The sequence below is a fragment of the Silene latifolia genome, chromosome Y, assembly GCF_048544455.1.
Source record: "Silene latifolia isolate original U9 population chromosome Y, ASM4854445v1, whole genome shotgun sequence".
Classification (NCBI taxonomy): Eukaryota; Viridiplantae; Streptophyta; class Magnoliopsida; order Caryophyllales; family Caryophyllaceae; genus Silene; species Silene latifolia.
The window spans coordinates 389,240,879-389,312,967 of record NC_133538.1 but is presented as its reverse complement, the minus strand read 5'-3'; the positions used below and the strand labels follow the sequence as shown (position 1 = coordinate 389,312,967).

Genomic DNA, 72,089 nt, shown 5'->3' with positions numbered 1-72,089 from the left:
CCCTAATGTTGTTAACAAACGATTTTATGAAAATCATAAAAATTAAAATTCGTGGCCTTGGCTCTGATACCACTTGTGGGATTTATCTGTATGCATCCCTTTAAATTTAAGGACTATAACGAATTTATCATGATGAAAGCATGTCATAAAATAAATTGCATAAACAAAAGGGTAAAGAGATGACGAAATAACCTTCGGTCCTAGCTTATATGGCCTATGAACAATATCGCAATGATATTCTCCTATCAGTTGCACCCAAGATGATATGAGAAATGCCCTTTGATTATGCTAGAATCGATCCAAAAATTAACTAATTAATTTTTAGGTTTTTTTTTTTGTGTTTTTCGTAGAGATGAGAGGCAAGGATTAGGTTAGAATGAATTAGGTTAAAAAATGATCTCACCTCACCTCTTATTGTAACCGAAAATAAGAAGGATGAGGGAGATATTTTTTTTTCTCTAAAATTCTCGGCCCAAATCCCGAAAAATAGAAGAGATATCTTTCTCTTTTTTGGTTATTCCAAAAATGTATAAAATGTGTTAAATTGTCATCTAGTGAGGATCGAACCCATGACCTCTTTGTTTGAGTACCGTCACTATTACCACTATGACACATATTCATCTTGTTGATATTAAATATAACCGATTACATTTAATTACGAATTAACAGATTAATTCGTCCAAGCTAACATTACATACATTTAATTAAATATAACTTATTATATTCAATTTACGAATTGTGATTAATTGTCTCAACTAATATTATTTAATCTTCATTAAATAATTGTCTCATCAACACATTGACTAACTGTTTAGTCATATAAGGCATCAATGTGATCATATTTCTATAACCACACCTCTCAAATACATCCTATAGGTGTGACCTTTAGGGACCAGTTGATCACCGCCATCTGTATGATAATAACGTCAAACTTTCTAGCAAGCCAACCGTTATTAGGTAATCGTTAATCAACTGATTAAATACGAAGTGTACCCTTGTGAACCTGTAAGAGATTTACAAATGTTATCACACTAATTTGTGGAAGACACAATCTCCAACAATAAGTGGTTAAAATCATCTGTTTTGCTCATTTCTTTATTTGGTGAATTTACAGACCCTGTTTTGTGAATCTCATAGCTTATTCAGTGAATCTAAGGGCTTGTTTTGTGAAACTTAGTCATTATAAGTGGTTAAAATCATCTATTTTGCTCTTTTCTTCTTAATTTGTTTCTCTGCTTTGTTGTAATCGCAGACCTTATTCAATGAACACTCAAGCAACAACAGTAGAAGACAAAAAGTAGCTAGTGTAATTTATGCAAACCTCTGTAATTTATGCAAACCTTTGAATAATCTCAGACCTTATTCAATGAGCACTCAAGAAACAACAACAACAGTAGAAGACAAAATGCAACACGCAACCAAAGAATGACAAGCTAATCACAAAATACCGTACTCAAGCAGGCAAAAACTGGCAAAATAGAGGCAAAACTACTAAAATTAAAAATGAAGCAACAAAAACAGAAGTCAATTTAAGTTTGAAGATAATATAACAATAAGCTACTGGTTTCACAAATTTACCTCCTAGATTCACAAAATAAGTTCTAGATTTCACAAAAGCAGGTAAACGAAATCTTAAGAAACAGATGACAAACATTAAGTCCAAGTTTGAAGATAATATAACAATAAGCTACTGGTTTCACAAATTTACCTCCTAGATTCACAAAATAAGTTCTAGGTTTCACAAAAGCGGGTAAACGAATCTTAACAAACAGATGACAAACATTAAGTCCAAATTTGAAGATAATATAACAATAAGCTACAAAACTTAACTGAATTTAAGTGATAATAGGTAAGAAAGAGGGGAAAACCGTACGAAGAAGTAGGAAAATTGCTTTTCAATTGATGTTAGGCGTTCCGACGGTGCTTGATTATGCTGAGTAAACAATTAAAACCTGCATTAAAACAAAAATAATAAGTAATTTAAGATCAATAACAAAAATAATAAGTAATTTAAGTTCCGACGGTGCTTGATTATGTTAGTGATAATGACGACGAGGATATGGAACTTATTCAATCGAATATACCTGATTTGAAGAGGATAATGGCAGATGGGAAGCTCAATAACAATGGCGGTCGGAAGCTCAACGTTAATGGCGAGTGACGAGCTAAAGACGAGTTGAAGAGTGAGAGAGAAGAAGAAGAAGGATGAAGTAAATGAGAAGAGTAATGACCGTGTGTTTTGAGAGGATAATGGCGGATGTGAAGCACAACGTTAATGGCGATTGGAGAAAGAGAGAGAGAGAGAGAGAGAGAGAGAGAGAGAGAGAGAGAGAGAGGAGAAGAATGGCGATAAATGAGTGAGTAAATGAATTGAGTTGGGTGTATTATGACATTATATAGGGGCACATGTCATAACCTGGTGAGTCTACAATTATTAGATCCAATGGTTTAAAAAGGGTTCAGCTACCTCTCCCTAAGGTGGGTGCCTCACATGATTCAATATATATATATATATATATATATATATATATATATATATATATATATATATATATATATATATATATATTTCTATATAGAGGCAAGATCCGGTGAGTTTGCCACTTTTCGTGAGTTACCCCCGCGTATATATACAATTGACCTAACAAAACCAATTGATCAAAAAAATTCATTGATAAAAAAAAACATGTTTCTCTGTCTCTTTCTCCCCTCCTCTCTCTCTCTACTTTCTCATCAAAATATCAGCTACTCTGGTACGATCAAAAATCGCACAAAAATCGTCAAACCTGATCAAAAAATCATCGATTCTTCAGATTTTTTTTTTGCAAAATCTCAAATTTACACAAAATTCATTCACTATTTCGATTTTTTTTTTTGCAAAATCGCACAAAAACTATCAATTTTTTCTGCAATTAATACTCAAATTTCCGAAAACCCTAACTATTGAAATCAAAACGAAGGTATGAATATTTCTTAAGATTTCTTATTTAATACTCGAATTACTGCAGTATTTGAATCAAATAACGAATTCTAATATGATTTATGTGTGTTTTTTGTAATCAAAACGAAGGTATGAATATCATTTATGATTTCATAGCTAACAATCGAATAACTTAAGTGACTTTCGTAGCTATTGGAATCAATAACTTATGTGTTCTGATTCTACTCCGTTAGTATGCTTGTTTATCCTACCGTTGACATTTGATTGATGATTTATTATCATAATCCTGGAAAATTGTTTGTAATGTAGATTAGCACACCAACTGTTTGTTAAAATGTCTAGTTGACTTTAGAAACTCCGTTATTGTAATGAAGAAACGTGGTTATTTAATAGTTATTCAAATACAGAACCTCAGTTATTGTAATGTACAAACTCGGTTATTGTAATGTACAAACTCAGTTATTATAATGTAAAACTCTGATATATGTAATTATTGTAATGTAGAAACTCAGATATTGTACTGTATAAATCTGGTAATTATAGTTATTGTAATGTAGAAACTCAATTATGGTAATGAATAAATTGTGTTATTGTAAAACTCAAAAATATTCAAACATTCATATGCAGTTGTTGTAACATTACATCTCAATTATTGTATTACTTTAACCCAGTTATTGTATTATTAAAACACAGTTATTGTATCGTCGAGTTAATATAGTCATTCCCGATTTGTTGAGCGTGCTTTAGAAGAAGAAGGCGAGGAAGATGAATAAGAAGCTGGATGATAAAAAGCGGAAGAAGATGAATTGCAATCTGAATTTGACATAAGCAACACTTTTTTACAACATAAAAATAGAGTAATTACATCAGCGTCGTATAATAATTTCCGTAAATTATTACAATAACCGTGACTGAACTTTACAATAACTGTGATTGAACTTTACAATAATCGGCCATGATTGAACTTTTGTACTTTGTCTCATACTTCATCCCTGAAGTTAAACATTAACAAGAAGTTGTCTTGATGGTGTCTTTTACCCATTCTTCCCAATGAGAACCATGTCTAGCTGATGAGGGTTGAACTAGCAAAAAGTGAAAGCTCGCTGAAAGAAATAAAAACAAAGAAGGGCGTGAGTTGAAAATTACTATGCAACTGAAATACAATAACGACCCATAAGTATTGAAATAAACATAAAAACACTCTAAAATAATTGGATCTTTTAGAGAAATAAAATCATATTTTGTCAGAATGAAGTAACTAAGCAAAATGAAATACAATAATCCAACTAATGCATTGAAATAACTGAATTAGAATAATACAATAACCCAACTAATGCATTGAAATTGAAAACATTCAATCGGAAAAAAATTGAGAAACTATGAAGATAGAGAAGATGAAGGAGAAGAAAAATTGAACACATTCAACCGAAAAAAATCATTACAAAAAAGAAAAGAGTTACCTGCAAAATACAATAACTGAATAAGAATAATACAATAACTCGGTTAAAGTAATACAATAACTGTTATTTACAGATGAACACAATAAACAAGAAATAACTACAAAATACAATAACTGAGTTTGAATAATACAATAATTCGGTTAAAGCAATACAATAACTAACACCAGCAGACAAAGTTCGTGGTGGTAACACATCTAAATCAAAAACCCTAAAATTTATCAAAGATACAAAATAACACAACTGAATAAGAAAAAACTTATGAAACAGCTTACAAACAACATGAAAATGCACAAGATCGTTTAGAATTCTCATATTAAACTCAAAACCCTATATATTATTGGGAAAATAATGAGAAAACAAGCAATTTAACAACAAAACATACGTGCAGACGGACATACAACGAATCAACAAAAATGAAAAGGATATTATAATGAAAACGCACCAATCAGATCTAGAAAACAAAATTAGTACTTACATATAGTGAAATTGAAGAGAAATACTAAGATGAAGCGAAAGCGACAACGAATCTCCTTAATTGATGACAAATTTGAACGAGGATCATGAAGATTGAGGATGAATATTGAGTTTGTAGCCTGCAATTTGAAGAAATTTGATGAAGATTGAATTTGACACAGTTGAACGATGTCGTCGTTTTTTTTTTTTTGTTCTGGCTTTTTAGGGGGAAAAAGAGGAGAGAGAAAGAGTGATTTTACTAATAATGAGGGATATGGAGAGAAAAGTGATTATTTATAACTCAATCAAGATTTAATCTCAACCATCCATCTTAGATTAGATTAGTGGTTCAGATTAAGAGGGGTAACTCACCAAAAAAACCAAACTCATATGATCCTATTTCTATATATATATATATATATATATATATATATATATAGATATATAGAGGCGGGATCTCGTGAGTTTGGTTCTTACGGTGAGTTGTGAGTTTGTGCTCTAAAAAATCTAGACCATTGATAAAAAGAGATCTTGCGACTGAGATTAGCCCAACAACCATGAAAACAGAATGACGCGCGACTTTTACTTAAATATTAACCACTCTTATCTCTCTCTTCGTCTTCCTTAAAAATTCCACCAGAAAATTATATTAAATTAAAGTAAATCTTGTTTCCCCAAATCAATTCAATTCAATTTGAATCAATCTCTCGAATCATTACTGCTCTATTTACTTACTCTACTAGTATATATTTATATATTGGTTTCATCTTCTCAATTCACTTTCTCCATCACCATTACTATTAATTAATTATGCTACCTCGCCTAGGATTGTGCTTGGGTTTCCGATCATTGTCTTCATTTCACGTTTCTCCTTTTTCTTATCCATTCCGAGCTCTTTTATATTACCCACTACTGTATATTAAGGACAACACTCACTTTTTCCCGAATTTCTTTTTAATTTAATTTTTCCTGCACAATTGATGATGAACCGGTGGCTACTGCGGTGGTGTAGGAGTTCGATGCGAGCTGATATTGCGGTCGGTGCCGTGTCAAACCGAGTTGATGCAAACTGGTGGACGAGGGAGTCCTATGGTGGTGCGAGTGTCCGGGTGAGGTTTAATGGGGGTGGAGAGGAGAGGAGCGGAGCAGGTTGCTCGCGTGGATGCTGGTGATTGGAACAGCGGTGGTTGCCCGCATGGATGCTGGTGATTGGAACAGCGGTGGTTGGTTTAGAGTTATCTTGATCCTTCAGTTTTAGCTTGCCTGTTAAATGATGAACCTGAAATCCAGAAGCCAGCTGAAGACGTGATACTCTCAAATCTGAACTGTATTTCGGTATTTGTGAAAATCTGCTTATTTTAGTGAATCCAGAACCAATTCATATGCAGCAGAAGTAGAGTTTATGTATAAAGTGAAGTGGAAAGAAACAAACACTCCTTTTGAGAATCGAATGGATAAATATTCCCAGTAGAATAAATTTCCCAGTAGAATAAATTATCAAAGTTGGTCTTGAGGATATACTCAACATTAGGAGGATCACAAGTATAAATTTCATTTCTAAAAGGGTTTAATAATCTGTAAGTTTTATGTTTGGTAGCAAGATCAGTCATCTAATGATGAAGTCTCTTGAAATTAAGTAACTGATTGAACATTGTTCCTGTAATTGGTGGGTACCCATCTTTCCGAATTAGCTTGGTTTTAATAAATTTGATGAACAAAAGAGCTAAGATTGTTGGAACAATGATCGTCAAAGCTGTGTTCATGGAGTTGGAGTTTTGGTATTCCATTATTTTGGGTGTGTATATATGAGAATCGTTGTGTGTTGTAGTCACCATGACTCTCGTTCGAGTTTGATACACTGCTATCTCAATCGTATGCCGATAAGTGTAGTCACCCTATTAGATATCATCATAATTGTAATATTTAGTGTGGAGCACGAATATGTTGATTAAATACTCTTATCAATAATGATAGCGGTTAAGTGTTGATTAATGCAGGCAGATAAATAAAGAGTAGAAGAAAGAAAAAATCTGTCAAGTTTGATAACTAAAGTAGATTCGACAATCCAACAGCGATCGCCAAATTGATCCACTAGAGATAAATGGCAAAATATACATAAATAAATAAATACACGCCAAATATTCGCATTTTACCTGTCGTGTGTCATGAATGAGAATATACTGTATATTTCCACATCTGAGAGAAATATTACCAAAATGGCGTACCATCAGTTTGGTCAAAATTCGATGAAGGTATGCTGTTAAGGAAAGCAATTGAAACCTTGACGAAAACAGACATACATATTCACAATAACAGCAGAATAACAGTAGAATAACAGCACAATAACACGTGGTAAAAAAAGAATAAAAAAATCAAAGTCGTAAAAAAATCAAAGTGGCACCGGAATAACATCACAATAACACCAGAATAACATCACAATAACATGCGGTAAAAAAAAGAGTAAAAAAATCAAAGAAGTAAAAAAATCAAAGTGACACCGGAATAACATCACAATAACAGCAGAATAAAAGTAGAATAACAGCACAATAACATGTGGTATAAAAAAAAAATCATAGTCGTAAAAAAAATCAAAGTGACAGCAGAATAACATCACAATAACAACGGAATAACAATAACACGTGGTAAAAAAAAAATCAAAGTCGTAAAAAAAATCAAAGTAACAGCAGAATAACATCACAATAACAGCGGAATAACAATAACAACACAATAACATGTGGTAAAAAAAGAGAAAAAAAATCAAAGTCGTAAAAAAAATCAAAGTGACAGCAGAATAACATCACCATAACAACGGAATAACAATAACAGCACAATAACACGTGGTAAAAAAAAAATCAAAGTCGTAAAAAAATTCACAGTTACAGCAGAATAACATCACAATAACAACGGAATAACAATAACAGCACAATAACATATGGTAAACAAAAAAAGAGAAAAAAAAATCAAAGTCGTAAAAAAAAAAATCAAAGTAACAGCAGAATAACAGCGGAATAACAATAACAGCACAATAACATGTGGTAAAAAAAAAAGAGAAAAAAAAAATCAAAGTCGTAAAAAAAATCTAGGTAAAAAAAAGCACAATAATAGCATAATAACACGAGGTAAAAAAAATAAGAGTAAAAAAAAATTTCAAGTATAAAAAAATCCGGTACAAAAAGAAAAAGAAAAAAAGGTAACATAATGATTAAATTAAAGAAAAACATAAGAGAAAACAAAAATCAAAGTGGTAAAAAAAAAAGCATAATAACACGAGGTAAAAAAAAGAGAAAAAAAAATTAAAGTAAAAAAAAGTAACATTAGAAAAAAGAGAAAATAAGTAAATGACAATGGTTTTATATGACATGTAAGATTTGATCTTGGCCACTCATCTCTAATATAATCTAGTGGCTGAGATTCACTCAACTCACAACTCACCATAAGAACCAAAATCACCAAATCCAATCTCTCTCTCTCTCTCTCTCTCTCTCTCTATATATATATATATATATATATATATATATATATATATATATATATATATATATATATATATATATATATATATATATATATATGTATTTAGGATCCGGTGAGAACGAACACTCGGTGAGAACGGTGAGAACGTAATTAATAAACCAACATTTCACGCATCCCTCTAGCTCACAATCAAACTTCATCTCTCCCAAATCATATCCCTCATAAAATCCCCACCACCACTCAAATACTCCCACCACAACTCAAATACTTTCACCACCGCTCATCACCTGTTATCGTCGCCGTCGACGATCACCACATCTCCGACAAACCGTCGCGAATTTGCCGGTGCAACTCCAAGGACTTCCTTCAACATGTCGAACCCACGAATTTCGAACTCCAGATCTTGATTATTTTATGGATTTTTTGGCGAAATCTTAGGGGGAAGCAGCTGAATGTGCAGGTACGGGCCTGCTCATTGAAATTGAGTGAAGGTCGCCGGAGTTCCTGGTCGTTGGCCTTTCATCGATGCACCATGCCGGCACCACAACTCAAAATAAATCAAAATCAAATCATTGTACCTAATATATAATTAGTGTATCTGGTTTGTTTATCGATGTATCTACGATCAATTTTGTTGTACCTAATAACTAATTTTGTGTATCTATGTCAAGTTACATTAAAGAAGTGGTTAGATACATCAAAGCTCGATGTAGATACATTTAATATATGGGATAATTGAAGGGGATGTGGTGAGGTAATTAGATGTCCATCAAAGAAGAGGGAAGTGAGAATGAATACAATTAAAATTGAAAATGTGTCGTTGCTAATTTTCAAGATAGTGAATTAGTTTTGCCGGCGATGGGCAGTTTGAATGTCGGTTATTCACCAGTGAATGGTGGTCTTTATCGGTGAAAAGGTGTTGTGGAAAGTTAGCACGATTGTGATATTGGTAGGGAAGGCGGCAGCTAGGCAGGCCTTCGGGCTGTCCAGTGGGTCGAGATATCGCCGGCGTCGTTCAGGGTGGTATGTGATGTCGTCGGTAAATTCTGAGGTAGATGGTGATGTCACCGGTGATGGGTGTGGTGGCTGCCGGCGACGGTTAGCTGTGGTCATGGTAGTAGGCAGTTTTGATCTTGTTATTGTTAAGATGGTGATCACTTATGAGTTGTAAGATCTCAAGTTTTTTTTTCTTTTTTTTAATCTAGGGTCGTTCTCATCGAATAATCGTTCTCACCGGATCCCACCTATATATATATATATATATATATATATATATATATATATATATATATATATATATATATATATATATATATATATATATATATATATTCGGAATCCTATGAGAACCACCAAGATAATGAGAACCTTGAGAACCACTCACAACCCTTAGATCTAAGACGAATTGGACGAATTTGATAAACTCTTCTAATCCATCAAACAAACGCTCTCCCAATCCCCAACCCCTGTAACTCAATTCATTTTTACAACTTTCCTTTCTCACTCATTCTTCGTCCCCCTTCGATTATCAAGCTGTCCTACGATGATCAACCGCCATTTCTATGATTTTGAGCACATTACTGGGCTATCTTCAATCTTACTCTGTACATCAGACTTCAACTTTGCTTCCGTCTTTGTTCTCGCTGATTTCATCATCAATTTTCTGATTTCGAGCAAATTACAATTTAGGTAATTCAATTTCCCCAATTTATTTCTTATTCCTCAATTTTTATGAGCATATTAGTTGATTAGGGTTGCATTCCTGATTTTACTGCATTTCTTTTGATTTTACTTAATTAGAATAGTTGCAACTCTTTAAAAATGATGTTATGAACATTAGTGTGATGATAAATAGACTGTATAATGTGTTCACAGATTGGTGGATCATTTTCTTATATGATAAATTGAATAGACAATGTGTGTTTTTCTGTTACCTTTTATATTTTTGCATATTCTTTGCAGTTCTGCAAATGTAGTGGAACATCTTTTCTATTATCATCCTTGTGGAAATTCAATTTCTAGGGGATCATCGAACGGTTCTGAAAATATTTATTGCGGAGTATAAGGGAAGCATTAGTATTGGTCTAAGAGCGCAGGTAAAGATGAAGTACAGAGTAATATGCTAATGTGGTATGCCAATTTCTTGTCTATACTCATAAGCTAATTAATTGTTCTAGAAGTTTATTTCCATAATATTAACTCTAATTTCATCAACTGTGATCCTATTATACGAATTCTCGTTGACTTAAAGCAAAAACTCGTCTTTGTTCTTCTTACAATAACCTCGTCGATATGAAAAAATTCAGTTAATAATTGTGTTTACTGTTCATTTGTTCCTCTAATTATGTAAGTATTTTACAATTTCAGTAAGCAATTTACATTTTTATGAGTGCATTTTCTTAGTCGTGATTTTTTAATGAAAAATGATGGTTTTGTTGAAGTAAATTATTCAAATTCTACAGGCTATAGTTATCAAGAATCGTGTTAGTCAATTTAGGTATTAGCTTTAGGGTGTGTTTGGTAATAAATGTGGAGGGATACGATGGGAGGGAAATGGAGGGGAAATGGAGGAGATTGGAAAAAACCAAAAGTGAAAGGAGGTGACCGAGTCATTCGAAGGTTATTTTTCATCAAAAATCAACATCTTCTAACATGAATGATGTTGTTGAGCAAAATAATTCGAGTAAGAAAATCTGCGTAGTTTTGTCTTTTTTGTCTTTGATCCTTGTCCGAAAAATAATGGTTGGGGTTTAAGGTGCAATAGCCATGTACGTCCATGAAGTAGCCTTATAGATGCATGAAAAAGAAATATATGTGCATTAAATAACCTTGTACATGCATGAAATATGTAAAATTGAGTTATCACATATAAATAACCTAAGCGATAATAATGTTGATGCCTAATGCAACCATAAACCCTCCCAAGTATAAGTGAATGAAAAGGGCATAGTAGAAGTTAATATTATTGTGAAAGTTGTTAAGGATTTGTTGGAGGCGAAGAGGGTACGCAAATTGGATTCGTATTTCAGAATCGTCTCAATGCTTCGTGAATATATGTGGGGATTTGGCTGTGCTATCTTTAGATATGGAGTAATATTGACTTTAAATGTTAATTGTCCCATCTGCCATCACAGTTTTTTACCTGTACTATTATCTTAGCCGGGATTGCGATTGTCTTCTGAAACTTATAGCTCAATGAGACTTCTTCAATTCAGCTTGCGGAATTGATGTGAGACCAATATTCATTAAGAAGTTGGCCAAATAGAGAACCTTTCTTATTCATTAGCTTCATTGGCTCATCATACCCCACTAGTTTCTCTGCAGCAAAATCGGCATGCATATTAAACAGAATTGAAATTTTGTGCAGATCTTATGTTTATTTTTACTTAAGACAATTGATATTTTTACAGGAGGCGCTTTGTTGGCCAAATAGCAACTATAGGTTCTTGAACGGGCGCAATGTTACAAGAAAAGTGAAAACATTACTGGGCATTTAGAGGAACTTCGAGAAAATAACAAGCTACAAATGTAGCACCAAAAATCGGTACAGGAGCTGTCTAAAACAGAAATTAAAACTGTAGCACACTGATCCCAAATGCAGTGTAGTATCCACTTATACTCGGGAGTGTATTATTATCATTTTTTGTGTAGAAATATATGATACTCTGAGGTCTTTTGATCATATTGATATAGTGATATAGTTGCTTGACTACTTAGCTTATTTATCGAGTATTGTAAAGGTTATTAGCTCAACGGTAGAGCGATATGCATATTTTGCACAAAGGTATGGGTTCGAATCTCATATAGCCTATTAAATAACAAATCCCATGCAATGATTGGCAATACAGTAGATAATCATGCTTGGGCAAAGTAGAACAGGCCATAATTAGACTCGCGCGTGCAATACGAACACCTAGACAGTGTAATAGGGTTATAGTGATCAGAAGTTCAAAGGCAAGATAAAATATAGAAACTATGACCATACATGCATCCTGCATGCTTTACTTGAAATAAGATTACAATTTACAAGGCCAAGTCTCTAGCAATCTAAAAGAAACACTAGTATTTTATAGCCAATATGGGAGTTGAACCCACATCTTGTGCATTGCACAATGCTCTGCCATTTGAGCTAATTGGCTTTCGAAATAATTAAAATGTAAATATTCGTAATGTAGAAACGGTAATGACTCTATCAAAGATATTATAAACTAAAAAATTTTAGGATACTCATCCCCTAAAATTAAACAACCTTGTACATGTATGAAAAGGCAATATATGTGCATTAAACAACCTTGTACATGCATGAAAAAGCAATATATGTGCATTCCCTAATTTAATACCCGTTTTAGGATACTTATCCCCTAAAATTAAACAACCTTGTAAATGCATGAAAATGTAATATATGTGCATTAAACAACCTTGTACGTACATGAAAAGGCAATATATGTGCATTAAACAACCTTGTACATGCATGAAAAAGAATTATATATGCATTCCCGAGTTTTATACTCGTTTTAGGATACCTATCCCCTAAAATTAAACAACCTTGTACATGCATGAAAAAGAAATATATGTTAATTCCTTAGTTTTATAATACCCGTCCCTCTAAAAAGGGTTCACTCTGCCCCTCTAGGGTGCTTTTTGGTCTTGCGACCGTTCAAATTATAAGAAGGGAAAGGGTATAGGGTTGGAATACGCGGATCCGCGTAATCCAACCTAAACCCTTTTGCGTCGTAAATTTTAGGACACTATTCCCCTAGTTTTAATCTCGTCCCCAAAACAACTACATTACTATTGACAATGTCAATTAATCGCAGTTTTCAAGTTCCTTAATACTTTCCTTATACGTGCATGAAAAGGCGTTATATGTGTATGAAATAACGTTGTATGTGTATGACATATGTAAACTTCGGGTCCTTTGTCAAAATAATTAATTTGCTAAATTAAGCATTACAAATATTAAATTATTAATTTTCCTCCTAAATATGACCAATTAGACTCGATAAGCGTAACCCAAAACTCTAAAGTGAGCCAAAATTATGTAACTTGATTACGACCTGAAATGCGAATTGATGATAAATAATCAGAACCTCAATGACCAATTCTATATCCCTTTAACAATAATTCACGCTGCACACCTTTAATAATAATTTGGGTGCTTCTGGAACATCTTATTTCTACTCCTGAGAAACCTTCTTAAGGTTCTCAAGAACGGAATTCTCAAACGCCTCATAACTAGCACTAACCAGTTAACCACATTCACATTGCTGACAGGTGACTCATCCTTAGTTATTAGAGGCTCTTGTGCTCGAACACACATTTTTTTTCAATCCAAACTTCAGTAACTCTTATGCAGTTGAATGCAACTACTCGATAAGTGCTTTATCCAAAGGTGAATTTACGCCACAATTAGAATTTAATATGTGTATCAAAAGCTAGAGTGTAATACTCTATAGCATAAACTTGACAATACAAAAGAACTATAACCAGAAAAATAATCATAAGGGTGAATGAACATTACCAATGTATGAAAAAGCTCTTCCAGACCATTGTTATAGCCTACTTGTGGTTTCCCCTTCTTTGGTTGTGCCCTACAAGTCGTTTACGATAATTGCGCTTACCATCATCAAATTCACCCAACAAATGGAACCTGTATGAGCCACAAGCTAAAATGATACAACAAAATGGCACACTCTTAATCTGTAGAATGATAAATGTTAGAACAATTCAACATTCACAATGGTTCATCTTTCACGATTTATTAATCAGGAACACAGAGAAATACTCGAATGAAGATGGAAAAAAAAACTAATATAATAATAACCCCAAATGTAATACGTCAAAAAACATAGATTTGAGGCGGATAAGTTATTTAGTTCTAGTCGACCAAAGACTCCCGAAATTATGATACCTAATAGTTTGATATCAAATCGACAATTCCATCAAGTTTTACAGTAAACTCAACAAAAAATAACATCCTCCATAAAAAAAACATATTCATCTCACATTTTCACATGAACTTTTTGATAAATAACAAGTTAATTAGTCTTGTGTAAGACCATTAAATAAACAATTAGTCTTGTGTGCGACCGTCTGTGCATTCCGTAACTAACATAATGCCGTATATAACATGAAAACATATATAATGAGACAAAGGGAAGTGGAGTATTAAGTTCTCTTAATCAACACTACAAACAGATCCAGATTACCTAATTCACGAAATTAAGTTCCCAAATCCACGATTTCAACAAATTGTGGTAATTTTTCAATTTTCCCCAACCCTAATTTACCAATTTCATGCTGTAAATTTACCCACATGAACATAACCCTAATTTCACAAACATAAGTCAACAATTCCAATTTTGTACACCAATTATATGTTAACTCGAATCACCAATTCGTCAACCGTGATTTGTTGACGAATTAACAAATTCAGAGTAAATAAATTTGATTTTATGGAAAATTAATGGAGAAGTTAAACAAACCTTATTGAATTTTCAGTATTGGTGAAAGATGCGTTAAATTTGTATATCTCCATTGATGATTGATGAAGGAAACAACAAATTATTGAAGCTTGTCTTCAATTTGAGGAAGCGATCTGGTGACGGGGAAGAGACAAAGATATTGGAGAGATAAATAAACTTGGTTTAATGACCTGAGGGTGCGGACAAAAATCGTGATATGATATCAACCGATTATTTTAATAAGATCAAATGGTTGTAAGAGGATCTCACAGTTCTCATTATGTTAATGGTTCTCAGGATCCCGACCTTATATATATATATATATATATATATATATATATATATATATATATATATATATATATATATATATATATATCTACACACACTCCCTCCATTATTTTATATATGTCATTCTCACATTTCGAGACATTCACTTCTCTCTTCAATATCTCTCAAAATATATAAGTTAATACTATGAAATGTATACTCTTTTGAAAGCAAATTTTATGACGAATCTAATGATATAGTTTTCATAAATTTTTCTAAAGTATACTTTTATATAATTGAAAGTCAAAGGCTTAACTCGTAAAACGAAAACGTCATATATAAAATAATGGAGGGAGTATATATATATATATATATATATATATATATATATATATATATATATATATATATATATTATTAAAGGAAGCTTTTTTTCCAAGCGATTACAGATAGTCCAACCGAAAGACTTTGAAGTGATAAAATATACTTATACAAACCGATTTAATTAATAATATTGATTATTATTGACGCCTAAAGTCCCAACTTTGTGTATATATATATATATATATATATATATATATATATATATATATATATATATATATATATAGAGAGAGAGAGAGAGAGAGAGAGAGAGAGAGAGAGAGAGAGAGAGAGAGAGAGAGAGAGAGAGATTGGATTTGGTGAGTTGGTTCTTATGGTGAGTTGTGAGTTGGGGAAATCTCAACCATTAGATTACATTAGAGATGAATGACCAAGATCTAATCTTACATGTCATATAAAAACACTGTCATTTACTTTTTTTTTTTAAATGTTACGTTTTCTTTTTTAATGTTACGGTTTTTTTTTTCCTGTTTTTTTACCTCGTTTTATTATGCTATTATTGTGCTTTTTTTTTACAACTTTGATTTTTTTTTTCTCTTATGTTTTTTTTCTAATTTTCTCATTATGTTACCTTTTTTCTTTTTCTTTTTCTACTAGATTTTTTTTTACTTGAATTTTTTTTACCTCGTGTTATTATGCTGTTATTGTGTTTTTTGTTACTTTGATTTTTTAACGACTTTGATTTTTTACCACATGTTATTGTGCTGTTATTGTGCTATTATTGTTATTCCGCTGTTATTCTACTGTTACTTTGATTTTTTTTACGACTTTGATTTTTTTTTTACCACGTATTATTGTGCTGTTATTCTACTGTTATTGTGCTTTTTTTTTACTTTGATTTTTTTTCCTCTTTTTTTACCACATGTTATTGTGCTGTTATTATACTGTTATTCTATTGTTATTGTGTTTTTTTTTACTTTGATTTTTTTTCCTCTTTTTTTTTACCACATGTTATTGTGCTGTTATTGTACTGTTATTGTTATTCCATTGTTATTGTGATGTTATTCTGCTATCACTTTGATTTTTTTTACGACTATGATTTTTTTTCTTTTTTCTTTACCACGTGTTATTGTGCTGTTATTCTACTATTATTCTGGTGTTATTGTGATATTATTCCGGTGTCACTTTGATTTTTTTACTACTTTGATTTTTTTTACTTTTTTTCCCCATGTTACTGTGCTGTTATTGTAGTATTATTCTGGTGTTATTGTTGTGTTATTGTTATCTTCTGAAACTTTAATTTTCAATAGATGCAGGATAGACTCCGCACTCACCAATCAGTGTCATCATCTCCTCCATCTTTAATCTTATAATAAAACTGACATTTTCCAAGAATCATGATGTATATATGTCCATGAATCATGATCTCCCTAGAGAATTTACAATAAGCTATTGCAGGAGATCATGCTTATCATCTGTAATATACTAAACCATCCCAATGCTTTCCTTCTATCTCAATCTCTAGAGATGCTCCAGTCAGCAACAATGCAGTCGTAAACCTCGACAACAACGGAAACCTCGTCTTGACAGACGGACGAGCCACAATATAGGCATCAATACCAGCTATTACTCTGGTGTTATTGTGTTTTTACTCCAGTATAATTTAGGAGAACGAGGTTATAGCATGTAATTTGATTAAAAACAATACAAACATGTTAATGTCAAATGTTGACCCATCTACACGAGTTCATACTACACTTACTCTCATCTCACTCAACGGCAACTCCCGTAAAAACTGCCTTTTCTTGTTTAAACTTATCTTCCCATTTTATACTCCGTATCATGCTTGTAGCATAAAAGTTATGCGAGTTTAGCGAACACTTGAGCAATGTATTACATCATCTTCATTTTTTCATAGATCTCGCTATCTAAAGCCTATAGGCAAGAAATCCAAATGATCCTATCTGAATTACTTAATCCATAAGAGGGTCACAGTGACAATGATCCAACAGTTAAATGAAATAGACTATAGTCCTGTACACGTATGTAGCCTTACCCCTGCATCAGAGAAGAACGGGGAGAGCTTCACAATTCACCAGTCTTAGAATATCAGCGTATCTATGTTAGTCAGGCCTGAAAAGAGGACAACATCATAAACCTGATAGGGTTATCGGCAATAGAAGACTAGTAGTAGCATTATTGAGATGCATGAGAACTGAATGTGGCCTGGTCAGGAACTGATGCCCTATTAGAACTAGAATGATAGCCTCAGAGAACAGGAATCCCTAACTGAAGAATTTAAAGATCAAGAACCAATCAGAAGGTATTTTTGCCTAGCATACATTTTGAGCTACAGAGTACTTGTTCAAGTCCTTACACGGTTTGAATGTAGGCAGATCGAGTAGCTACTAGATGTAATAGATTAAATCTTCTTCTTTTCCAATCCCTTTTCTTTCTCATTTACTGCGGCAAGTTTCAGCAGACTGTCTGTGATGTAACACAGTAAAAACACAAACCTGTTGAGTCAGGTATGACAAGGCACCTTTTGCAAACATCTCAGACAAATCTAACAGCTTTCGCTCTTCCCTATCAAATAGGATTGTGAATATACAGAATGGGAATATTAAAGGTAGCAAGAAGATATTGTATTGAACACAACAAAAACAACAACAACAACAGCTGCCTCTCATTAAAGGTAGCAACATACAGAATGGGAATATTTTCCGGATCCTCATGAGAAGGCTCATATTCGCAGTCATAAGCGGGAGCTAGTCAAGGAGGAATCCGATGACGAGGATACTTGCAACGAGGCCCACTAATGTCAAAACATCCAAACTTGTATCAATACGTTGATGACAACAATTGCAAAAGAAATGATAGTTGAAAGTAATAAACAACAATTGCAAAAGAGATGATACTCGATCAGTGGATCCTTTATGATTGGTCAGATTGAAGAAGATGATTGTAGTGGTGATAATGATCTGGATTGTATGGTGAATTGGTTGTTGTTCGGAAGATGAAGAGGAAAGGGAAGTATCAAGATTTACTTTATTTAGTTTAATTACCGATGTCGACAGGGAGTTAGGTTATTAATTCTGGATCGCCATTGTTGTAATCTGGAGGTTTTTTGGGGATTTTTTTGACAGAGAGTTAGGTGTAGGGAGGGAGAGAAAGAGTAAACATAAGAGGAGTAAAAGACGGAAACACGTGTATTTTTTTTGTTTTCAGGTTGATTTTCAGCCGTGTATTTTTACTCATCCAATGGTTTAGATTTGTGAGTACACAAACTCACAACTCACCGTAAGAACCAAACTCACGAGATCCCGCCTCTCTCTCTCTCTCTCTCTCTCTCTCTCTATATATATATATATATATATATATATATATATATATATATATATATATATATATATATAGAGGTAAGATCCGGTGAGTCCACTTATATTTTGAGTCCCATGAGTCCACTTATATATCACACACGTTACACAAGAATATCACGAATTTGACAATCCGTCTCTTCGCCGCTGAACAATTGAATACTTGAATCCAATTACTAAGAAATGCGTATGTGTAACAAATTACATTCCGAAATATGAAACATGTCAACATTAATCGGGAAAAATTGGAATGCAGGCAAATCCCAGAGAATTAGGAGCATTAATTATCTCAAAAATTGATATTTTTTAACCATTTGTGGTTCACTTACTGATAATGTTGGATTGTTTGCAGGATGTCCGTATTCATGTGTCAAACAAGCCTCATATGCTTTTAACTTTTCTTCATCAGGAACTGCACGGGCAGTTTCTCAAGGTTTGTGAATCAGCTAAGAATGTCCATCTTTGTATCTCGAAAAGTTCTAAATCCTCACTAAAATGGTTTATGTTTGACATGTACAGGACATGGTGAAGACTATCAGGTCCAGTTAGCTGTGGGTCAGTGCCCCCGAAGTTGCATCCATTACGTCACTCCGTCTCAAAGAATTATACTAGAGGAGTTGCTTGACAGGTACTCTACTACTGCAGAGCAGATGATTGCTTTGCGACTCCTGATGATTACAAAGTTTTATTCGTAAATAACAGCAGTGCTGTCTGTATTTCCCCTCAACGGTATAGAGGACGCTCCATATGACACTTCGGCTGAACAGGAACTGCTCTACGGTCTCATTGTCAAAGCCAAGTAAGAATATGATAATCCTCTTGTCTTTTTATCTCTCTCTATTCTCTAATGGGTTGAGCTATGTAACAGAGGAGACACAAATAATGGCGGATTACAATGGTGTACAAGATGACTAACAATAAAGATGGTGAAAGGCAGAGTGAAAGGCGGAGTTAGGTTCGGTGGTGTGATATTGTATAGTATAACTCGTGATATTGTTTAGTACAACCAGTGATATTATTTATCGAATAGTGTGATATTGTTTTGTATAACTTGTGATACTCTTTCTTGGACTCACATACTCAGATACAATATCACAAAGTTATACTAAACAATATCACGATTTAGATTTTTTTTTAAAAATTAAATTTTTTTTTTTAAAAAAAAGTTTTTTTTTTTTTTTTTTTTTTTTTTTTGTAAAAAAACGTGATATTTTTGTGTACAACGTGTGATACATAAGTGGACTCACGGGACTCAAAAAGATAGGGTGGACTCATGTGATCCTAATTATATATATATATATATATATATATATATATATATATATATATATATATATATATATATATATATATATATATATATATATATATATATATATATATATTGATAGATTTAGATTTAGGATCCGGTGATAACGATCATTCGGCGAGAACGCATATCTACCATAAGATTAGACTAAATATGAATGGTTGGGATTAAATTTAAATTATCCCTCCACGGCTCCACTAAAGGCAAATCACCCATCTTCCATTATACGATACATTAACCCCTGTTACCTACAACTCCATTCACCGGAGCTCCGGTGAGATTCTCCTCGGCATCCCCTTCAAATGGTCTCCAGCATTCCGACGAAGCCCACCATCAGTTTGTCCCTCCAAGCGTGCCCCTCCTTTCCGTTGGTGCTCAACTACCGTGTTAGCATCGTCGCCGTAACGCCGACGATAACATTTTCTACAGACAATCACACTTTCCGAGAAAAGTTTCCCGAAATGGATGGTCGGTGGTATACAACTGGTTGATGACGTTCAAAATTCATCAAGGCCATCACTGTCGGAGCTAATCGAAATTAGTGTATTGGTTTATATATTGATGTATCTCAAACCAATTTTGATGTACCTAATAACTAATTGGGTGTATCTATGTTAAGATCCATTAAAATAGATGCTAGATACATCAAATATTAGTGTACACACATCAAAAATTAGTGTAGATCAGTTGAGTGGAAGAGAGATTAATTATTTAGATATGGTAAAATGAAAAACTCAGAAACTCATAGTTAAGTTATAAATTGGTATCACTGCCTTAAATATTCATACAACAATATCAACACCAAACAATAAGAAAATAATTTATCAACACCAAATAATAAGAAAATAATTGGCATACAACTGCGACGATCTTTTCTTATACGGCGCTTGAATCCGCCGTTTACTCAACAACGACATCGTTCTGAACAAAAATGAGCAACATGTCATAATTGGAGAGCTCATGTGTCGAGTCATGCTCCACCGTTGTTGCCCACGACGATGGTGGCGGACGGTGTATCAAACCAAAATGGCATCGTTTAGTTTCCGGAACTTGAACTGGCATTGATCTTGAGTAAGACGAATCGTTTCGAGAACCTGGAATGGAGTTTTCTTTGAGCAATACCGACGTTGAAGGATTGATGAATTAATCAATTATTATCATTGTAGTTTTTTGGCTGGTGATCTCGACATTGAAGATACAATTATAATTGTAATTAATCAATTGAAGGGATGATCAGGAGGTTAAGGGAATATCATCAGATACAATTATAATTGTAATTGGAGTTAGTGTCCTCCACAATAGTGCGTTTACATAATAAATCTCATTAAAGAAATATCATCAGATATTTAATTATTTGATCCTCGTCAATTGATTAACGTAAATCGATAACGGTTGGCTGACTAGAGTTTGACGTTATTGTCGTGAGACGACGGTGATCAACTGACCCCTTTCGGTCACACCTAAAGGAACGAACCCCAATTGACAACTAATTAATTGTATGAGATACAATTTATTTAGTCCCTTTATTTATAAACTAAAAGGTTAGTCAATTATTTTTAGAGAGATTTCGAGTTGCGAACTCGAGGAGCAGCAGTTATTATTTAATTACGCGATAATTAAATAATAAATTTTATGAGACGGGTTTTAGTTAATTAATTGTTAATTCACTAAAATTGTACTAATTGATTAATGTGATTAATATTAGTACATATAATAATATGTGTAGCGGTACACGTATATTTACGGAGTGATTTGGACGAAATTAATTGCAAGCATTTAAACATGATACGATGTTTAAATAAAATTTACACGTATTTGTGCGACAAATATGAGAACCAAAATGGACCCGTAAATGGTACACTGGACCGTGTAAATGGAGTGTAGTGGATGATCATGATTATTACACTTTGCTTATTTTTCTTCCATAATTGTCATGTGATCATTATGTGTGTCATAATGTGTTGGACAATAAAATAAGGAAAAAGAATCCTACACTCCACTACTACACACTCCACCCGCCACTTCCTCTACTAACACTCCATCTTTTGTTCATTTTTTCTACACTTCATTACTTCACTTTTGCATGTGAACAAAACAATTGTCTATCTCTCTAAAATTATTATACATCATTTACTAAGAAGTTAGTAATCAAAATATTATTACTAAGAGTGTTAGTAATATTACAAATATTATCGAGGGTAAGTTTTACAAATATCTAGTTAATATTTGTAAGATTATTTGGGTGATTTGTTCTTGGGTGCAACTTGAAGGAGACTTTCCTGTTTGAAAGTTTTTCTAGGAGGATCATCCTTTTGTTTTAAGCTCAAGAACAATAAAGATAGAAGATCTTGATTGTGCCCATATTACCATAAATATCAATGTAAGGAAATTGTTTTTCCTTAATCTTTAATTTTATGCTTTTATATTTGCATGCATGTTACATAGATCACTAAATGAACATATTATGAGATAATTTGTTTTTAATTAGAGAGTCTAATTAGGATCTATGATCTTTCAAGTGGTATCAGAGCTTAGGCTTGTAATTTGCATGTTGATTTTAAGCATATTAATAAATTATGAGATAATTTATAAAAACTCAAAAATTCTATTAGAAGAGGTTTTAGCACGAAATTTTTGGGGCATGCATACGTACTGATCTCAAAAGATTTGTGGTAAAGTTTGGTGATTTATGAAGTTATTTTGCTATTTTTAATGATTTTTGGTTGAAAACCGAGTCAAAATGCCGTATTTTAGTTTTAAATTGACTAAAAATAGTTAAAAGGTGATTCGGGCCATCGAATTTTTATGGTGTTTCATGCATATTTTCTACTGATTGTACAAAATGTTGAAGGTTTGTTTGAAGTTTTGCATGTTTATTGATTTTATGAGATAAAAGTCGATAAAAGTTGTATATATTAATCATATAAACGAAAAATTTGTTCCTGCCCATGATAAATTTATGTACATTTAAAAATATTATTTAAAAGTTAAAAGTGAAATTTAAAATGTGATTTCACCTTGTTTTGATGTTTATTGGTTTTAGTGGTTAAAAACCGATAAATATCGATCTTTTTCTTCATATATTTTATCCGGATTTTTGGGGCAATTTTTCTGACATTTTGGTTTTCTTAGGAGTGTTCTAGAATACTCAAAATTTTGTTTCAATTTTTTGGGTAATTGTTTAATTATTTTGGATTTATTACTTAAAAATTATGTTTTTACCGATTAAATTAGCAAAATATCACCAAATCAAACTAATTATTCATCATAAAATTATTGAGGACTAATTTTAAGGTCCAAAATAGTTTGGACAATTAGTTTGGACTTAAATGAGATTTAAGAGTTGATTATTGATTTTTACAAGTTAAAAATCGATTAAATCCACAAAAACGGAGATGGATACCAACGATTGATAGATAGGGCGATTTTGGCATCATTTTACAGCATTTTTTAAGCATATTTATTTAAGTTGAATGAATTATTGTAATTTATTTAAAGTATTTATCTTCTTGTACCTAGTATGGCCTAGTTTATTTTAATCGTTATTACCCGAAATGAATGGGAATAGCGATTTGTTTGTAAATTAAATACGATCTCGTATCGTCGGTTTGTAATTAATTAATAGTTTTATTTATTTTATTAATTAATGTATAATAGGAATAGCTATGTAATTCAATTGTAATAGTTATTCTTACCGGCGTTTCCAAAAGACGGATTACATGGAGACGGAGACTATTTTTGAAAGGTGTTCCAAATCCCATAAGAAGAAGCCACTTTTGGAATGAAGAGGCAAGGGACCAAGGAGTTGTTTTCCAAAATGTAATAGACTAGTTTTTATTAACTAGGTGGCCATACTAGGATTATTCATATGCTTACTTGCTTGCTTGTTTTATTTTCGCGCATGCCAAAATCGCCATTCACATGCATTTTATTTTCGCGGTTGTCAATTCACGTCATTTACATTCACCGACTTAGTTCACTTATAGGGAATTTATGACTAAAATTGACAAGATCTCTCACATAACTAAAATTGAGATTAGCCTTACCAATTAGTAACACCTATGAATCTCTTGTTCATTAGAACCACGCTCGCCCAAGCGGGGTGTTCTCTTTTTAACTTGGGTAAGTAGGGTGGTAAACGGTTATCACACGCCAAAATTGGTTGGCCTCAACGGGATATAAGACGGTCTTGTGTTCCAGGGCTAGTAGATGGATTTAAGGAAAATCGTCGACCAAGAGTTCTAGAGGTAGAATTAGTCAACGTGACTTACCGAATTTACACAATTATGGGATGTTTCGCCCAAGCGATGCTCATTTTTGTTTAAAATTTGGGTCTTGGAATCATTTATATAATTTAGTGGGAGATCATTATATAAATGCTAAAACTTGTTAAGCATGTTTTCACAAGTAATTTTTTAAAAACAATGGATGTTAATATTTCCTTATTTGTTGTAGCATTTTAATTCGCAATGGCAACTTCATCAACTCCATCGACTACTTCACTAGGCAAAGATTCATGGCTAAGGTCCGTAATGGACAAATATATCTTAAAATATGACGGTAGTAACTTTCTTGAATGGGAATCCAACATCAAAAGTGCCGCGTTGTCCGACAACGTGCTCACTTACTTGACCGATGCTCCTCCCATCGAGCCCGGTCCAAGGGCTTCATCGGCGGTGCGGACCGCCTATGATGACCATGTGAGGATGTCGAATGATATCAAAAATGTGTTGATATGGTCGATGTCCCCAAAGCTCAAGCTACCATGCATTTCTTTAAATGCGTACGAGATATTCACTCGTATGATTACTATGTTTTCACAAACACCTAAAGTCCGTCAATATGATGCGGCGGCACACTTCTTTGAAGCTAAGCTTGAGAGGGGCCAAAAGGTTGGTCCCCATGTACTCAAAATGGTCGAATATGTCGACATCCTAGAGCGTCTAGGGTGTAAGATTCCTAAGACTCTTGTGATGGATCGAATCCTCCACTCACTTCCCACCAAGTTTGCCCATTTTAGGGTGAACTACAACATGAATGGCATGGATAAGAGTTATCATGAAATTCATGCACTCCTCACCCAAGCGGAGAGGGATATGGAAGCTAGTGGGAGTGACAAAGGGGATGTTTTAACCATGAAGTTAAAGAACATGTCCCTTGGAGTTAAGAAAGGAAAGGGGAAGGAAAAGTCCCAATTCAAGAAATCGTCAACGAAACATAATAAGGGAAAGGGGAAGCCGTTGAGAATGGCAATCCCAAGGCAAAAAGTGTCAAACTCTCTGAGGCCGAATGTTTCCATTGTAATGGGAAGGGGCATTATAAGAGGAGTTGTCCCAAATACTTGGAGGATCTCAAGGAAGGGCGTGTGACGCCTATTGGTATGATTTCCTCCCTCTATGTGATAGACATTAATTATGCTTGCACTTCCACTTGGATACTTGATACCGGATGTGGCTCTCACCTTTGTAATCATTTGCAGGGTTTAAGGGATGTGCGAACACTAGCAAAAGGTGATGTGGATCTCCGCATGGGCAATGGAGCTAGAGTAGCGGCCATTTCCGTGGGGACCTATGTGCTCACTTTAGCTAGTGGTCTAGAGTTGTATTTAAATAAGTGTTATTTTGTACCAACTTTAACCAAGAACATCATCTCCATTTCCACGTTAGACGTGAAAGGCTTTTGTTTTATGATTAAGGACAATAGTTGTACTTTTTCATTAAATGATGTGGTTTATGGCAAGGCCATTTCAATTGGAGGCATTTCTGTTTTAAATGATGTTAATGACGTTTATCATGTGGAAACTAAAAAGCTCAAAACGGGCGATCCAAACGAATCCTACCTTTGGCATTGTCGTTTAGGCCACATAAACGAAAGACGCATTAAGAGACTTGCTTCATCAAAAGTGCTCAAACCATTTGGTTTCGAATCTTATGGTACATGCGAGTCTTGTCTTTTAAGCAAGATGACTCGTTCACCTTTTGCGGGAAAAAGGACACGAACTAGTGAGGTTTTGGCTCTCATACATACGGATGTGTGTGGACCATTAACCATCACCGCTAGAGGAGGTTTTCACTACTTCATTACTTTCACTGATGACTTAAGTAGATACGGGTATGTCTACTTAATGAAGAACAAGAGTGAAGCTTTTTTTTTTTGGTGAAAATGTGAAAATATATTAATAAAGGATAATTAAGTTTACACCATCACCATCTACATAACATTTTTTCAAGCTAATACATCAGAGAATCAATACTAAGCAAAAACTGGTTCCCATGGTAATTTAGTCATCTTCAAACTCCATTTTCGTTCTTGGCACCTCCCTTGAATATCTTGCTTAACTTTCCTCAAGAGAACTCTAGGCGCCAAAACTCTATCTTCAATTCTCGCTATATTCCTTGCATTCCATACGTGGTACCATAATGCAATAATGGCTGCCCCAATAATCTGCTTCTTCATCAAAGAGGGACACCTCCAAGCAAAGATACCAGGCTACCACACTTGTCTTAGGAATGGACATACCAAGCCACTCAGTGAGGAGATCCCAAAGATCGTGTGTAATAAGTACATTCAGAGAATAAATGCTGATGCGTTTCATTTTGTAAAGAGCATATTGCACAGGCCATATCAGTGGTGATACCAAACCTAACCAGCCTATCCCTGGTCATCAGGCGACCCTGCACTAGAAGCCATCCAACAAACGCATGTCTGGGCACTAGAGTCCTGTTCCAGATCAAGGGATACCAAATGACTGGGTGTTGTTGCCCCAACAGCCACTTATACCCAGTAGCCACACTATAACTGCCTGGTAAAACAGCCCAAATCCCAGTAATAAAACCAGGCTTCATAATGCCCATTACCTGGCAAATTTTCCGCCAAGTCCAACTGGAATTAACAGTGGGTGTATAAGCATACCAATCCCTCCCTTTCATATAAATATGACAGACCCACCTCAACCAAAGGTGATCACTCTTAACAGCCATCCAACTAGTGTATTTCCCAATGACAGCAGTATTCCATATTCTGGAATTAACAATACCCAGTCCACCATGCTTCTTATCTTTACAAATATTATCCCAATTGACATTAGGAGATTTACCATACTGGTCAGAACCAGACCAGAGGTAGTTCCTACATATTCGTTCAATCCTGTCAATTACTGTAAGAGGGATAACAAAAATACGAGACCAATAGGAGTGCAACTGACTAAGAACAGCTTTTATGAGGACAAGTCTCCCTGCATAGCTCAATTTCTTAGCCCCCCAGCTTCGAATTCTACTCACCACCTTCTCAATGAGTCTAGTACAGTCACCAATGCCCATCCTTTTATGAGAGATAGGCACCCCTAGGTATCTAAAAGGAAAGACACCAGGTTTAAAACCAGAAATTCTCAGAATGTAATCAATCTCACCTTGTTCCATACCATTGAAATAGATGTCTGACTTTTCAGAGTTCATTTCCAAACCAGAAGAGCATGAGAAAGAAGCAAAGGCCCTTAACAACACCTTAATAGAGGTTCTATCACCCCTACTAAACATCAACAAGTCATCAGCAAAACAGAGGTGGGTTAACTTCAAAGGTCTACATAGAGGGTGATAATTGAACTCAACCCTGCTAGTAACTTCAGTCAGAATCCTACTCAGGTAATCCATGCAGATGGTGAATAGGAGGGGAGATAAGGGATCCCCTTGCCTAATCCCCCTTTTGCCAGGGAAAAACCCAAAAGAAGACCCATTAAGTGCAATGGTGTAACTAGGAGTAGTTACACAAGTCATGATCCAAGTTATCATTTTTTCAGGAAAGTTCAAGGCATGTAGCATTTGATCAATGAAACTCCATTCTATTGAATCATAAGCTTTTTTTAAATCTATCTTCATGATACTTCTGGGAGAGCAAGTTCTCCTCTTATACAGCCTCACAAGATCATGACAAATCAAAATATTGTCCACAATGTCCCTGCCCTGGATAAAAGCACTTTGGGATTCACATACAATAGAAGGCAAAACAGTGGCCAATCTATTGCATAATACCTTAGAAATGATTTTGTAGAGGACATTGCAACACGCAATGGGTCTGAAATCAGCAACAGTCACAGGACGAGCTTTTTTGGGTATAAGGGTAAGAGTAGTAGAGTTCACCTGTCTTAACAGCTGCCTAGAACCAAAAAATTCCTGCACAGCCAGAATAATATCATCTTCAATGATCACAGATGCATCTTTGAAAAATTGGGAGTTATAACCATCAGGCCCGGGGGATTTGTTGGCAGGAATAGATTTTAAAGCACTCTGGATTTCCTCAATAGTAATATCCCTAATCAACTCCTCCCCTTGCTCAGTACTCACCACCTTCCCATTCCTCACAGTAGGGAAATGAATCTTCTTGACAGGCTTCCTAGAGCCAAGAAGACTCATATAATAGTCAATGAAAGCCTTTTCAATTTCAGGAAGTGTATTACACTGATGCCCATCCATATCCTGGATAGTCAAGATCTTATTACTCATTCTTCTGGCCTTAATAATGCTATGGAAGTAACTGGTGTTATCATCACCTTCTTGCATCCAGTGTGCCTTAGCTTTTTGAGCCAAGAAACTCCTCCTAGCATTCTCCAAATCCCTATAACAATTGGAGGCATCAGTAACTTCCTGCTGAATCAGCAGGTTAAGTGGATCAGCATGAAGCTTTTCCTGAACAGCAAGTAAGTGATGTTTAGCAATCTTGGTTGAAGTTTCTATGTTAGCAAAACCAGTACCATTCAACCTCTTCAAAGGAATTTTGAGCATTTTCAGCCTCTTCACCACCTGGAACATTTTAATACCATACAAAGGCTTGTCCCAAACTTCTTTGACTACTTCCAGGAACTGAGGGTCCTGTCCCCACATGTTAAAATACTTAAAGGATCCTTTTCTTCTCTCACCACCAGCACCCAGATTAATAGTGCATGGACAATGATCAAACTCTCCTTCAGGATGAAACATAGGGATAACCTCAGGGAACTGATCAAGCCATTCATCATTACTCATGGCTCTATCAATCCTACTGAACACCATGGCACCTGGTTCATGTTTGTTATTCCAGGTGAAAAAGGCACCATGAGCAGGAAGATCAACAATACCACAATCCTCCACACAATCCTGGAATCCTCTCAATTCATAATTTGAAACTTCAGACCCCACTCTTTCACACATAGCAAGAACATTGTTGAAATCACCCATGACCAACCAAGGACCATTGACAACTTGTCTCATATTTCTCAGAGAGTCCCATAGAGGAATTCGTTCTTGAACCTTATTAAATCCATAGATAACTGACATCCACCAAGTCTGACCATTTGTACAAGAGACCTTGGCATGAATAACCTGAGCTTCAATGCTAATAATATCAATAGTATAATTTCCAGAATCCCAAATTAACCATATCCTACCCCCATCATGAACAGAGGTATTATGAACCAAACTCCAATTATTACCAATTCCCTGATGTACTTTATTAATAGAATTACTCCTTACTCTAGTTTCTAATAACCCAAAAACTCCTATATTATTATTATGCAGAAAAGACCTAACCTCCTTCTGTTTATTTACATTATTAATACCCCTCACGTTCCAAAATCCAATGCTACCCATTTTCCTTTTGCATAGTACTACCCTCCATTTCCCCTGCAAGGACTCTCCTATAATGAACAGAATGTTCCAACACCTCCATATATGTGCTTGTCCCACTGCCCAAACACATCCCACCTTGCCTTGTCATCTTAGTAATGATTCTAGCAGGTGTGAAGGACCTCAGAATATTTGGCATAGGTGTAACCAGCCCTGGCATAGGTGTAGCCAGACCCCCTAAACTCTCAAGACCCAAAGGACCCCGAGCTTGAACAATAGGTTGTTCTTGTTGTTCGGTGGTTCATGTGCTACCCCATGTTCAACAGAAAGGGACACTCACATTCTGTGGAACCTTCTTAGGCCTCCGGACACTGTTGAGTGGCCTAGAAACCTTAGTAGTCTTAGCTTTCCTACAGTCCCTGGCAAGATGACCCAACCCCTGACAATCCGTACACAAAATGGGTTTCCATTCATAGTGAACAATTTGCCTATGATTGTTGTCAAGTTCATCAGCAAACTGAATGACATCAGGTAAATCAGTCCCAATTTTAACCTCCACCATAATCCGAGCATACCCAAGGAAGGTCTTCAGCAAGGTATTACTGTCACACCTTACTGGCTTCCCCACCAGAGCTGCAATCTTCATCAAAGCATTTCCCCAGAATTTCAATGGAAGACCATAAAAACGTATCCAAATAGGGACTACATCTACAGCTTCCTTCACCATTTTAGATTCCGGGGTCCATTCCTTAACAATCAGAGGTTTATTGTCAAAGAAAATTGGTCCAGCTTGCAACACCCTCAATTTCATTTCCTCACTCTTAAAACGCACCAGGAAAGTACCATTAGAGTTGAAAGAAATCTTATCATAATCAGTATATCCCCAGACACGCTTAATAAAACCATCAATAACTTTGAAAGGAGGATTTGCCCCAAGTACATAACAATATACCGCAGTAGACCAAAATTTTAATTCAGATTCAACATCTTCATTAGTAAGCTGTAAAGGCCTTACCATTGAATCAGCATCTGAATCAGAAACTTGAGCTCTACCTGAAACCTCCGTCCATTCCGACTCAGAACCGCTCCCTTCTTCCGATATGGAATTCATAACAGAACCAAGATTATAGGGCCGGATAATCGAATCATTCTCAGACGAGCGAGCATCCAGGTGATTAATCCCCAAAAGCTCGTCATCATCCTGATCAATAACTCGAAATCTCGAACCACTAGCTTTATTATGTGATTTATTATTACTAATTGGAGTGTTTTTTTGTAGATTTTGTGATAATACTTTGATTGTTCTATTAGATTTAGAGTTATTTTTCCGAGTACGTGCCATTGCAGAAATCGAAAGAAAGAACCCTAAATCGCCTCTCTTACTAGACTTTCTCTCTCCATTATCTTAAAAAAAAAGTGTGTTTTTGCCAGTTTAAGAGAGTGAAGCTTTTGACAAGTTCAAAGAGTTTCAAAATGAAGTAGAGAACCAATTGGATAGAAAGATTAAGACCCTACGATCCGATCGTGGTGGTGAATATCTAAATTATGAATTTGATTCACACCGGAAAGATTGTGGTATAGTATCACAATGGACTCCTCCTGGCACACCACAATTAAATGGTGTGGCCGAAAGAAGAAACCGAACTTTACTAGATATGGTTCGCTCTATGATGAGTCTAACTGAGCTTCCTAGTTCATTTTGGGGTTTTGCCCTCTTGTCTGCAATATTTTCACTAAATCGAAGCCCGACTAAAGCGGCCGATAAGACTCCATATGAGATATGGATAGGGAAAGTCCCTCATTTGTCATTTATGCGTATTTGGGGTTGCAAAGCGTACGTCAAGATCAAGTCTGACAATAAGCTTGCACCTAGGTCTGATAAATGTCTTTTTGTAGGATATCCAAGGGAAACACGTGGCTATTACTTCTACAATAAACACGAGAACAAAGTGTTTGTGGCTCGTGATGCTGTCTTCCTAGAAAAGGAGTTTATTTCTAGGAGACAGAGTGGGAGAAAATTTGAACTTGACGAAGTTTGAGAGCCACAAACCGAGAATGAGGTAGAGGAGAACGTGGAGGATAGCATTCCCTCTTCCTCTGAAACGGTAATTGTTCCTAGAAAGTTAAGTAGGATTTCTTATCCACCTGACCGCTACCTTGGTAACATCAAAGAGGATGGTGTTTTGTTACTTTTGGAAAGTGATGAACCCACTACCTACAAATCGGCCATGTCTAGTCCCGACTCCTCGCTTTGGCTAGAAGCCATGCGATCCAAAATGGATTCCATGTACGAGAACCAAGTATGGGACTTGGTGGATTTACCTGAGGGAGTGCGACCCCTTCAGTGTAGATGGATATATAAAATTAAGCTCGGCGTGGATAAACATGTAGATGTTTACAAAGCTAGATTGGTAGCAAAAGGGTTCACCTAAGTTCATGGTTTACACTATGACGAAACCTTCGCTCCAGTCGCTATGCTTCGGTCCATTAGGATAATCTTAGCGGTTGCCGCATTTCATGATTATGAGATTTCGCAATTGGATGTCAAAACCGCCTTCTTGAATGGGATTCTAGAAGAAGAGGTGTACATGATACAACCTGAAGGTTTTGTGGATACATCTAACCCTAAGAAGGTGTGTAAGCTTAAGAAGTCCATCTATGGTCTTAAGCAAGCATCTAGGAATTGGAATCATCGCTTTGATCATGGTATTAAACAATAAGGTTTCACTAGAAGTGTGGAAGAACCATGTTTATACATGAAGTTTAGTGGTAGTAAGGTTGCATTCCTTGTCCTATATGTGGATGACATATTGCTCATCGGGAATGATGTTTCATCGCTCACTTCCGTTAAGGAGTGGCTAGGGAAACACTTCTATATGAAGGACTTGGGAGAGGCACAACGAATCTTGGGTATCCGGATCTATAGGAATAGGTCCAAAAGGGTAATAGCATTGAGTTAAGAAGCTTATATTGACAAAGTTCTTGACCGGTTCAATATGAAAGACTCCAAGAGAGGATTTCTACCTATGGGCCAAGGGACTACTTTGAGCAAGTCTCAGTCTCCCTCCACCCCTAAGGAAATTGAACACATGAAGACCGTCCCTTATGCTTCGGCTGTTGGGTTTATCATGTATGCTATGATTTGCACTCGTCCCGACGTTGCGTATGCCTTGAGCATGACAAGTCGTTATCAAGCCAAGCCTGGTGAGAGTCACTGGATAGCCGTAAAGAACATCCTTAAGTACTTGAGAATGACTAAGGATTCGTTCTTAGTGTTTGGAGGAGAAACTGAGTTGCGTGTAAGAGGTTACACGGACGCAAGTTTTCAAACCGATCGAGATGATATGAAATCCCAATCCGGCTATGTGTTTATGCTAAATGGAGGAGTTGTTTGCTGAAAGAGCTTCAAGCAAAGTGTTACTGCGGATTCTACAACAAAGGCTGAGTACCTTGCAGCGTCTGAGGCTGCGAAGGAAGCTGTTTGGATTAGGCAATTCATGGAGGGACTAGGAGTAGTCCATTCCGCCAAAGATCCGATCACTCTATATTGTGATAACAATGGAGCTATTTTTCAAGCCAAAGAGCCGAAGTCTAGTAACAAATCTAGACACATTGAAAGGAAATACCATATAATTAGAGATTATGTGGAAAGGAAGGAAATTGACATTTGTAAGGTTGGGACAGATGATAATATTGCTGATCCTTTAACCAAGCCTTTATCAAAGGCTAAGCATGATGGTCATGTCGTCGCAATGATAATCACATTTATTGTTTTCGCATTCATTCTTTTATGAATCTTTTATTTAGTGTGACTAAATTTTTAAATACCTTGTTTATCTGAATAAGTTGTGAAGACAATATTGAACACTATTCAAGTGAATAAGATGAACATTGTATTTTGTCCCTAGTCACTTAATGAGGTGACGTCTCGGAGTGACTAGATTGTGAATCGATTGATGGTTGTTCAACACCATGAGGTCATACGTGATGACTAGTCGATTAAATAGGCAGAGTGTGTGACACTTTGCCGGACAGTGACCATTTAGAGAATCCCTTAGTTCTATTATAAACGCCTGGTCGTGGCAGGGATCTCTAAGATGTTCCAATGAGTCGATTCTTTTGACCGGAGACTATTTACTGAGCAAGTGCAGTTTCCGAGTGACTTTGGTCTTTGTCCTAGGTCGTGCCGTGAAAGGAGGCCAAAGGGAATTTATTAGGTCATGGTGATCTGTATTGTGCAATAGGATAGATAGGGCAGACAGGAATTGTCCACCCACGTTGGGTAACTATATCTCAAGGCCACTCGAGGAGTTAATGACTACAAATGCGTGGCCACGCTCGGAAGTAATCTGTGTGAGATTTTTCCGGTCAGGTAGTCACACTCCCGATCGAGATAACCACTTGCGATATGTTCATGTGCAAGTGCGACCTGAAAGACACCTTGCATTGAGTGGGAGATTAAAACGGACAAGAGAATTGGTAGCGCACACCTTGTGTCAGACAAGTGGGAGATTGTTGGAGTTAGTGTACTCCACAATAGTGCGTTTACATAATAAATATCATTAAAGGAATATCATCAGATATTTAATTATTTGATCCTCGTTAGTTGATTAATGTAAATCGATAACGGTTGGCTGACTAGAGTTTGACGTTATTGTCGTGAGACGGCGGTGATCAACTGACCCCTTTCGGTCACACCTAAAGGAACGAACCCAATTGACAACTAATTAATTGTATGAGATACAATTTATTTAGTCCCTTGATTTATATACTAAAAGGTTAGTCAATTATTTATAGAGAGATTTAGAGTTGCGAACTCGAGGAGCAGCAGTTATTATTTAATTACGCGATAATTAAATAATAAATTTTATGAGACGGGTTTTAGTTAATTAATTGTTAATTCACTAAAATTGTACTAATTGATTAATGTGATTAATATTAGTACGTATAATAATATGTGTAGCGGTACACGTATATTTACGGAGTGATTTGGACAAAATTATTGGAAGCATGTAAACATGATACGATGTTTAAATAAAATTTACACGTATTTGTGCGACAAATATGAGAACCAAAATGGACCTGTAAATGGTATATTGGATCGTGTAAATGGAGTGTAGTGGATGATCATGATCATTACACTTTGCTTATTTTTCTTCCATAATTGTCATGTGATCATTATGTGTGTCATAATGTGTTGGACAATAAAATAAGGAAAATGAATCCTACACTCCACTACTACACACTCCACCCGCTTCCTCTACTAACACTCCATCTTTTGTTCATTTTTTCTACACTTCATTACTTAACTTTTGCATGTGAAACAAAACAATTGTCTATCTCTCTAAAATTATTATACATCATTTACTAAGAAGTTAGTAATCAAAATATTATTACTAAGAGTGTTAGTATTATTACAAATATTATCAAGGGTAAGTTTTACAAATATCTAGTTAATATTTGTAAGATTATTTGGGTGATTTGTTCTTGGGTGCAATTTGAAGGAAACTTTCTTTTTTGAAAGTTTTTCTAGGAGGATCATCCTTTTGTTTTAAGCCCAAGAACAATCAAGATAGGAGATCTTGATTGTGCCCATATTACCATAAATATCAATGTAAGGAAATTGTTTTTTCCTTAATCTTTAATTTTTATGCTTTTATATTTGCATGCATATTACATAGATCACTAAATGAACATATTATAAGATAATTTGTTTTTAATTAGAGAGTCTAATTAGGATATATTATCTTTCAGTACGAACTAACTTGAACCTTTTTTTTTTCCAAATACACTTTGTTTCTTTACCAAATACACATTTTATTCAGATACATTTTATAACATATGTAGATATACTTTTTCCACATTAAAATTTTACATGCTTTTTTACACTTTTTTTAGCACTAATTTTTTTGGGAGTTTTAAGACTAATCCCGGGATACATTTTATACTATTTGCAGATAGACATATCTGTATTGTCAGATACACATGTCAATTCTCCCAGATACGCATATCAATACTGCTAGATACACATGTCAATAATCCCTGATATGCATATCGGTACTGCCAGATACACATGTCAATACATCCAAATACACTTATTGTACGTGTATCCAGTAGTATTCATATACGTGTGTAGTAGTATTCATACACATATCCACCCCCAAACACTACTTCCCACCACTGTAACACCCCACGTTAATTGAAGAGGTCTAGTGATAGGATTAAATGACTAGTGCGTAAAGGGTTTGAAAGTACTACTCATATCAACAAAGTGCACTTTCTTTATGGTCATCCATGCAAAAGAACTCCACAGTTAAGCGTGCTTGGCTGGAAGTAGTCTTAGGATGGGTGACCTCTTGGGAAGGTTCTCGGGATGTGCATGAGTGAGGACAAAATGCGCTATAAAGGACCCATGTTGATCTGTGGGCCATGTACACAGCCTGGTGAGCTATCATAAGTAACCGCTAACGACCCGGTTTGGGCCGGGGTGTTACAAGTGATATCAGAGCAACCCTGAAACCGTGTGATGATGAGAAGCAGTTGTTATACGCTCATGGAGGCAGTTGTTATACGCTCCATTGTGATCACCCACCTAGCGGGGGAGGATTCTGGGTTAGCGGTTATGCTCCTAGGCGCAACGAGGACGTTGCGTTCTTCAAGTAGGGGTGATTGTAACACCTCACGTTAATTGAAGAGGTCTAGTGATAGGCTTAAATGACTAGTGCTTAAAGGGTTTGAAAGTACTACTCATATCAACAAAGTGCACTTTCTTTTATGGTCATCCATGCAAAAGAACTCCACAGTTAAGCGTGCTTGGCTGGGAGTAGTCTTAGGATGGGTGACCTCCTAGGAAGGTTTCCGGGATGCGCATGAGTGAGGACAAAATGCTCTATAAAGGACCCGTGTTGATATGTGGGCCATGTACACAACCTGGTGAGCTATCATAAGTAACCGCTCCCGACCCGGTTTGGGCCGGGGTGTTACAACCACCACCACGCACCACCACCACCACCACCTACTGCCACCACTACCACCCCACCGCCGCCACAATCCCACCGCCACCACCGTCACCACCATGACTACACCCCATACGCGACACCATCTGTCGCAATCTGTTGTCGACAGTAATGCATACAAACTGAAAGTAGAAATGGTGGAATTACAAAAAGGCGATGGAGAAAGAAAAGATAGAGCTCCTACAATTAACCACCAACTCGCGACCACGGCCACCACCTATCCTCCTCACACCAACCAATTTCGCAACCTAACCACCTTGCAAGGCTAGATCTAATCGCCAATAACACGCCGTTGATACACAACCTTTGATACCACCCAATTTAGTGAGGAGAGTGAGATTCCCAGAGTGAGCCGCAAGGAACAAAGCAGTAACATCAGTCTTAAACTCCTCGAACTCGGTGACAACTCAGTGAGTCGACTCACTGTTCAGAACGAGTTCAGTCTTAAGACAACGTATAACGACGTTGCCGACGTAGTTAACGTCAACGATCGGGTCGACGAGAATTTCGACGGCGAGTTTCGTGTCTTCGGCAAACTTCGTGTAGATTAGTTGTTGCGACGCTACGTTCACTTCATCCGAGGCCACCGGATATACCTGGTTCACCGCATGTACGCCGTCGTGCATCGATTTGATTTGACGGTTTTGCCCTTGGTCTTCCTCCGTGTTGTTCAGACACGCAAAACAAAGCGCATTGAGCTTGGGTCTTTTGTTATGGAGATGAAAGGACGGATAAGTGAAGATCCATGCCTCTCTCTCCACGATCTACTCCACTTGTTTTACAAATTAGAAGTAAAATATCAAAAAAATACCGAACCAGCGACATTGACGGAAAATTAAGAACCGGAAATTGGTATGAAATTGAGACTCCAAAATTTCCGATCTGAATACTAGGGAGGGTTTTTGTTCTGATCTCCTCGTCGCTGGTGGTGGTAGCGCACACAATTCCTGTTGACACTCCAGAATTTAAAGTAGGATTCAGTGGTGGCCGGCGGTTGAACTGAAATTCATCAACGTGGTTGACGACAATGAGAGGGACGAGGAAGAGCGGTGGTCTGGTAACTTGGTCTGGATGGCCGGAGGACACCGTCTCCGATGGTCGTCTAGGAAGTCGCGATGGGTGGAGATCGTGGTGGTGGTGGATAAGAACGGAAGTCAGTTGTGATGTAGTTTGTGTGGATAAAGGGTGAGAGAGGGAAGTCAGGGTGTGGGTCAAGGTTTGCTTTTGAGCTGTTAAGATAGCTTTTTATGTTAGTTCGTACGGTTCGTAACTTAATTTAGTTCATACGGGATCGATTCTATATATATATATATATATATATATATATATATATATATATATATATATATATATATATATATATATATATATATATATATATATATATATATATATATATATATATGAGCCAAGTTCAAATGAGTCCACTCAAATATATTGAGTCCCTAAGTCCTTTTTTTGGCCATTAGATTAGGTAAAAGCAATGGCTAAGATTTGTTGTTGTTTTACGTTTAAAAAAAAAACTAACAATTAATCATAATGAATACACTTTTTATGCTCCCAACACTGATTACCTCGTATTCATAATCACAACTGTAATATCTCCCTTCACTTACAAACTCTATAACCTTCTCTCTAACCCTTTCTTCTTCCTCAGATTATTCCATAAAAATTAAATCTTCATATTGCCTTAAAACATCTGCCAAACGCAACTATTAATTTCGTTCATATTCATCCTTTATTTAGTTCTTTATCTATTTTGCATGGCTGATATGGAGATTGTGGCTTATGAGGCTGTTGAGAATGGTAAGATGAGTACTCCTAATTTAATTGTTCTATAGAGATATTTTAATAGTTGTCATAGTTAAACGTCTTTATTGTCAGAAAACATATTTTTTTATATGAACAGTAATATGTAATGTCTGTAGTTGTAAAATCTGCATGGCATTAAATTTATTTTCTTCATTCTTTTTGGGGTGGCAGTTGAAGATGTAGTGGTTGTATGTAGACATTTGAGAAAAGGGAGACGAAAGAAGCTTAGGACAAAAGGTTACGGAAGGGATTTTTAGACGATACAGGGGAGAGGAGAGGTCGTTGGTAATAGTCTGTTGATTAGGGTTTTGTACAATTTATGTCTTAGTTAAAGTTTTAGGTGTTATACATTAAAGTTGTTTTAAATGTGCTTAAACTTTCATGACTGTATGACGGTAAGGGTTAGATATGAAATTGTGAAAGGTTTATCATAAAGTTTTGGAAGACGTTGGTATAGTTTCCTTTAAGCAGGTATTTTTTTTTTTTACTGATATGTTAGTACGTGATTATTTTTTTCGTCAATTACAGGTGATGCAGAAACAACACCACATGTGTCAGAGGAAGAATTTTGTAAGCAATTGGAGGACGTATTTACACCGTACATCAGGATGAAGTTTGGGGATATTGAGGAAGCTATAACATTTTATAAGGTCTACGCACTTGGGGTTGGCTTCGATGTGAGAAAATACACAACCAAAAAGTGGCGTGACGGAATTATAAAATCAAAACTATTGGTTTGTAATAGGGAGGGGTTTATAAAATCAAGTAACGAAAGTACGAGTAAAGAAGAAGATGGAGGCAGGCAAGAGAGGAGAAATAAGCTAAAGAGGATAGGCTGTAAACCGCGGCTGAGGTTATTTTCGAAGAATGGTGTGCTTTTAGTAGACCGGTTTCATGAAGAACATAATCACGAGCTTGTTGCTGTCAAAGATAGGGAGTTTCAAAAGTTATCAAAAAACATTTTCAAGTATCACATGGGACTAATTGTCTCAAATTCAAGGGTTAGTAACTTAGATTTCTTAATTTCAGAGCTAAAATTTTAAAGTTTACGTTTAAAGTTTCAATAGTGAGTTTGTGTATTATGGTGTTATACTTTTTATGTTGTACGTTGTTGATGTTTGAAATTTTGTATATTAAAATTTTGAAGTTCAAGCATAAAGTTCCATTATTGAAATTTGTAATTGAATTTCCATAAACTGATTTAATGTTTAACGAAGTGTGAGTTAAACTTTAAAAATTGCCGTTTAAAGTTTCAGTGATATATGTGGGCATTTGCAAACCTGAACTGTGTTGAAGTTACAAAATTTGTCGTTAAAATTGCAAAGTTCACGTTTAAAGTTTTAGTACTCAGCTTGGGTGTTAAAAGCCATGGATGTAATTGAAGTTTCATATTTTGGGGTTTTAAATTTCAAAGTTTGTGGTAAAATTTTCTGAAGATAATTTTGTAATTTAGTTTCCATTAACTGAGTTAAAGTTTCAGAAAATGAGTATTGAAATTTGGAATGGAACGTTTAAAGTTTCAATGACATTTACGTTTGTGAGTATAAATTTTCCTAAACTGGGTTAAAGTTTCTAATACTGAAATTTTCCTGAACTGGGTTAAAGTTTCCATTAACTGAGTTAAAGCTTCAAAAAATGAGTGTTGAAATTTGGAATGGGACCTTTAAAGTTTCAATGACATTTACGTTTGTGAGTATAAATTTTCCTGAAATTAGTAGTAGACGTTTAAAGTTTCGAGTGTGAATTTAATTTCTGTAGTGACGTTGGTTTTTTAATTCAGTGCAGCTTAATATAGGAGCAACAAGGACTTACAGAATGTGTAAGGAGGTTGTTAACGGGTTCCACAATATAGGGGCTAGTTTGAACGACTTCAAAAATTTCCAAAGAGACATTAAGTGTTTTATTCATGAAAGGGACGAACAACTCTTCATTGATCACTTCAAGAACATGGCAGAGACTCGGCCAGGATTCTACTTCGACTATGATGTTGACGTAGATGGTAGCCTACGACGCGCAATTTGGGCGGATGGCATTGCTAGGAAAAACTACGCCGTCTTTGGAGATGTCGTTTCTTAGGACCCTACTTACTCCACTAACAAGTACAAGATGGTTTTCACTCCCTTCACCGGGGTTGACAACCATAAACAATCAATAACTTTCTGTTGTGCCCTTATAGCTACAGAAAATACGGAATCGTTTAATTGGGTGTTCGAGAGGTTTTTGATTGCTATGGGGGGTAAGGAACCATAGTACATAATAACATATCAAGATCCTGGAATAATTGCATTAGTACCCCTAAAATTCAAGACAGCACGACACTGGTTCTGCATGTGGCACATCATGAATAAGGTTCCCTGTAAGTATGGTAGCAAAAGGAAAGATTACCAGATTTTTTCTAAAAAAGTTAAATGCTATTGTATGGGACGAGGAACTTGAAGCAGAGGAGTTCGACATTAAATGGTCGGAAATAATGGAGGAACACGTAACTGGTGACATTGAATGGTTTACTGACTGCTATGATATAAAGAGGCAGTGGGTGATGGCGCACTGTAAGGACATGAGAATGAGGGGTATTATGAGGATGACACAGCGGTCGGAGAGTGAAAACAGTTTTTTCAAGAGGTTTGAGGCCAGAAATAGTACTCTTGTTGAGTTTTGGATGTGATTTGAAAGTGCTTTGGACCAACAAAGACACAACCAGAAGAGGCTTGATAACGAAAACTGTCAATCAAACCCTAAGTTGTGTAGTAAGTTGGCAATAGAGAGTGATGGGGCAAAGATTTACACACATGATATCTTCGAGGAGTTTCAAGAGGAGGTAAAGAACGCAATTGGTGGATTTAGTTGCAAGGGTTTCATGGAGTCGAATAACTTAGAGGTTACTACTGTGAAGGATTCATTGGGAGATCGTAATTTTGATGTTCAGTATAACCCAGGTATGAGGCATTTAGTACGTTGTTGATTTATTACTTGTTAAAAAGTGTTTTCCGTAGTTGAAGTAGTAGAATTTCAAGAAACTGTATTAAAGTTTCAAAGTGTAAGTAATAAAGTTTCTTTAAGTCATGAAAGATTCAATTTCATTTGCTAACTCAGGTACATCTGAGGCGAGCTGTTCCTGTAAACTTTTTGAGAGGAAGGGACTACTCTGCAGGCACATAATTTGGATTTATTCCGGTAATGGGATAAAAAAAATTCCAGAATCTGGAGTTGCTAGGAGATGGACAAAGGATGCATTGCGGAGTGGTGACTATAGTTGTACCGGGGAGTGTACAAATGACATGGATATTGTAGACAGTAAGCAACTTCAGACGAGGAAATTATGGTCGAAAGTTCACGAAACAATTGGAATGCTTGTTGATAAGGAAAAGAAAGACGTTGAGGGTCTAACTAATTTAATAAGGGAATTTAGAGAGAAGTTGACACCGATAGGTGAGAAGTTGAATAAACAATAGGAAATGGAAAAATTACTTGGTTGTAAAGCAAGTAAGGTGATTTCTATACTGTCACCCATATATTCTAAAAACAAAGGGAGTGGGAAAAGGATTTTGTCTAGTAAGTCAAAGGTCGTTGCAATTGCAAGTAAGCTGAAACGCATGTGCAATAATTGCAAGCAAATGGCACACCATAACAAGAGGAACTGTCCTAACCCTTTTGGTGAGCATCCACCGCAATTGTCGGAATCATCTGAAGAAGAGGAGGAGGAGGAAGAAGAAGAAGAAGAGGAGGAGGAAGAAGAAGAAGAAGTAGAGGACTTATCGGAGGACTAGAATGTTTTTTTATTAGAATGTATTCAAGAAGTGATATCTTAGCGTTGTTGGAAAAACTTTGAAGTTAATCTTTTGTATGTAAAGAATCTTAGATGTTTGTGTTGTAAGACAGTTTTTGAAAATCCTGAATAGTAGGACTATTCTAAATTTGCATGTCAGTGTTGAAGTTCGAATTTTTTTATATAAAAATTTGAAGTTTATGGTTAAATTTTTAGTAGGAAATTTAGGAATTGAAAAATCCCTTTAGAGTGTTGAAGTTTCACAATTATTGGTATAGAATTTCCGGGTTCACGCTTGAAGTTTCACAAGTATTGAATTGGAATTTATTAGGTTACGTTTTATTAGAGAAGGAAATTTTCAAAGCACGTAGGAGGATAAAGTTTAATTTTTCTTGATGTAGAATTTCAAATTTAATGATTAAATTTACAATTGTGAACTTTTGGATAGGAATGGCATGTCAAAAGGTTGAAGTTTCAAAATCTGTGAGTTTAAATTTCAAAATGCGTGGTGAAAGTTTCAAGAGTGAAAATTGGAATTTAAATATTATCTAATTTTTCTTGCTGTAGGATTTCAATTTTAATGCTTAAATTTACAATAGTGAACTTTTGGATCAGAATGGCTTGTCAGAAGGTTGAAGTTTCAAAATTTGTGAGTTAAAATTTCAAAATGCGTCGTCAAAGTTTCAAGAGTTAAAATTGGAATTTAAATATTATCTACTTAGTTGAAGTTTCAACATGGATGAGTTGAAATTTGAAAGTTGAGCCTTAAAGTTTCAGAATGTGAACAATTCACATGAACTTCTATAGGAACATTTAAAAGTTTGGAGGCAAAGTTTCCAAGATGGGTACTGGAGGATAAAGTTTAATTTTTCTTGATGTAGAATTTCAAATTTAATGCTTAAATTTACAATAGTAAACTTTTGGATCATAATGGCTTGTCAGAAGGTTGAAGTTTCAAAAGTTGTGAGTTGAAATTTCAAAATGCGTCGTCAAAGTTTCTTGAGTGAAAATTGGAATTTAAATATTATCTACTTAGTTGAAGTTTCAACATGAGTGAGTTGAAATTTCAAAGTTGAGGCTTAAAGTTTCAGAATGTGAACAATTCACATGAAATTGTATAGGAACATTTAAAAGTTTGGAGACAAAGTTTCCAAGATGGGTACTGGAGAACGTGTTCAGTATAAAGTTACAAAAGTGGTGAAGTACCATTTCAAACGTTGGCCATAAAGTTTCAACTGAAAACTAGCAGACAGTAAGACTGTTTTCATTTAAAGTTGATCGTGCTAGAAAAGTATAGCAAGTACCAGTTTAAGTACATTCAAAACAGTACACATGATAAAACAGTAATAGGCGAATGAAACATTAATACAACATTGTTATTTTTTATTCAAAATCTTCGAAACTTTACGCCTAGCATAAACTACTTGCCATAAGCTTTCCTTTCCGTCGATAAATTTCGTCACCTTGTCCATGGTTTCTGCTCGAACTTTGTTCATATCGGATAATATAAGGGTCGCAGCCAGTTGGATAACCAGATAGCGTCGGCCAACCTTCTTCATAAGGTCTTCATGTAACACCCTCATATTCAGAGGAGCCTTAACTAGGCCTTCCATAGCATATAAGGGCGTTACCATCTCGGTTGCCCGAGGTAAGTAATCATCAAAAGTCGATAAAAGAACATTTATATTTATATTACAAGTGTTACAACCAACTTAACAAAATAAAGATACAACTCGTGAGCTACACACTATCCCTATCAAAACTCGTGAGGACTCATCCAGTCAGAACTCCAGCTATCAACGCTATCAACACCTGCTAAGACTGAGTGCTCACCATAAGAGATCACGGCAGACACATAAAACAACAAGACAACCACACAAGGTCAGTACTGAGATAAGACATGACAAAACCAACATCATCTATCAACACAACACAGCACAATCGGTCACACACACAATCACACCTACTCCAATCAACCTCCGTCACCGACTGTCCACTGGACCAACCCTGTCAGTGGGGGACCGCAGCCGTACCCACCAAATCCCCGCTCATCAAACCGAGCGATAACCCTGTCCTATTAATGTGCACATCCCCTCCCGTGGCGGGTTCCACGGAGGGCGAAACTAGGGCGTGAAGCCACTCCCGCAAGTGACTTCACTCAGCTGAGGACGCACCTCGAGAACCAGAGACAACCAATCACAGACAGCTGCAATACAACAACAACCAACAAACTGTAAACACCACCGATTACCGCATATACGCTGCCACGCAAACACAACTACAACACAACAACCACGACACAACAATCGACACACTAGACCATCCACAGAAACTGAGTAGGCGAACCTACCTTTAAGCAAATGCAACCATTCCATGTCCACACATGCTAAACCCAGCAATCAAGCAACACCTATATACACAATACAACCATCTATCACCACCAAGCAAACCCTAACTGAAAACACAAGGCACAGATGATGATGACGACATACCTACAAGAGGAAAACTGGCAAAGGACCACTACCCGACTCAAGTTATGCACTCCTAAGGCACAAGGACCTTCAAAGGCTTCAATGGAGGTTATATGGTGAAGGGAAGGGAAGAAGGCTACCTAAGGCTCTGAAGAAATGAGGCGGAAAATGATTTGCGGATTTAACAAAACACGATTATAAACCCTCGCTGAAAACCCGTTACTCGATCGAGTGGCCCACCTACTCGATCGAGTGGCCCCTACTCGATCGAGTATCTAAGCTACTCGATCGAGTAGCCTCTACTCTATCGAGTACCACCCCTAACTCAAAGCACAAGATGACTTTGGTACGCACTCCTAAGGACTATTACCACTCTCAAGGTCAGTCAACGCTGGTCAACGGGTTCCTACAAGGGCGGGTATTACAGTCTTCCCCCCTTAAAAAGAACTTCGTCCCCGAAGTTCAACTCACCTATCTCAAAGCACAAGACACGGGAACACAACGACATCACTACTCTTTCGACACAGGTCACTAATCCCCGGAAATACCATCCCCCATGTCATCATCATCAACTGTCTAACGCTCCATATAGATCGACCTTGACAAACTACTACTTAAATACCAACCTCACAGCACGAACCGGCACAACTAATGATTACCCAACACATTACGAGATTACACTTTCATTAACAACAACCATCAACACGAAATAAATCACATTAACACCACTATGTTATCCAACGATACGATTCTATTCCAACACATGACATCATAACTTGTCCCTTTATGACCGTCTTTTAAAGCACACTATCAATTTTACTTCAACACACAAATTGCCCAACGAACAAATGCAAACAATTATAACTTCATACAAGAAATGTAACCAAAGTAATAGAAAACCTTATAAACAAACAACAAAATAATTGCAATATCGGCCTTTTTATTTTGCGACATTACTCTTCCCCTCTAAAAAGGAACTTCGTCCCCAAAGTTCACCACCAAATCACTACACATTTTATGTACTACCTACGTCTTGACACATATATCTAACCCATAGCATTCATTATGGAGATTACTCATTAATTAGACAACCCTTAAACCATAAAACACACGCAAGCATATTCGAATAACTAGCCGCCGTCAAGAATGCATGTATATATCAATTGTACATTTAGATAGGTGATACACCATTCCGATGAATTATAAATAGCAGACATTACGGATGTAAAATGAATGCAATAAGAAATAATTACTACTTCACTATTTGTTACAAATACGCATCTAAAATCCAAACACGGCCTCCAACATATAAAAATTAACGGTTCCAATATGTTACTAATCATCAATAACCATGTTAAACACCAAACATGTAATTATAGAACCATTAAACAATTTTAATTTTACGAAAAGTTCCTGTAACAGTGCTACTCGATCGAGTATATAAAGTACTCGATCGAGTGCCTGCTACTCGATCGAGTGTCTTGGCTACTCGATCGAGTAGCCCTGAGATCAGAATACCTCATTTTTGTCACACCTGCAGCTACTCGACCGGGTATGGGGGTACTCTGTCGAGTACCTACAGGTCAAAATCTTGAAAATTCCTGTCATAACATCGTATATATACATAAAACCTCACTGAAACACGAGTCGGAATGACAACCGACCCCTAAAATCCTGCAAATAAGGTCAAACTAGCAAATCCGGCCTTATGGCCATCCATACAAACCAAAATAAAAAGTTCTAACTAACAACGACCACTATCGTCCAACACCATCAACCATAAACAAGGATAAAGAATAGGAGTATCACTCCTGCTACTGCTGCTGCTCATCCATCATTTCATCTCCACCACCCTCTCCTCCCGAGGTGCCTGCTCCCGACGACCTAATACCTGCATCAACCCTTGCTCCAGCTCCAGGACTCACATACCATGGGGTCAAGCCACCATAAGCAAAGGACTGAGGTGTCCCCCAGGCTGACTGATCCACCCCGTAAGAGTGGAAAACCTCACTATAGTCCCCAACTCCGCTCCACCACACTAGATGCGGTCCCTCGGTCCCAATCCCCTGAGTGTACGCCATCTCATGCATGTTCCGGAGTGTCAAAGTAGATGACACTCTCTCTGCCAAGTAGCTCGATCGCGTCTCCAGGGTGTCGAGGTAGGGGTAACAAGGAAAAGGGTGCTGCTGCGGTGGTGCTGTCGGCCGTGGTCTAGTCTCAGCTGTCCTCTCCCTCACCCGACGAGGTACTCTCCCCAACTTGGGTCTCTCCTCCACCACTGCCACATTCTCCCCCTTCTTCGGCTCGGGCATCACCTGAAGGATCGTGTCATCGATGAGGTATGTCTGCAACTGTCGGGGCACATCATCATCCTCCTCCTCCTCATCGGAGTCATGACTACCACCACCGGGTCTAACGGCTATGTCGGTGGGAGGTGTTCAGGAGCCGGGATCCTCATCCAGCTCATACCCCACACCTTCCAAGCTAGGCCACCATCAGCTAAAGTTCTCAACCATTTTAGGTCGAGGTAGTAGTCTCTGTCCATCGTAGGCACCGGTGTAGATAGAGGCACGTACTCCGAAGAAGCCTCAAAGGAGGCTAGCTTTTCAGCTAGCTGAGTGGCGATAGCGCCACAACTCAGGTACCGGGTGGTAGAAGTAGCCATCAAAGCAAGGCTAGCACACACCATGGCGAGAGCATTAAAGACCACCTTCTCGGTCCGCTCCGGGTTCAGATAAGACATCAAAAGCAACAGTTCATGATTGTTCAGCTTACTCATATCCGGCCTCTCATAAAGAAGGTTTGACAAAGAACGAAGGAAGATCCTCAAGGTAACATGTTGAGCATCATTAATCAACATGTTGCTGGAGGTGGGAGCTGGCTTTCAGGAAAGACAAGGCATGAAGCGGCAAACACCACACTCGGAAGGAATTTCACTGATGGAATCCTTGGGAGGCTTGGCCAACCCAAGGTGAGAAGCAAAAAGGTCCATGGTCAACATGAAGCTCGTGTTCATCAAACGGAACTCAACCGTTTGTGCAGCTGGCTCGTAATTAAACGAGCTCATAAACTCTAAGCTCGGAAAAGGGTAAGAATGCTTCCTCAGCCGATACAACCCCATAAACCCCAAGGTTTCAAAGATGTGACGGACATCCGTCTCAATTCCCAAGTCCTCAAGAAGTGTGGTATCCACACAACGGGTAGGCCTCATTTTGCGTTTCTGCAACGCCACAAATCTCTCCCTTTGTTTAAAGTTCACAAACACCACCGAAGGGTACTCCGGTACAGCGGGTACTACGGGTCCACTACCTTCCCCAACCTCGGGCTGTGAAGCCCTCCCCCTCTTGCTCTTACGGGTCCCTATGTTTAGTCTCGGCATCTGTTTCAGAATACGATTTAAAAACACTTGCATAGGCACGTAAAGCATATAATTCACACAATTGAATCTTGAGTAATCATCTAGGTACACACTTTCTCCAACAAATCCCAATTGATACATAAATTCAGTTTACAGTAACTCAGACGATCTCTATAGCTATAAAAAGTTTAACATGATAAACATAATCTACTCGGTCAATTCGGATATCATGGCATGGCTCAAATGTTACTCTATATATATAGACCTGATAATCATGTGAAATATTCATATATGTTCATATAAAGGCAACTTAAAACACGTCATTATCAACCTTCAACATTAGAAGCAAACGACTCAATTAGACTAGTCAAACGGTCTCTACAACTATGACGGATTTGACACATTCTTCAACAATTAACATCACCATTACCATATTGAAAGTTTAACTCTTGCATATGCATTCATATCCAACACAAAATCTCAATTATAGAAAACGAATTTCAACTTCGGGCACTTTTAAGACGGAGTTTTAAGGCAAGTTTTAAGGTGAAAATTACAAAAATCCAACTTTCAACATGGTATATACAACATATAGTACTCAATTTCACCATCCAACATGTAGAAAACAACCAAAATCAATTTTGATTTTTGCAAACCCTAGAAAATTCGTCCCCAATTTGGTAATTTCTATTCTATTTTTGGAGCAATTAATGATCAACAATCATGAAAGGGAAGCATATGAATCACATTACAACAATTAAAAGCAATGATTCATCCGTATGAATCGAAATTTCAGTTAATTCTACCATTCTAATAAGTTCAAAGTGATAAAACATGTAAATAGGGAAGAAATTCATACCTTGATTAGATAGGAAAGTAGGAGGACGAAATTAAACAAAGCAAACAACCCAAACTAATCACCACCAACACAAGAATAGGAGAGTTTTGAGAGATTTAGGGCTTAGGGTTCGAATAGAAGAAGAAAGAATAAGAAGAATGAGAAGAAATAAGGGTTTTAAGAACCCGCAAGAACCTCTACACTGTAGCCTAGTCGGTCGAGTGCCTAGGGTACTCGATCGAGTGCCCTCTACTCGATCGAGTAGGTGCTATTTCGTCGAGTATCTGCAGAAAATTTCCACATCCCGACGTTATAGCTTCCTAACTAGATCGAGTGAGGTCTACTCGGTCTAGTAAGCACTCGTACTCGGTCAACTAAGGTTGAGTACTCGGTCAGAAATACGAAGTAAATTGAAGATTCCTGCAAAAACAATATCGCGTGTCGATTCCAAACTATGTTCGGAATTCGTCACTAGTTATCATACTCACTCATGTATTGCCATTACTACTCAAGCATACCATACCGTCTTATCAGATAAGATTTATATCATGTTACGCCACAACAAATTCATACAACACGGTTTACCTGTTACCGAGTCATTCATATACACAATTACGTCTTTGTATCATATCTAAACTCGTCTTACCACATGGCTATCAGCTTATTCTCATGTTAATGTAAAACATATAATTAACGATAATTATTATTCCATATGTCATTCAAATGTATTACTATCATGTTCCAATTTCAATCATAAGCAAATTATTCTACACAAATTGATCATTACACAACGGAAACTTTCAACCATTAAACATTGCACAAAAGCATCATTACCTGCTATTTCTCATATTATGACTCAACACTTCTTTAACTATCATCACTATAGCTACCGTAGTACTTATAAACTCATATCGGATCACCATTACCAACAACCTTATGCAAACACCAACATGATCACTTTTCATATTACAGCATACACTTCCACACTTTTCACGCATTTCTATTAAATAAAACCCTTTTACGTTTCTCATAAACATCGCATAAGCTCACTAATTCTACCAAAACTTCACCACACACAATCCAAATGCAACTATCAGGCCCATACCAACTTTAACAAAGACTCAACCACGGATAGTTCCGACGCAGTCAACATACACATTACATACATGCACATGGACTCCACATTCCCATACCTAGTGACTGGCTTAAGTACAATGAGGCCAAGAATTTGAAATGAGGGCGCCTACTGACCCAAAACTTAGCATCAGCTGGGGCTCTCATTATACATACACCAGGTTTATTTTATTAGACTCACTACGTTCATTATTTTCATTGGTTACAGGTTCCAAAATCGTCGCTCTGATACCACTTTGTAACACCCCCATATTCAGAGGAGCCTTAACTAGGCCTTCCTTAGCATATAAGGGCGTTACCATCTCGGTTGCCCGAGGTAAGTAATCATCAAAAGTCGATAAAAGAACATTTATAGTTATATTACAAGTGTTACAACCAACTTAACAAAATAAAGATACAACTCGTGAGCTACACACGATCCCTATAAAAACTCGTGAGGACTCATCCAGCCAGAAATCCAGCTATCAACGCTATCAACACCTGCTAAGACTGAGTGCTCACCATAAGGGATCACGGCAGACACATAAAACAACAAGACAACCACACAAGGTCAGTACTGAGATAAGACATGACAAAACCAACATCATCTATCAACACAACACAGCACAATCGGTCACACACACTCCAATCAACCTCCGTCACCGACTGTCCACTGGACCAGCCCTGCCAGTAGGGGACCGCAGCCGTACCCACTAAATCCCCGTTCATCAAACCGAGCGATAACCCTGTCCTATTAATGTGCACATCCCCTCCCGTGGCGGGTTCCACAGAGGGCGAAACTAGGGCGTGAAGCCACTCCCGCAAGTGACTCCACTCAGCCGAGGACGCACCTCGAGAACCAGAAGAGACAACCAATCACAGACAGCTGCAATACAACAACAACCAACAAACTGTAAACACCAACCGATTACCGCATATACGCTACCACGCAAACACAACTACAACACAACAACCATGACACAACAATCGACACACTAGACCATCCATAGAAACTGAGTAGGCGAACCTACCTTTAAGCAACTGAAACCATTCCATGTCCACACATGCAAAACCCAGCAATCAAGCAACACCTATACACACAATACAACCATCTATCACCACCAAGCAAACCCTAACTGAAAACACAAGGCACAGATGATGATGACGACATACCTACAAGAGGAAAACTGGCAAAGGACCGCTACCCGACTCAAGTTATGCACTCCTAAGGCACTATGACCTTCAAAGGCTTCCATGGAGGTTATATGGTGAAGGGAAGGGAAGGAGGCGACCTAAGGATCTGAAGAAATGAGGCGGAAAATGATTTGCGAATTTAAAAAAACACGATTATAAACCCTCGCTGAAAACCCGTTACTCGATCGAGTGGCCCACCTACTCGATCGAGTGGCCCCTACTCGATTGAGTATCTAAGATACTCGATCGAGTAGCCTCTACTCTATCGAGTACCACCCCTAACTCAAAGCACAGGATGACTTTGGTACGCACTCCTAAGGATTATTACCGCTCCTAAGGTCAGTCAACGCTGGTTAACGGGTCCTTAAAAGGGCGGGTATTACACTTCATGCTCGAAAGGGGCACCCTAGTAACATAACATATGCATCATGGTGAATAATCCAGACTCGAGAACGTTAGGTTTTGGACTCTGCCATTTAAATTGGATCTGGCGGTGCTTAAACTTAGCGACCTCTTCTGCTCCGGAAACGCATCTTGATTCTAGGTAGTCACTCATTGCACCGGACTGCACATAAGTAAAATGGAGTCATAAATTAAGTTACATATAAGGTGCATCGAAATTCATCGTAGATATAGAATGAAACTTACAATTATTTTAGACACCTTGAAGACTTGAGAATTCCTAAAATGCGGGTAGATCTGATGGTCAAGGACATCGATAGTCCTTCAATTGAAATTGATACATATGCAAGAAAAATGATCGTCAATATTAACTGGTACGAAGATGAGCTCTGCATTTAAGTTGAACGTATGGCCACAGTGCTTGATGTACAAGTCCCAAATATGGAACAACGTATCGTAATATGTACTAGTCTGCGTCTTTTGTGTACCATCTTCTTGGTTTTCCAACCATCGCATAACCACGTCCTATGAAATATTTGTTCTTAGAACTGGTTACAGAATATTTCCATTTGAATTTTATAAATTTTATCAATTAAATGTCATCTGAAATTTAAAAGTAGATGCGTACCGTGTGGCGTAAACCTAGGAAAGCCATTCTTGGTACTTCATTGCCATCTGACTCTATCTGATTCAAGAACTTGGACCAGCATTCAATAACAGTTGAGGACATTTTGCTTTCACGTAGCATTGACATAATCCCATCCCTACAGAGCATGGCATTGAGTCTGTAATCTGCTAAGTGTTCCCTGCGGCGGAAAATAAAATTAATCAACCAATACAAGTTATATGGTAAGTGCTACCTCACATTATAAATATACTTCAATTGGCTATATCAACAAATAGAGGTTAGATACGCAACTTACCTCGGGTCCAAATCGTGGTCGTCAAGGAAGCAGTAATCTGCTACGTGCTTCCTTATTTTGGTCATATCCTTCACTAGTAATTGGTTGCTCCTTAGAGTCTTAGATACGACAAGGGTAGTTAAATCAGCTACACCGCAGTCGAGGGAGCAACCAAGACCATCACCCTTCCCCCTAGGATGACTTTTAACAGCGGATAAATCAGTTGCCGGAGAATGAGCTGTTGAAGGACTTCGTCACAGAAATAACTTCTTCCCTGGACTTGTTAATGTCACTTAGTACAAGCGTCGCAGCAATTTCAGCCTTATACAAGTTCATTGCGTCCATGGTGCCTAACCCGCGGTTAAAGGGTTTGCCATTATAAAGCAGCATGTGAATCATCATATACGTACCACAGTCGTTGGCAGAGTATCATAGACCTTGCAATGCAAAGTTAACGTTAACAAGTTTAAACTCGCTAACTGAGGAGCCTTTGTCTAAGCGTTTTGAAACCAAATACTTGCCCATTTCGATTGCCTGTATGTATTTGAAAATGGAAATTAATATAAATAATAATCATACATGTGAGCATTATATTTAGAAGGCAGAGAAATTGATATTTAAAATTTCAGTTGTGAGGTCTGAAGTGGAAATTTTCAAAGTTGTTGAGGTTTGAAAATTTGTATAGTAAAATTTCAAAGTTCAAGGCCAAGTTGTTGTACTTAAGTATGTATCTGAAATTGCTTCAACTGGTTTAAAGTTTTAGAAAATGTGAATTAAACTTTCAAAGTTGACGGTTAAAGTTTCAGTGAATTTGAGTTAAAATGGCAAAGTTCAGGTTTCAGTTTTTGTAGATTAGAATTTTTGTGAACTGGTTTAAAGTTTCAGAAATTATAGTTAAGTTTAAAAGTTCATGGCTAAAGTTCATTGAAAGAAATTTGAAATTTTCAAGGTTTGAAAATATGTATATTAGAATTTCGAAGTTCATGAAGGAAAAGTAGATCTATATACCTAACATATTCATATATGTTCTATTTTAATTTGTCATAAAATTAATAAATGATCTTATGCATGCAAACTTATAAACAAAATAAAGAAGAAGCATTCATCCTTACATTGGAAATTCGGTTTAAATGGGCACAAGAGAGATCACCTTCTCTCTTGTTCTTGTGCTTTCCTTTTGGATGAACAAAGACCCAAGTGTAGGATCTCTCCCAAGGATTAAGACCCAAAGCACACTCTTAATAAAATTAATATTATGAATACTAGACAATATTAATTTTTGTAGAAAAATTGACCCAAAATAATTTGGTTTTAATCTCCCAAAACCGGTTGAGAGAGAAGAGAAGAGGAAGTATTTTTATCTTTCTAAAAATTCTTAATTTTTGATGAATGAATAATTTTTCTAATGCACTAAAATATAATCTAGTGCAAGTAAAATATAAAGCAAAAACCCTTGGTTTGGCTCCCATGAGAAACCGGGTAAGGGAAGAGGAGGGAAGAAAAGGAGACCCAATGCATGCTCTTCTTTGTCTTTACAATGTGAACTAGGTTGCATGGCTAGTCTATTAGGGAAATGATTGTGTTTTCCATTAACATAATCAAACACAATATTAGCCTAATCCTCCTCCTAATTTCGGCACTTTCATAAAATGGAACCCATTTTATTTTTGTCAAATTTGTCAATATGTCACATGTCATATGTAACATAAAATTATTATGTATTTCTAACATATTAAAAATCAACGTATTAATAAAAATACGTCATATACAAAAATCGACTTTAGTAATTCATAATTACTTGTACCAAAATATTTTATCAATTATAAATCATAATAAATTGTATTTATAATAATTCATTCAAATTTAATTGTTTCCTTAAACAATAATTTCATCTGAGTAATGATACAATTCGATTACTCAGACCGTATCTCATTTTAATTAATTTCAATGAGATACGTAAATATTACTTCCAAAATCGTCCGTCAATTTTAATTAAATTAATTGACTTATAACGTTATACGATCAATTAATTTATCAATTAAGAGTGTTGCCCTATAGGTATGACCTACGGGATCAACTGATCACCACCGTCGCACGACAGTAATGTCAAACTCTAGTCAGCCAATCATTACCGATATGTGTGGACCAGTTGACAGTAGAAATTACTTCCCAATTGTATTCTTTATAATGAGACTTAAACATGTGATCATGATGATGTGAGTTGTGATCGCATTATTGTCGGAGGACACATATTCCAACAATCTCCCACTTGTCCTCGACAAGTGTGCGTCACCAATTCTCTTGTCCTATTACTATCTCCCACTCAATGCAAGGTGTCTTTCAGGTCGTACTTGCAAGTGATCATATCGAGAGTGGTTTCCTCGATCTGGAGAATAAGCGATTGACCGGATTTATCCACCATGGATACATTCGAGCGTGGCCACGCATTTCGATTCATTACTCCTCGAGTGGCCTTGAGATATTGTTATAACCCTGACAAGGGGTGGACAATTCCTATCGCACTTATTCCCTTCAACTAGCCACAGCCATCATAACCCAAAATATGCCCATTTGACCCCATTTACGAAGGTCGTAGTAACACAAATCAAAGTTAATCTGAAACTGTGCCATCTTAGGCGAATAGTCTTTAGTCAAAAGAATCGACTCATTTGAATACTATAGCAGCTCTCGCCACGACCAGGCTATATAAATTTGCCAGAACTATATAAGCAGTCATAAGGCCCGACAAAAGTTCCTAACAGTCTGCCTATGTGATCGACTAGTCATCTCACATGTGGCACTTGAACTTGCCATCAATCGCATCACACTCTAGTCACTTCGAGACGTCACCTCATACAAGTGACTATGGGCAAATACAATGTTAATCCATGTTCACTTTATCGGGGTTCAATTGTCTCTACAAGCCGGTTGGATATAACAATGTATAAGGTGAGTTAATAATAACTCAAACGACAAATGTCGACATCACACTCGGGTAGTCAATACCATATTATAACTTTGTGATGCATATCGTAAGTGTGTAAACACTTGTTGATTGCAATAGAAGTTTAACATGCCATGTGTCCATGTGTTCAAACTTCTTATACTTGCACTTTCCTTTACATTCATGTTCTCTCTCATAGCATGAACCTTACCAAGTACACATCAAGGTTACCGACCTTGGTTTCGGTTCTTTATCTTGAATGAACTTCCTTATCGATTATCACATAACGAACGAATTTGTGGTGAATGATATAACTTGTACTGATCAAGTACTCCATCCACACACAATGCACTAGGTATATGTTTTGTAGAGTCTTGCAACAATTTGTCAAGATGATTAGCCTAGCACTTTTTACAAGTCCTAGCATAGTTAGGAAAGATTAGTTTTGAGTAATTTCTTATTCAACTAAGTATCTTTCCAAACTTCTTATTTCTCCTTTTAGCTTTAAAGGCTTAGGATTCTCATAAATCCTTATATGTGCTCGGATTTTCTATAATATGTGCAACCTCTTGACACATAATAGAGTACTCTGTTAAACACTAAAATCGCTCATCGGATTCTCCTCGAGAATTCATGACATTTCTTGTATGGCTTGTCAATGAATCATCATGCTCTCATGCATATGATTCACTATTGGACATGTGCATGATTATTCTAATGGCGGAAACATTAGTTACTAATAATCATGAGATCAACCGTTCATAGGTTCAATGAACGATCATGACTGCTAATGGCAATTCCATTTTCATCTACATGAATAACCTATGTGTATGTTGATACGATGTGTATATCTTAATACTATTCCAATATTCCTTGACGTAATTGGATTCATCATAGTCCAAATTCATCCAGAATTGAAAACTCAAATTCTTCTTTGTGAAAGAAGATATTAGCTCGTCATTCCTAATGAGTAATGAGTTGTAAACATTCAAAGGATGATAGCTCCCACTAAATTCCATGTCTTCACATGATAATTTCTAATGCTCCCACTTAATTCCACATGTTTCGAAATTGATTACTTAATCGAAAACATTTCAAAATTGGAATGTATGTTGCTTTTGCAAAGTTATTAAGATGAAGCCATATATGTTCCCATCATATCCTTTCAAAATTCCTATTTCGAAGAGGTCTCATCTTAACCTTATGGAAAGAGATTTTAAATCTCTAACACATTCATGTAATAATGATGTGTGGCAATGTCATTTATTAAATATATGTAATATCTAATACACGTCCTTCAAAATATCCCATTTAGAAGGAGGTTTAACCAATTCATTTTCATAATGCGGTTAAGTAATGACATTTGCGAGGTTAAAAACTTAGCTATAGAGGATATCGGTATATCAATCCTTGCAATTTGTTCATAACTAGTATGTTACTTTGATTCATTTAGGCTCTTAAGTAAATCTCAAGGTTGAAACTATTGGTCAAAATTTTTCATAAACTAGTCAAAACTCTTGTTAAGACTTTACATTAGTCATTTTTTCTTTCAAAGCTTTCTTTTGGTCTCCTCGTGTAGTAATCTTGAGAACATACTCTTATGACTATATTACTTGGTCTCTTAAGTCATATAGAACTTACTTGAGACCATAGATCTCATCTATTTGGGTACACTATGTGAATAGATATACCTTCATTCAAATCATTCTCTCTTGCGTAGATCTCATTTACACAAGTACACAAATTTATCGTGTGTTGTGTCCTCATTTTTCTCCCACTCTATCTTTAGAATAAATACACTATAGATTCAAAGATAGCATATGAGACACAAATAATGATGTTGAAGTATAAGGAGAAATATCTCATAGATCGACTAATAGTTTTAGATTTCGCAAGTGTACTTGGTGATTGACAATCCTTTAAGAGAGTTCATAGACTCAAAATCACTTTGTAAATGATCATACACAAGCCTTAAGCATGTGGACATATAATGAATCCCGTCATTATATTTGTCTATTAGATCACTTTAAGTTATATGTCTCTAAGAACAAGCATTTAAACATGATTTTTAGAACAAAAGGATAAAATGATAAAACGGGTGACTTTGGTTGCAAACCAAGTCACCATTATCCAAAATACAACCAATTATCCAAAATACCTTTCCATGTCGAACACGGAAACTTAAGGTTCTAAAAATCCAAAACATAATTTAAAATAAGACAATAAAAAGCGAAGCTCCATGAAAGCTATTCCTAGCTCCTTGATGGTTTCTTAAGCTTGCTTTTCTTTTCCTTTGTCTTTGCTTGGTGGAGTCCCTATTTACAATAAAAAGGGAGATACATTATCACAACTTTGTATCACAATACCATAGTTGAATTAGAAACATAAAATAAAGGATAGTCATTTACCTACTGGAGTAATCTTTCCAGCCTTAATATCACCAAGGTATTTGGAACAATTTCTTTTCCAATGTCCCATACCATTACAATAATGGCATTTATCAAGAGGACCCTTCTTGATTTTTGATGTGCTAGCATCATTAGCCTTAGGTTTGGTGAAAGTGGGAGCTTGCTTCTTACCCTTCCTCCCATTCTTCTTGAACTTCCCCTTACTCTTAGTGCTTATGTTAAGCACATCCTTTGGAGGGTTCACATTTAACCCCATGTCCCTTTCTGCTTGCACAAGTAACTTGTGCAATTCTTCAAGAGACACATCCTTGTCTTGCATGTTAAAATTCACCCGGAATTGAACATATGCTTTGACTTTAGACAAGGAGTGTAAAATCCTATCTACAATGAGTTCTTTGGGGATTTCAACCTTTTGAATCTTCAAGGTCTCGACAAGCTCCATAAGTTTGAGCACATGAGGGCTAACCTTTTGGCCCTCTTTGAAGTCGAGATCAAAGAATGCCGAGGCCGCCTCATATTGGAAGATCCGCGGAGTTTGTGAAAACATTGTCACAAACTTGGAGTAAATCTCATTAGTGTTGCCCATTTTAAAGGCTCGCCTTTGGAGATCCGCCTCCATCGCAAATATCAAGACATTTTTCATTGCGGCGGACTCCTTTTGGTAAGCCTCATATGCTTCCCTAGTGGCAGCGGTCGACCTAGTAGTAGGTTCGGGTGGAGAGGCCTCGGTAAGGTAACGAAGCTTGTCGTCGCCTTGGGCGGCTAGTTTGAGTTGGGCATCCCAATCGGAGAAATTTGACCCATTCTTTTCAAGTTTACATCGATCCATGAAGGATCGGAGCCATGATGAATTAGCGAGAGGCGTTGCGTTAGGGGTTGGTGTTGCCATTTGTTATGAGAAAAAGAAGTGGTCTACAAAACAAAATAGAAGGAGTAAAACAAATGTCGTTTTAATAATAATACTCGTAAAAATTTATAATTTAAACAAGTTTTATGCATTTTTCTAGTGACCTCTACCCAACTAGATAAATGATTACAAGACCCAAATTCATATCGACTTAGGCACGGTATGGCCGATGAAACCCTTATCAATATAACCCGGTGGATTAACGTTTTAATCGATTCTACTTTTAGAACTCTTGGTCGATAAAATTACTTTAATAATTATCTATAGCCCGGAACACATGCAACTACGGTCACGAATACTTCCGTTGAGCTCAATCCAAATTTCGAATAAATGTGTCCATGATCCAAATCCACATCAACTTGGGCACGGTATGGCCGATGAAACCCTCATTAACATGAACTCGGTTGATAAACATTCATCACCCACTTCCCCTACGTAACAAGGTTTGTACCCTGGTAGGGCCAAGTGCACTCCCTCGCGAAATAGGTTTTCATGGTTTCTACTATTTGGTAAGGCTATGTCTCAATTAATTGTTTTAGCGAGAGGTCATGTCAATTTATTATCTATCACGTTTTAAGTGAACTAAAGCGGTGAACTACGATAATTCTAATTGACACGGTCGATAAACTCGATGAAAGAAGATGCATGTTTTAGTTATGGCGATTTAGCGATGCATGCGACATATAAATAAAATGCAATGCATAAAAATAAATAAATAAAATCCTAGTATGGCCTTCCTAAAATAGAAAACTATTTAACTATTACACATTCGGAAACCAACTTCATTGGTCCCTTGAACTTCGGTTGTGGCACGCATCTCGAGGTAACACCGTCTTTATGTATCGCCATCTTGAAGAAATCCGTCTTTGGGAACTCCGAAATGAATAAAATTACATAATAAATTACATAATTTCCTATTATACATTTGTAACTAAAATAAAATAAATCTATTAAATTACAAAACGGTGATACGAGATCACAATAAATTACAACCGAATCGATATTCCCATACATTTCGGGAAATACCAATTAAAAACTAAGGCCATACTAAGTAAAAATTACATAATTCAAAAATTACATAAATTAAAATTATGACAATCATAAAGAAAATGCAGAATTATAATATGTATGAACATGCCCAATTTTATGCTAAATCGCCTTTAATTAGCCAATATCGTATATTACTCGGTTTTTACGGATTTGCGTGATTTCAACATTTTATAATCACAAAAATTACATAAATTCATATTTATGCATAAGTTAATTACCCTAACCTCTTAGGACTCAAAATTTAGTCTTCACTAAATATTTGACCATAATTAACTCATATTTCTAAAATTTGTTCATTAATGGACTTAAAAATTATAAAAATAAGCTATAAACTTCAAATAAATCACAAAATTTCAAATAAATTTGAAATTTGAAATTTAAACTCGTGAAAATTCTGGAAAAATACCATAACACTCATAATGTTCAAAAACTTAGGTTAAAAATTACGAAATTTATCCGGAAAAACAATGTTGCGGTTTATCGGTTTTAACTAAAATAATCATAAAAACATGTGAAAAATTATACACATCAACTTTTCAATTTTAGATCTGAAAAAGATAATAAAAAGCAACATATAATGTTTTTCCTTAGTCATAGAGTATGTTTTATTAATATTTCACTAATAAAGTCACTATTCATGCTATTTTTCTTCAAAAATCCATAAATCATGCAAAAAGACTTCACTATAGCCTATTATTTTATACACATCTTGTAAAATTTCATGTGACAACATACTAAATTTTTATGACCAGATTCAAAATTTATCTAATATTAACCTATTTTTCACTGAAATCCGATTTTAACAATTAAAAATCCATTTTTCGAGCATAAGAAGTCCAAAAATTATGAAAATTTACAGGTCATCTCAAAAAAATACATGTGACAACATATCAAAAAATAACTGGAAAATTCAAAGTTTAGCTAATTTTAGTCCGAAAATGACATTTTTACTCATAAAATCATATTTTAATGCCATTATTGTGTAATATGAACAATAAAAATCCATAAAATAACCAAAATATCCTAAAAACATTTTAGGATCAGAAACTTTAACATGCAAAAATTAATTTTGTGATATATCATAATAACACAAATTATACAAGTTTTATATGTTAATCTTTATAACTCGGAAAAACTTTTAACCGATTTGCATGCAAACAACCATGGCTCTTGATACCGATTGAAGGAAAAGTAGATCTATATACCTAACATATTCATATATGTTCTATTTTAATTTGTCATAAAATTAATAAATGATCTTATGCATGCAAACTTATAAACAAAATAAAGAAGAAGCATTCATCCTTACATTGGAAATTCAGTTTAAATGGGCACAAGAGAGATCACTTTCTCTCTTGTTCTTGTGCTTTCCTTTTGGATGAACAAAGACCCAAGTGTAGGATCTCTCACAAGGATTAATACCCAAAGCATACTCTTAATAAAATTAATATTATGAATACTAGACAATATTAATTTTTGTAGAAAAATTGACCCAAAATAATTTGGTTTTAATCTCCCAAAACCGGTTGAGAGAGAAGAGAAGAGGAAGTATTTTTATCTTTCTAAAAATTCTTAATTTTTGATAAATGAATAATTTTTCTAATGCACTAAACTATAATCTAGTGCAAGTAAAAATATAAAGCAAAAACCCTTGGTTTGGCTCCCATGAGAAACCGGGTAAGGGAAGAGGAGGGAAGAAAAGGAGACCCAATACATGCTCTTCTTTGTCTTTACAATGTGAACTAGGTTGCATGGCTAGTCTATTAGGGAAATGATTTTGTTTTCCATTAACATAATCAAACACAATATTAGCCTAATCCTCCTCCTAATTTCGGCACTTTCATAAAATGGAACCCGTTTTATTTTTGTCAAATTTGTCAATATGTCACATGTCATATGTAACATAAAATTGTTAGGTATTTCTAACATATTAAAAATCAACGTATTAATAAAAATACGTCATATACAAAAATCGACTTTAGTAATTCATAATTACTTGTACCAAAATATTTTATCAATTATAAATCACAATAAATTGTATTTATAATAATTCATTCAAATTTAATTGTTTCCTTAAACAATAATTTCATCTGAGTAATGATACAATTCGATTACTCAGACCGTATCTCATTTTAATTAATTTCAATGAGATACGTAAATATTACTTCCAAAATCGTCCGTCAATTTTAATTAAATTAATTGACTTATAACGTTATACGATCAATTAATTTATCAATTAAGAGTGTTGCCCTATAGGTATGACCTACGGGATCAACTGATCACCACCGTCGCACGACAGTAATGTCAAACTCTAGTCAGCCAATCATTACCGATATGTGTGGACCAGTTGTCAGTAGAAATTACTTCCCAATTGTATTCTTTATAATGAGACTTAAACATGTGATCATCATGATCAACAGTTGTGATTGCATTATTGTCGGAGGACACATATTCCAACAGTTCACGCCTAAAGTTGTTGTATTAAAGTATTTATCTGAATTTCCATCAACAGGTTTAAAGTGTTACAGAAAGTGACTTAAAATTTCAAAGTTGACGGTTAAAGTTTCGGTGAATTTGAGTTAAAATTTCAAAGTTCGGGTTTCAATTTCTGTATATTAGAATTTCTGTCAAGGGGTTTAAAGTTTCAATTGTAGTTAAATTTTCAAAGTTCACGTTTAAAGTTTCAGTACCAAGCTTGGGTGTTAAAATCAATGTTAATTGTTGAAGTTTCATATTGTGGAATATAACATTTCAAAGTTGGTGGGTAAAGTTTCTGAATTAAATTTTGTGAGTAACGTTTCAAACTACTGGTTTAAAGTTTCAGAGAATGTGTGTTAAAATTGCAAAGTTCAGGTTTCAGTTTTTGTATATTAGATGTTCTGTAAACTGGTTTAAAGTTTCAGAAATTGTGGTTAAGTATCAAAGTTCCTGGCCAAAGTTCATTGATAGAAATTTTAAATTTTCAAAGTTGTTGAGGTTTTGTAACACCCCCATTTATTTAAGGGCCTGGACTAGGACTCCTCAGATAAAGAAGGGTGTTACCATCTCGGTTTCCCGAGGTAGTGAATAACAAATTAAACTCCAAGGCAAATTATATAATTACTTTAACTTAATTATTACAAAACCTCTTTTACATCAAAATAACAAAGAACTAACATAAATAAAAGTGAAAGTCTTCTAAATGATAATCTAGCTACTAAGTCTTCTGATCCAGTGTCTCACGCCTATCAAGCTCCCATCCTATCTCTTAAACCTGTCAAGTCTGCTCCCCAATATTTGGATCGTCACGGGTGTTCACGAATACACAGGGTCAACCACGAGGTTGAGTAGGAAATACAATGAAACAACAAAATATGATATGCATGCTCCTCCGTCACCTCCACCTCCATCTCAACTCATATCTCATAACCCGGAACGCCCAGCCATACCGATCCCCGGTAGACTATATATCGACCGTAGCCGATCGCATTTCGCTTGGTGAGGACACCAGGGCAAGTCCTGCAGAACCCGCCTGGGCCTTATCACAACATCATCTTCACCACACCACATCACCACAACATCCTCCATCTCCAATGCATATGAATGCTCAAAAGAAATTAATGCAACACAATATATATATTATTGAACTGATCAATCATAAAATCATGCCGGTTACCAAATGTTGTGATAACATACTCAATACGATCAATTCAGTCAATCACCTTCCAGCATATGAATCATAACGTAAATCAACAACCACGAATCAAGTCAGCATTCACAGTTTGGTCATATGAAACACAAACAAGTCAACACAATTCAACATCAACGATAATAAGTCAAGTGTATTTCCCTACCTCAGTACCGCAGTCAAATGGACAGATGCTCAATAATATTCCACAACAAATTCGCCCTCTGAAAGATAAATAAATGATAAACAATTACTTAAACTATTCCCGTTCCCAAAAATAGAAAGTTACTAAAAATAGAAACTTCTTTAAATGGAAACTTTTCTTAAATGGAAACTTTCCCGATATAGCAGCTTAGTTTTGGTCATGGCGTGGAAACACAGACACGTAAAAATAAAAATAAACAGAGAGAATAATAACAACATTCTCCTATAACCAAACTCAAACTAATTCCAAACTAATTCCTTTAATAAAGTACTCATTCCTCGCCTATATAATTAACCAAGTCTACTCTCAGCTCATTACTCCGTTTTACTCGTTACTCCATCTTACTCATTACTCTGTCTCCTAATATAATACTCCAAGTAACCAGATATTGCATTCTCATCGTCGACCCTAAGACAAGGACAAGGGGTGAGTGAACTGGCGGATAAACCGCGAAACAATATTTCCATCTCAATGTCGATATGAAACTCAAATAATATAACTCAGTAACCTTGGTCACATTGGACCATAAACACAATATGGCTCAAAGGCCCCATTACTCAATACCAGTAACCAATTTCCATCTCAATTTCAATATCGATATTGTCAAAGGTTCAAAGAACCGTGCTCAACACTTAGAGTAAGACTCCAAGCTACTCACCCACGAGTCAAGGTCAAAGGAGCGATAATAAGAATAAGAACAGGGTACAACACCATATTTCTATACCATTCCAATAATCAACCACGAAGTACTCCTCGCCATGATCATACTCCAAAGTAATAATGATAAAGCAACTTTTCATCACTCATGTATTTGATATACCAACACGCACTAACTAAGCATAATACCAACTATATCCAATTATTCGTCTTTTGCCAACAATTTCTTGTTCTAATCACAACCCTCAAAGCGTTAAATTCAATATCAGTAAACCCAAAATCCGTGAAACTCACAAATAATAAATTATCTTATCAATAGAAAATATTAAATATCAATATAAAATAACAATTACAATAATAATTACAAGTATTCAACTCAAATAAACACATAAGAAGCAAAAATATACATACAACCCCGAACAATAATAAGAATAATAGGATCGGTAAAATCGTGTTACCTTATTTATAAGAAATTAGATAATGAAGGGATGAATTGATGGAGCAAAGAACGCAAGTACTAAGAGAATTGAAACTCGGAAGAATGAATATGTAGTAATAACGACAAGGAAATACAAGAACTCACTAGACCAATGTTTCACGCAAAAAGTGAAACCACATGGAATACATATATCAGCCGCCCAAAGAATCAACAAAAGGCAAATGATAGACACACACTTTATGATTTTGGTGAATAATTAGGTTAAAGTAAAGAAGATTAAAAAGGCGGAATTAAATGGGCTCTCGAAAACAATTTAAGAATTCGGTTCAATATAATTAACCCAAATAAGATTATGTAAACTTTTCGGTATGCAAACATATTTTATAATTGTAATTTAGCACAAAAGAAAATTATTAAATATATTTTGGTTATTACAATCTTCCCTCCTTAAAAAGAACTTCGTCCCGAAGTTCGCCACCCCGTAACGATAACCAAACATCCACAAGCATAAGACAAACACAAGTAGTACGTATACATAAGTTCTAAAACGCGAAGTGTTATATTCTATCCCCCTTAAGAAACTTTGTCCCCATAGTTGAACATACGACAGAAGTATGTGGCACTTAAAGAACCACAACATTGACCGAATAATAACAAATTAAAACAGCAAACTCCATGCATGGCCAATTCTCAGTCAGCCAATCATAACATACCACTTAGCCATATCGTAAACCATCAATATTTTACAATCCTATCCTCCTTAAAACATGGTTACGTCCCCGTAACCCCATTATAAAATTCCACATCCAATGTTCAAGAAGATTACTGAAACAATAGGCACAAATCATCTGATAAGCTAATTACTCTATACTGGCAACTAGCATCCGACTTTTCAAGCAACAAAACACACTTGTCAATTTCATGCTACGCATTACACAAAATCAAGGTAACAAATACTTGGATGCTTTGACACCAAATTAACAAATTTACATCAATGTAGACAATCAACTAACTCATAGTTCATACTTGACGAATTAAAATATTTCATATCAGTAATCATATCATAGAAGTAAGATCCATATTTCTGCAAATCAGGTTTAGAGAAAGACACTAGGCAAAAATTCAAGCAATGTAATAGCGTTTGTATAATTGAGACTACTTTACATAAAACTCACCGAAACAAATAAGATTATATTATCATATAACAAGGTTCATACTCATATCATATGCCTACCGTTCATGCTACAGAATTCATATCAGAGTATTACATGGTTACATCACATAATTCATATTTGATTAAACTTTTATATGAAACTCACATAACTTACAATTTCAACAATCAAACATCATGCAACAACTTTCAAAATTCATAATTAAATAACCGCTTAGCTATTTTGCGAGCTATTATCGTTTTTAGGAAATATAATGAATATACTATAGGAAAGAGAATCAATTGCAAACCTTAAGGAATTTATTTATAACAAATTTTACAACTCAGTTGGTCGGAACAAAAACTTTACAGCAATTAGACAGAAAATTGGGCAACTTGCAAAAATCACTATTAAATAACGATTCGTTAAGATTTTACGTGGCTTATCATTTTGAAAACGTGAATGGATATTCTAAACAGTGGAGTTGGAATTATGCATAAACAATAAACACGTTTTAAATGGTTTCTTTTTCAAAACCATGGGTCAAAACAGAACTGTGCAGTAACAATCTGACCACTGTCAACTAAAATATTTATTTCTCTCAAAATATAATTCATATTAGCATGAAACTAAAAGCATTGAAAAGCTAAATCAGAATGTTATCACACATAAAATTTTCACCATCATATAGAGAACACATTTTAAATGGTAGCCTGTACAAACAAGGTAACATTCTGGAATTTATTAAAATTTTTGGTTCCTTTAAATTACTTCACATCATCACACAACCATTCTTCCTCCAACACATGTTACATATCATTTGAGGCATAGAAATCACGTTGCACCATATACATGTAATTGCCATCTAGAAAACGGTAAAGATTGCGAAACCGAAAATAAATCAACTAAATAACTCAATAATCATGTATGTATAGACAATGCATTAGTTTCTCATCGTAACAATCACAACTTATTTAAATACGAAAATATATCCTAGAAATCACTAAGGTGTCACTTATTGAATACTAACCTTATAACTAAATTAAATGTATATAATTAGACGTAAAAATTGGCATGAAATTTTCAACACACAACTATATAACATTCATGGCTTAGGGCAACACATTCCACATACCACTAGACATGGATTGCTAAGGCAATTAGTAAAATAATAACAATCATAAATCTCAAAATTCGATCACATTTGCCTAGTAAGAAAAACAGTAAACTCTTGCAAAGAATAAGACATTCAACAAGAAGTATATACACACTTAGAATAACAGCAAAACAATTATCAACGGACACGACACTCGTTTCGGTCTACTAGCTTTACACATAGGACTTAACTTGATTCTTCATCTTGTAACAACATAGCCTGGTTGGCTCTACTAACCATTCCAGTCAATCATGGTTATATCCCTCCTACATCGAACCTTTAGGTAGCTATAGCTTATGGTGCCTCTATCATCAACTCATTAAACATATCATTATATTATATCTCTACCTAAGAGTTCAGAGATCAGAAAGCCGCATGCATATCATCATATAATTCATAATTCACAACTCATGTCATCCATACACTAAAATTTCACTCAATTATTCAAATAAGTCAGCATGCCAATATCAACCATATTCTTTCATTGCTCATCTTTAACCATGTATCACATCATTACTTACCTCATTCCGCTCCTGCAAAACTGTTAGTATAATATAGGCAAGGTCTGATCCTTTATTTTGTTACTACCCACTCTCTGCATCACTCAAGGGTTACCAGGTTAGACTGAAAGGGCCAGTGGCTTGGTTTGAGGGGGCCCCTAACTCATTCCAATCCTGGGGGCTCCTAACAGTTACTAGCCTGGGTTCATTTTGATTTGACTCTTCCTATGTTCATTATTTTTGTTCATTTGTTTTTAGGCCTGAGGATCGTTCGCTCTGATACCACTTTGTAACACCCCCATTTATTTAAGGGCCTGGACTAGGACTCCTCAGATAAAGAAGGGTGTTACCATCTCGGTTTCCCGAGGTAGTGAATAACAAATTAAACTCCAAGGCAAATTATATAATTACTTTAACTTAATTATTACAAAACCTCTTTTACATCAAAATAACAAAGAACTAACATAAATAAAAGTGAAAGTCTTCTAAATGATGATCTAGCTACTAAGTCTTCTGATCCAGTGTCTCACGCCCATCAAGCTCCCATCCTATCTCTTAAACCTGTCAAGTCTGCTCCCCAATATTTGGATCGTCACAGGTGTTCACGAATACACAGGGTCAACCACGAGGTTGAGTAGGAAATACAATGAAACAACAAAATATGATATGCATGCTCCTCCGTCACCTCCACCTCCATCTCAACTCATATCTCATAACCCGAACGCCCATGACCCATACCGATCCCGGTAGACTATATATCGACCATAGCCGATCGCCATTTCCTTGTTGAGGACACCGGGCAAGTCTGCGAGAACCCGCTTTGGGCCTTATCACAACATCATCTTCACCACACCACATCACCACAACATCCTCCATCTCCAATGCATATGAATGCTCAAAAGAAATTAATGCAACACAATATATATATATATTATTGAACTGATCAATCATAAAATCATGCCGGTTACCAAATGTTGTGATAACATACTCAATGCGATCAATTCAGTCAATCACCTTCCAGCATATGAATCATAACGTAAATCAACAACCACGAATCAAGTCAGCATTCACAGTTTGGTCATATGAAACACAAACAAGTCAACACAATTCAACATCAACGATAATAAGTCAAGTGTATTTCCCTACCTCAGTACCGCAGTCAAATGGACAGATGCTCAATAATATTCCACAACAAATTCGCCCTCTGAAAGATAAATAAATGATAAACAATTACTTAAACTATTCCCGTTCCCAAAAATAGAAAGTTACTAAAAATAGAAACTTCTTTAAATGGAAAGTTTTCTTAAATGGAAACTTTCCCGATATAGCAGCTTAGTTTTGGTCATGGCGTGGAAACACAGACACGTAAAAATAAAAATAAACAGAGAGAATAATAACAACATTCCCCTATAACCAAACTCAAACTAATTCCAAACTAATTCCTTTAATAAAGTACTCATTCCTCGCCTATATATTTAACCAAGTCTACTCTCAGCTCATTACTCCGTTTTACTCGTTACTCCATCTTACTCATTACTCTGTCTCATAATATAATACTCCAAGTAACCAGATATTGCATTCTCATCGTCGACCCTAAGACAAGGACAAGGGGTGAGTGAACTGGCGGATAAACCGCGAAACAATATTTCCATCTCAATGTCGATATGAAACTCAAATAATATAACTCAGTAACCTTGGTCACATTGGACCATAAACACAATATGGCTCAAAGGCCCCATAACTCAATGCCAGTAACCAATTTTCATCTCAATTTCAATATCGATATTGTCAAAGGTTCAAAGAACGGTGCTCAACACTTAGAGTAAGACTCCAAGCTACTCACCCACGAGTCAAGGTCAAAGGAGCGATAATAAGAATAAGAACAGGGTACAACACCATATTTCTATACCATTCCAATAATCAACCACGAAGTACTCCTCGCCATGATCATACTCCAAAGTAATAATGATAAAGCAACTTTTCATCACTCATGTATTTGATATACCAACACGCACTAACTAAGCATAATACCAACTATATCCAATTATTCGTCTTTTGCCAACAATTTCTTGTTCTAATCACAACCCTCAAAGCGTTAAATTCAATATCAGTAAACCCAAAATCCGTGAAACTCACCAATAATAAATTATCTTATCAATAGAAAATATTAAATATCAATATAAAAAAACAATTACAATAATAATTACAAGTATTCAACTCAAATAAACACACAAGAAGCGAAAATATACATACAACCCCGAACAATAATAAGAATAATAGGATCGGTAAAATCGTGTTACCTTATTTATAAGAAATTAGATAATGAAGGGATGAATTGATGGAGCAAAGAACGCAAGTACTAAGAGAATTGAAACTCGGAAGAATGAATATGTAGTAATAACGGCAAGGAAATACAAGAACTCACTAGACCAATGTTTCACGCAAAAAGTGAAACCACATGGAATACATATATCAGCCGCCCAACGAATCAACAAAAGGCAGATGATAGACACACACTTTATGATTTTGGTGAATAATTAGGTTAAAGTAAAGAAGATTAAAAAGGCGGAATTAAATGGGCTCTCGAAAACAATTTAAGAATTCGGTTCAATATAATTAACCCAAATAAGATTATGTAAACTTTTCGGTATGCAAACATATTTTATAATTGTAATTTAGCACAAAAGAAAATTATTAAATATATTTTGGTTATTACAGGTTTGAAAATTTGTATATTAAAATTTCGAAGTTACAAATTTGTATATTAAATTTTCAAAAGGTTTAAAGTTTTAGAAAAAGTGAATAAAAATTTCAAAGTTAACGGTTAAAGTTTCGGTGGATTTGAGTTAAAATTTCAAAGTTCAGGTTTCAATTTCGGTATATTAGAATTTCTGTCAACGGGTTTAAAGTTTCAAATATTGTCGTTAAATTTTCAAAGTTCACGTTTAAAGTTTCAGTACCAAGCTTGGGTGGTAAAATCAATGTTAATTGTTGAAGTTTCATATTGTGGAATATAACATTTCAAAGTTGGCGGGTAAAGTTTATGAATTAAATTTTGTGAGTAAAGTTTCAAACTACTGGTTTAAAGTTTCAGAGAATGTGTGTTGAAATTTGGAATTGGAAGTTTCACAAAAAGTGAGTTCAAATTTTGAAGTTGACGTTTAAAGTTTCAGTAAATTTGAGTTAAAAGTGCAAAGTTCAGGTTTTAATTTTCGTAAATTAAAATTTCTGTCAACTCGTTTAAAGTTTCAGAAATTGTGAATTAAAATTTCGAATTCCACGTTTAGAGTTTCATTATTAAGCTTGTGTTAAAATTCATGTACACTCTTGAAGTTTCATATTTTGGGGTACAACATTTCAAAATTCGCGGTTAAAGTTTCTAAAGTAAATTTTGTAATTAAAGTTTGCAACTACTAGTTTAAAGTTTCGGACAATGTGTGTTAAAATTTGGAGTTGGACGTTCAAAGTTTTAATAGTGTCTTTTTGCTAAATTTCAGAGGAATGATGGCTGACTTAAAGTTTTAATAGTGTTGTAGGAGGAGAATTAAAGGTACAAAGCTTGGGTGTAATGACTTACAGTTATAAATGCAATGCTTGAGTAAGACAAAGTATCGAAATCTTCGCTGTATGAACGGTTGTCAAGGTATTAACCTGCTTTGCGGGAAAATTTATACATACACAACTATAGTGAGGCGGATCACCGGATAACCCAGGAATGAAGACCTGGGGAAATTAAACATAAACTTATTAATAAAACTTACAGTTAACAATATTAAAATTATAACTTGAAATAATAAAAGTTTAAAAAGGTTACACATACCAGATCAGAGTCAAGCTGAAATTGAGATACACAATATTTGACCCAAATGTCCCATGTTGTGAATATGTTTTTAGTTAGGTCAAGCACTTCCCCCTTTTATTTGGCTTCCCAAGTTTGGAGTACAAGACTCTGTCATAAAATACGGAATAAGTCAAAGTTTCACACTTTCAAGTAAAAAGTAAGTCACTGTGAAAATTGGGCACATACAGTGTGGGTAAGCCCAAAGAAACAGCGGAAAGTTTGGACTGGGGAAGTTTTCTCATTTATAATCTTGTTGAGTAACAGAGACCAGCACTCGATAACATAGTTCATGATCTCAAGACCGGGTTCTAACGACCAAATGTTCTCCCTCGGAATGTAGTTCAGTCTTGTGTATGATACAATTGTTTCCCTAGAAAAAATGTGCAATTAGAAAGTCCAGACAACAAAAGAAAGGGTATAAACTGTAGTTAAAAGTAAAACAATATCAACTAATATAAAGTTCTTATAGGTGACTTACACTTTACTATAGTTTTCCGATTTATTGAAGATGTAATCCATTACATCCTTCCTCCTGCTAAAAACGGATGTGAATAGTCTCTTGTTGCGGCGCAAAACATCAGACACAAATACCTGTCTTGGATCGGGTCCACCACAATCAATAGA

At 35.7% G+C, this 72,089-nt stretch overlaps 1 protein-coding gene and 2 long non-coding RNA genes across 4 annotated transcripts; 2 read left to right on the top strand and 1 right to left on the bottom strand.

The window, feature by feature from the left end:
- Positions 1 to 17,281: 17,281 nt before the first annotated feature.
- Positions 17,282 to 18,566, bottom strand: LOC141634343 (uncharacterized). The gene is made up of 3 exons (XR_012539066.1): positions 18,094 to 18,566; positions 17,443 to 17,972; positions 17,282 to 17,321 (listed from the first exon to the last, which is right to left on the bottom strand). It is a non-coding gene; the product is annotated as an uncharacterized LOC141634343 (long non-coding RNA).
- Positions 18,567 to 22,152: 3,586 nt separating this feature from the next.
- Positions 22,153 to 25,825, top strand: LOC141634342 (uncharacterized). The gene is made up of 3 exons (XR_012539065.1): positions 22,153 to 22,452; positions 24,528 to 25,450; positions 25,552 to 25,825. It is a non-coding gene; the product is annotated as an uncharacterized LOC141634342 (long non-coding RNA).
- Positions 25,826 to 34,998: 9,173 nt separating this feature from the next.
- LOC141634339 (protein FAR1-RELATED SEQUENCE 5-like) lies at positions 34,999 to 42,227 on the top strand. 2 transcript variants are annotated; one of them, XR_012539062.1, is made up of 4 exons: positions 34,999 to 35,282; positions 39,025 to 39,497; positions 40,277 to 41,432; positions 41,590 to 42,227. XR_012539062.1 is itself a non-coding variant. In XM_074446554.1 (4 exons), exons 2-3 carry the CDS (start codon positions 39,105 to 39,107, stop codon positions 40,570 to 40,572), a joined length of 684 nt encoding a protein of 227 aa, XP_074302655.1. In that variant the 5' UTR covers positions 34,999 to 35,282; positions 39,025 to 39,104; the 3' UTR covers positions 40,573 to 41,432; positions 41,590 to 42,227. The 2 variants fall into 2 exon arrangements, 1 of the variants encoding a protein (XP_074302655.1); XM_074446554.1 differs by having other exon boundaries at positions 40,282 to 41,432.
- The last annotated feature ends 29,862 nt before the right edge of the window (positions 42,228 to 72,089 follow it).

Excerpts from the sequence above, each read along its gene's own strand:
- LOC141634339 (XM_074446554.1), top strand. The coding sequence starts at position 39,105 with ATGAAGTTTGGGGATATTGAGGAAGCTATAACATTTTATAAGGTCTAC. Across the intron at positions 39,498-40,281 it reads TAATTGTCTCAAATTCAAGG|CTTAATATAGGAGCAACAAG; the intron begins GTTAGTAACTTA and ends AATTCAGTGCAG.